This window comes from Strongylocentrotus purpuratus, unplaced genomic scaffold, assembly GCF_000002235.5.
Source record: "Strongylocentrotus purpuratus isolate Spur 01 unplaced genomic scaffold, Spur_5.0 spur5_contig_846, whole genome shotgun sequence".
Taxonomy (NCBI): Eukaryota; Metazoa; Echinodermata; class Echinoidea; order Camarodonta; family Strongylocentrotidae; genus Strongylocentrotus; species Strongylocentrotus purpuratus.
The window spans coordinates 438399-497500 of record NW_022145553.1 but is presented as its reverse complement, the minus strand read 5'-3'; the positions used below and the strand labels follow the sequence as shown (position 1 = coordinate 497500).

The 59102-nt window shown below is 37.1% G+C and overlaps 3 protein-coding genes across 3 annotated transcripts; 2 read left to right on the top strand and 1 right to left on the bottom strand.

Annotated features, from left to right (window-relative positions):
- The first annotated feature begins 6431 nt into the window (after positions 1–6431).
- On the top strand, positions 6432–21185 carry LOC115926819 (2-amino-3-carboxymuconate-6-semialdehyde decarboxylase-like). Its single transcript, XM_030992225.1, has 8 exons — positions 6432–6563; positions 12703–12844; positions 13618–13820; positions 14996–15079; positions 17127–17316; positions 18638–18810; positions 19643–19741; positions 20556–21185. Exons 1-8 carry the CDS (start codon positions 6501–6503, stop codon positions 20751–20753), a joined length of 1152 nt encoding a protein of 383 aa, XP_030848085.1. The 5' UTR covers positions 6432–6500; the 3' UTR covers positions 20754–21185.
- A 3296-nt stretch (positions 21186–24481) lies between these two features.
- LOC585914 (CCR4-NOT transcription complex subunit 9) lies at positions 24482–38263 on the top strand. Its single transcript, XM_030992205.1, has 9 exons — positions 24482–24602; positions 28495–28637; positions 29480–29600; positions 30321–30408; positions 30879–30985; positions 31869–31964; positions 32804–32902; positions 33520–33611; positions 34500–38263. The coding sequence occupies exons 1-9, from the start codon at positions 24579–24581 to the stop codon at positions 34666–34668; spliced, it is 939 nt and encodes a 312-aa protein (XP_030848065.1). The 5' UTR covers positions 24482–24578; the 3' UTR covers positions 34669–38263.
- A 103-nt stretch (positions 38264–38366) lies between these two features.
- LOC115926816 (ankyrin repeat domain-containing protein 22-like) lies at positions 38367–53966 on the bottom strand. The gene is made up of 8 exons (XM_030992216.1): positions 53787–53966; positions 52151–52185; positions 51635–51739; positions 42025–42076; positions 41421–41537; positions 40825–40923; positions 39983–40045; positions 38367–39497 (listed from the first exon to the last, which is right to left on the bottom strand). Exons 1-8 carry the CDS (start codon positions 53929–53931, stop codon positions 39337–39339), a joined length of 777 nt encoding a protein of 258 aa, XP_030848076.1. The 5' UTR covers positions 53932–53966; the 3' UTR covers positions 38367–39336.
- Between the last annotated feature and the right edge of the window lie 5136 nt (positions 53967–59102).

Genomic DNA, 59102 nt, shown 5'->3' with positions numbered 1-59102 from the left:
CCCCGTTCACCGATATACTCTCCACGTAATTCGCTATTAATGAAAATATTTGTTCTGGACATTGGTTGATATGCGCTCAAAAAAGACATTTTTAATATCGGCTGCTAGAAAATTGGCACTCCGTATTCGATGAAGTATATAATAATCTACATTTCGTGTTAGTTTCAGCACATTTAATGCAAATGGGAAATAATCAACGAATGTATTAACCCCCACCCCCTTCTATATACTCTAGACGTTATATGCGCCAAACGTTTAGGTTTGTTCTGGGCATTGGTTGATATGCGCTCAAATAAGACCTTTTTATTGTCGGCTGCTAGAATTTTTGCACCCCGTATTCGATGAGGTATATAATAATCTACATTTCATGTGATTTTCAGCAAAATTAAAGCAAATGGGAAATTAGCAACGAATGTATTAACCCCCACCCCCTTCTATATACTCTAGACATTATATGCGCCAAACGTTTAGGTTTTTTCTGGACATTGGTTGATATGCGCTCAAACTGGGGAGGTAATTAGCTCCGGGGGTAATTTTCCGGGGGGGGGGGTAATTAACCTGGGGTTATTTTAAGGAGGGATGATTGCCCAGTGTTAGTTGTCCTGGAACCATTTTTAACATCGAAACGAAGTTTTTTTTAAATATTTTATTTGTATGTGTCGAAACTCGAAACTAAGTTGACGGTCTTTCATTTCTTTGTATGTATGCTTGTACCAGGGATATGTGAGTTTAACTCACATATCCCTGCTTGTACGTTCTCATGCTATGAGCTCTGAGTTAGCCATCGCTAGCTGACAATAGTCTGCAAGCACAAACCCTGGTCAGTCGTTAAAGTGAGTCTGCACTATAAGACTACTATAGACCATGTATTGACACAACCATTCTTCTTCTTCTTGATTTGTTTTTGTTTGGCAATCAGTCACAGTTGACTATTTTTGCCACACACTATTTTATGAATTATTTATATATATACATATATGTACAATTTCATGTCATAAATGACTATTTTTAGGATTCTTTCTCTTTCCATCCTCTTTCCTTCCTCTTTTTTTCTTTTTAGACTCTATAACTTTTTTTAGAGAGAAAATTCAATAAATTAATAATTTTGGAAAGAGACCAGTAGGTTGCTGGGCTAGACTTCTCTCAAGGCACAATGATTTTTTGATTAAGTGTCAAATTAGGGTCTGTGTCTGCAGACTAAGCTGACAACGCAAAGTTCTGCTGAGTTGATCGCGCGCCTTACAGCAGCACTAATTCCAGCTGTACTATTATAGCATTCAACCGTACAAACCTCCCCAGCAACATAACAATGTGCTATCAACATTTTGAGGTTAAACTATACATTCCCCCCGTTTTGAGGTGCTTTCAATGCCAACGCTACGGCCACGGCATAGCTCAATGCAAAGCAAAGATGAGATGCGTCAGATGCGGGGAAGACCACAAATTTGAGGAATGTAACCGAAAAGAAAGACCGATATGTATAAATTGTGGTGGGAACCATTCAGCAGCCTTTGACGGCTGTCTTGAAGCTAAGAAAGCCAAAAAGATACAAATAGTAAAAGTCAAAAACAATCTTTCATACGCACAAGCTGCAAAAATACAGTCGGAGCAAGAAAAAGCACAGCAGAAACCACAAGCCAACCTCCCTGAATCACATCCCTCCCTCGATGTCAACTCAGATAACCTCCCTCTTCCTCCCCGACCAGTGAGGTCATCCACAGCAATCCGCCCTGAAAACGCCACCCCGCAACTTGATCCCCAGCCCTGGAACACCCCGCTGCAAAAAAACGCACAGAGCAGTAAATTAATAGATAAGGATGGAAAAACTGAAGTAAAACTAGAAGCCCTCCCTCGAGGTAACCTAGTAACATTAATGAGTGATGAGCAAATAATCTCTTTCATTACGCAACTTGTTCTCACTTTTACGGATGGAAAATCCGAGAAGGAGATTTCATCCTTAGTGAAAGTGGCAGCTGAGAGACTGCTCAAACAAAGAGTAAAACATGACGCTAAAGATGTACTGGTATAGCATAGTAATGATGATGACAGCGCTAACCATATTACAATGGAACGCGCAGGGACTTCTTAATCACGGTCCTGAACTTATAAAATACTTAGATTCATATAAAGATGTAAAGTACCATTTAATTTGTGTTCAGGAAACATGGTTCAATGATGATAGAATATTGCAAATCCCTGAATATACATGTTTTATTAGAAACAGGGAAAATCAATCTAAAGGAGGGTGTGCCATTTATGTACATGATTCCATCAACTATGAATATCCTGTCAATGACGAAGAATTCGAAATACAACATATTAAAGTTCATGTTGCTGGATCAAAAATCTCCATAATCAATTTCTATAACCCTTGCAAAAAATTAAACGAGATTGTTTTGAACAGGATGATTAACAAACTAGAATACAATCTATTCCTTATAGTTGGGGATTTCAACTCACATAATCCTGTGTGGGGTAGTGCAAAGATAGACCAAAATGGGCACACAATTGAAAATTTCACACATGACAATAACTTTATAATTTTAAACGACGGAAGAGGAACCAGAATAGATCCACACACTGGGAAAATGTCATGTTTGGATCTTAGCATCACCTCCCCCAAACTATCTTGCCTATGCTCGTGGGAAGTTTTGCGGCACACCCTTGGTAGTGACCATTTTCCCATCTCCACCCAGATATTATTGGACCGAGCAGGGAAAGTAAACAGCAACAGCGAGAAGATAAATGAGGAAACAACTTGGTCTTTTAAAAATTTTGATTGGAACACTTTTGCCGAAAAATGTGAACATAAAATTGAACATAGTGGCAACTATTCCGACCCTACGAAAATGTATAAATGTTTTATGAAAAGTTTGTCAGAGACTATTAAAGAAATAATGCCCCAGAGGGGAAAGAAAAAACATGACCCTGTACCTTGGTGGACAAAAGACTGTACACAAAGTATCAAAGAAAGAAACAGGGCTAATAATAGATTAAAAAGACACATTTCAATAGAAAATCTAAATACATATTTGAAGAAAAAATCAGAGGTACAAAAAACTCTACGCCAAGCAGAACGAAATTACTGGCAAGAATTTTGCTCAAGACTCAACCGCTTTGTACCAGAATCAGCGGTATGGTCTACCATTAAACGGTTAAAGGGGGTATCTGTCAAAAAAACAAAAAACATGTCAGTCCTGATAGAAAATGAAAAAGAAATCACATGTAACAGTGAAAAGACTGAGGCTTTCTCTAAGTTCTTCCAATCAATTAGTAATGTTAAAGAATGTCCAGAAATAAAAGAAAACAAAAATGTTGAGCAACAAGTCACGAAATCACTGAAGCGGGGAATGGAGCATATCTTGAATGAACCATTCACTCTTTTTGAATTGCAAAAAACTCTAAACACATGTAAACAATCAGCTCCTGGAAAAGACAAGATCCCTTATCAGGTTTACCAAAAACTTCCTCAGAAAGCAAAACAATATATGCTAAAGGTCATGAACTTGATATGGGATACGGGTAGCATACCTCCCAGTCTGAAACACTCTATCCTAATACCTGTGTTAAAACAGAATAAAGACCCCCGAAAGGTATCGTCGTACCGACCCATAGCACTTTCCTCATGTTTTGCCAAGATACTAGAACGGATTGTGAAGAATAGACTCCAATGGTATGTAGAAAAGAACAATATACTTCCTCCCCTCATGACTGGCTTTCGTAGTAAACGTGGGGTCACGGATAACATTGTACTTTTAGAGAATGCCATCCAAAGAAGCATTAATGTTGGTGAATATACTTTAGCAATCTTTCTCGATATTGAAAAGGCATATGACAGACTTTGTATCAAAGGCCTTATTTACAAACTATCAGTACATGGTATTACAGGTAATATGCTCGAGTTTCTCTATAACTATCTGAAAGAGCGGACTTTCCAAGTAAAGATTGGTAAAGAAGAATCAAAATTATATGAAATGTACAACAGCCTCCCCCAGGGGAGTGTCTTAAGTCCTATATTGTATAATATCATGATGAGTGATATTCCAACAGATGAATTAATCACCACATCTATTTATGCTGATGACTGTGTCATCTGGATGTCAGGTAATAACATAGAAATTATTTCAAACAGAATACAGTGCTATCTGAACACATTGAGTGAATGGTTTACTAAATGGGGCTTTCGCCTTTCACAGAGTAAATCCTTTCCAGTGTTATTTACTAAAAACAATAAAGCAAAATACCCAGAACTGAAATTAAACAACGACGCACTTTTATTCCAATCAAAGAAGCATTTCCTAGGACTTATATTTGACAAAAGACTTTCATGGAAGACGCACATAGATGCCGTAGTCCTTAGATGTAAAAAGAAACTGAACATTCTTAGGTGCCTTACTGGGACTACATGGGGAAGCTCCTCGAAATCCCTGCTAATGGTATATAGAGCATTGATAAGATCGTTATTAGATTTTGGTTGTGAAGCCTATGACAGTGCGGCTCAAAGTATAAAGAAATCACTTGACTCCATTCAATATCAAGCCTTGAGAATTTGTGCGGGAGCTCTTCCTCTTACATCATTAGATTCACTACAAGTTGAACTAGGTGAAATGCCCTTAGACTTAAGAAGACAGATGCTGGCGGACAGATTCAGACAAAAGATTGAAATGCATCGAGATCACCCTGTCATATTAAACGTTAAGCCCAGCTGGCAAATGGAACTTTTGAAGCTCCAAAAGAATAACAAGCCATTTGGATGCAGAACAGAACTAATGAAACATTGTACTATCGAACCTTACACTATACCTAGTTTCCCCCCTTGGAAAATTAATGCTCCAAAAGTGTCGATAGAATTAAGCGAAATAGTGAACAAACATGAAAACCCATCTTATTTACGTCAACGCAGTTTAGAATTGATCAGTACCAAATGGCCAATACAACTACACATCTATACAGATGGGTCAAAGGTTCCAAGTTTTGGAATAAGTTCTGCTTCTTTTTATGTACCAGCATTCTCCTTTCAACAAGCCAAACGATTGGCGGATCACACCTCATCTTTCAGAGCCGAATTGGCTGCAATTGTCCTTGCGCTTAATTGGCTAGAGAACATTAATGTGTATGTTGGCATTGTTATTTTTTGTGATTCCGTAAGCGCCCTGCTCGCCATAAAGGATGAAAAAGATATTACATTTGTAACTGAAATTATTACATTAAGTACAAAATTATCGTATCAAGGAAAACACATACACTTAGAATGGATTCCTAGCCATTGTGGTGTACACGGAAATGAAATGGCAGATTTTTATGCAAAATCTGCTTTACAAAATAACATTGAAATTTGTAATAAATTATCCTTTTCTGAAATAAAGAGTATTATTACCAGCAAGTATATAAAACTCTGGCAAGACAGATGGAATAATTCTGATAGATCTCTTAGACATATACTGCCTACAGTAAATCAACCATAATTATGAATGTAAGTTGAACAGATTTGAAGAAAGTATTCTCCATAGATTAAGAATAGGAGTGATAGGTTTGAACTTAGATCTCTTCAGATTGAATATACACTCGACAGGCCATTGCAATAATTGCATAGGACGTACTGAAACTGTAAACCACTTTCTCACTGAATGCCCAAAGTACATAATAGAAAGAGCTATGTTACTCGTAGAAACTGATTTATCACATCCACAGGAAATCATGACACTACTTAAACTTTCAGAAATAGTTAAACAAAAAGCAATAGTTCGCTTCGTTTTAAGAACAAAGCGGCTGTATCCAAACAATTAAATTGTTGTTGATTTTTTTTTTTTTTTTTTTTTTTTTTTTTTTTTTTTTTTTTTTTTTTCTTCTTATCTTCTCTTTTCCTTTTTCTTGCACCAATAAAGCCCACAATACTTGTAACTAATTTGACCATTTACTTTTCTAACAATTCGGTGATCACCTCCAACATCACATGCTAGCTGGCACCCCCTCACCTATGCCGGAGTGACCTAGGTTAAAACCGAAAGTCTGCGAAATATACCTCAAAGACTGGTAAGATGGCATTTTGAAAAGGGTGGGGGTAAGTGCGAAGTACACATGTGCATACGTGAGGTGATATTTGAACGCGCACGTGCGCGTAAACACAAGTACGTACGTTTAGTTTTAGTTTATAGGCGTTTTTTATTCACAACTTGCTAGGCCGTCGTCTCTTTCCAAAATTATTAATTTATTGAATTTTCTCTCTAAAAAAAGTTATAGAGTCTAAAAAGAAAAAAAGAGGAAGGAAAGAGGATGGAAGGAGAAAGAATCCTAAAAATAGTCATTTATGACATGAAATTGTACATATATGTATATATATAAATAATTCATAAAATAGTGTGTGGCAAAAATAGTCAACTGTGACTGATTGCCAAACAAAAACAAATCAAGAAGAAGAAGAAGAAGACAGACGCCGCGCCACGTTTGTCAATGTACGATCGCTTAAAACAAGTAAACACGGACAGTCTCATCGTTTTAAAATGTCCTTCAAGATAGATATTCACAATCATATATTGCCAGAGAGGTGGCCTGATCTGAAAGAGGTATGTAGCCTAAAAACGCGTTTTGCATCAAATTAGAACGAAAATAATCCACCTTTCTTTAGATCCACCAGTCTAGATACTGTTTACGTACGGTTAGACATAGAAATTTGCACTGTCGACAAGCGCTAGCGCTAGGCGCCTGCCGCGCCGCCTACTAAATATGCATTTCTAGTGTACTTAGGCCTAGGCCTAGGCCGGGCCTAGATCACTCCAGCAAAGCATAGAGAGTCATAGACCGAAAGCTTCAGTCTCTATATCGTTGGTTGTTCCACTGAGACTACGTCTGGCTCCACTAGACCTTCGGATATAGAGACTGAACGATCGCCTAGACCCTAGACCCTATGCCATCGTATGTTGAAGATATCACGGCTAGATTTTAGCCGTTAGTTAGGCCCCTCCCACAAACATGACAAACTTCACGAGAAATACATCATTTATCTTCAATTGCAGTATTTTTCTAGGCAATTGTCAGTCCCTAAAAGTTCCCTTTTTACCCCCCTTCCCCACGAAAAAGAAATATAAAAGAAATAAAAGGACTTACCGAGCTTTTAGTTTTGGCTGCTTCTCGATGACCCACGTCAAGCATTGACCGACAGAAATCAAAATGGTGGCTAATGAATATTCAATGGCCTCGGCTAGCTCCTCCGTGCGTCATGTCGAGGATAGCGCGCGCACGTGAAGCAGACAACACGAGAACTCAAACGTGAGTAGCAGCAGCGTTATGTACATGTACGCGCACGTCTATGAATGAGGTCAATGGGGTGGAGACTAAAAAACTTTGTCATGAATATTCATTACTTTGATTCAAGATGGCTGACGTCTGAAGACAGTCAAGTGGAAGAGATAATAACACTTTTTTGAAGAAGATTTCATATATGCAGAGGTCCAAGGTACATATTTTCTTAATGTTTATCATGTGTGGTTTAATTCTAAATGTCAATTTTATATGTTGGTGCATGCGATTATAACAAAAAAAGGATTTAACTTAGCGTCAGGGCAGTATCGTCTTATCGTATACCCGTAGAGTGTATCTTCAACGTACGATGGCATAGGCGATCGTTCAGTCTCTATATCCGGAGGTCTAGTGCAGCCAGACGTAGTCTCGGTGGAACAACCGACGATATAGAGACTGAAGCTTTCGATCTAAGAGAGTCATAGACCGAAAGCTTCAGTCCCTATATCGTCGGTTGTTCCACTGAGACTACGTCTGGCTCCACTAGACCTCCGGCTCCACGACGTGCAAGCCGCCGTGCTCGCTGGGCTGTGTGCTGCATGTTGTGGGTGGAAACACAAGCTGCATTACTACCCTGGCCGTGTATTAAAAGTTGTGCTATTGATTCTCAACATTTCAAACACCACTGTACAAAACTCGACTGATTGATGACACCTAAAGAGCATTAAAATACAATTTGTTCAACTTTCCCATGTTAGAAAGAATAATTAAAAAATTAAAATTGTGAGTCTACTGTCAAACTTGCCGATCAACCGCATTGGAATAATTATGTGCATTTGTATGTTGTGAGTGTATTGACTATTCATGTATTCAACTGCTGCCTATTTACACGTACTGCAGTGCTAGTAGTCAATACGCATTAGTATCAACTATCTATGCTTTGCTGGAGTGGCCTACGGCATTCACGATGAAACCATTTAACCGTACATTCTGGTTCACTGCAACGAATAAGATTTTCCGTTGATGGAATTTCACACGTGCATAACTTGTATTGGTCTCTAACTTCCCATACACCAGGCTCAAGAATCAAATCTTTCTCAAAATCAGTCAGAAAGTCTAAATCGTCGCCTAGCAAATACTCATCCCTACTGTACGCCGCCATTTTTGTGATAGCAGCCGATGTGTATTTCCAACATTGCATTTCACGAGCCCTATGTCACTCAGTTTCGGGAGTGAGATTTACGAGCTGTGCGGTCCGGGAGGGGGATTAAGGGGATTATGATTGGGGGAGAAAAGACTCGCGGTGCAACAGAGATTTTCAAAGGGGCCTCTTAGATGGGGAATCCATTTAACTCACATACCCTGGTTTGTATATGTCTACTTGTATAGTTGTATAATTATCGAACACCATCAAGAACTGATCAATGAAATAAGAGCTTGAATATCAAGAAATATTTGTTTTTAAATTGTTTTAAGTTTCCAATTTTTTGCTGCTCATAGACTAACATAAAATCGACTTAAGATGGCGTTTCAAATAGATATGACAACTTAGGAGTCACAACAAGTCTCTTGTCTGGGAAGTTGTTATTCTTGTTGGAAAAGATAGATTCATGAAACACTTGGCGACAAACCAGCGTCTGTGTTGAGATGTCATTGATTTTGTACTTATGACGCTTTCATGGAACAATTTCATTTGCAAATGCACACTTGTAGAAATACCTACTTGATAATGATAGGAACAGGAATGTGATTATTATTCATTTGTTGTTGTTGTTCGGGGGGGGGGGGGGTGGTATCGTTTGAAAGTTTTAATGATACAGTGTACATTGTAAGTTAAATAATTGTATTTATAGTTATGGCACATGTACAGTTTTGGTATGTTCTGTACTACATGTACAGTATGTCATAATCTGACTCAATGGCCCAAATTCACAAAGGAGGTTTAATTCAAGCCATGGTTTAAACCCTTATTTACATAACCCATGGTTTAAAAATTAGCGCAAAATAAGCGTACCTTGCCTTGCATGCGTCTAATATTGCACATCTGACTGTGTTGCGCTTATTTTGTGCTAATTTTAGACCTGTGCTCCGTCTTACAAAGAGTTGATATTGATCCAAATCAATATCAAGTCCCTAAATCAATCACAAGTTTGCAGTCTCCCATCTCTTATGTACATGGTTGTGATTGATATCAATCACAAATAAGTTGCGATTGATATCAACTCTTTGTAATACAGAGCCCAGGAGTATGAAGAATTTATTTTATTTTATTTTATTTTAATCGTGAATTCGGACCATAAGCTGTTTCTAAAAAGCATATTCTGAACTAGACCGAATTTTCTGTCTCTTTCGTTCGTGAAGCCTCTTATTTGGGTAGGGTCGGCTCTCTTCTTAGAGACGGAAGCCGACTATACACATTCCCTTGCTAACATCATGGCCATTTATGGCCATATTTTTATGCCCCGAAAATCCCCACAAATGTTATTTTACCTTGTGCATGTTACAATGTATATTGTAAATTAGGCCCAGACTATAATAACTCGGTTCCACTTACCAACTTGACTGAAATAATCTGTTTAATGGTCCCTTTTGAGGAAATTATGGGTCAAAGTCGAAAGCGAGAGTTAAAATACGTCTTGCAAGATTTTTAACATGGATTTCGATTTTGGCCCATAATTTCCTAAAAAGGGACCATTAAACGGATTATTTCAGTCAAGTTGGTAAGTGGAACGGAGTTATTATAGCCTAGGCCTAATTTAAAATATAACATGCACGAGGTAAAATGACATTTGGGGGGATTTTCGGGGCATAAAAATATGGCCATAAATGGCCATGGTGTTAGCAAGGGAATGCGTATAGTCGGCTTCCGTCTCTAAAGAGAGAGCTGACCCTACCCAAATAAGAGGCTTAACGAACGAAAGACATGGCAAATTCGGTCTAATTCTGAACACTTGTCATGATAAGCTAATATTCCTTTATTCTCTTTCCCTTTTATTGATAAGTCATGCTCTCAGGCCAATGTGTCTGATCTTTTTTCTTCTCTATTGACACACAACTTGATACAGGGTGCAAACACATAATTACACAGAATAATAGTACCGGTACTCAGTTTTATTGTGTACATGGAGTGCATACATAGAATTGCAGAATACCGGTATTGTTTCTAATGCATGATCATTGTACTCTGTACTAGTATTTTATGTACAGTTTGTACATGTACAGTGTATGCAGGGCTACATGTATATCAAATAGCACAATAACATAAAGTAGGTGTGACTGGATCTAAGCATTGTGATTGGCTGACTCATCCTGACCTCATTCTCTCTTAGTTCACTCACAGTCTAACTTAGTCTACACTGCAGACCATTTTGTGCTTTAGAGTGTAAATGTTGCAACAATCAGAATACGATGACCAAATTTCTCCAATTGTTTTTGTTTTTTTACTGTATTTGGAAAAGGCCAAATCAAGAAAACAGTGAATAAAAAACAACAGTAGCTTGAATTGAGTCAAATGGATGCCGGGAAAACAAAAAGATTAACTGAATAACTATGACCTGAAGGTCTTCTAAGAATGTTAAATACATGCATGAACTTAAAGGTGTTTTTTGTTCGTTTTGTTAACAGCTTAAACTTCAGATTATCATATTTCAGTCAACATACTGAAATATGATTGTGAAAGTCATGATAATTTTGAACGGGACTTGGTTACTAGGACTGTCCTGCATAGACGTACAACATGTATCAACATCTTGTTCATTTTCTTTGTTCAGAGTTCTGTTACTACTCAATGACCTTCGATGTGTGTTCGCCCAAAATTGGTCCATTGAATTCAATAGAGTATTGGATTGCATTGCATTGAATTTATTTTCTCTAGATGCTGATGTCATTCATTGTATTGTGTTGTGTACAGGTATGTATGTGTATACAGTACATGTAGTAGTATCAATAAACAAACCTACTATATCCTGCAGCTGCCATATCTTCATCATAAATAGATGTACATGTACGTACAGTGTACATGTACAAATATTTGGACAAGAATGATAACATCAGATTTTTTTTTTTTTTTTTTGGGGGGGGGGGGGGGGGGGTCATATCTTTACAGCTAATCGATATTGTAGAATTACTCCTTTGAAATTGTGAATCAGATATATTTGATCATATCTCTGCCCTAGAAATATTGTTGTATACATGTGTACATGTACACAATACTACACATATTTTTGCATCATTTCTATGAAATGCATGCTCATTTATTCCTGTATAAACAACCTAGAGGATATACGTTGTATGTATCATAGCACAAGACAAATGGGAGAGTTGCTCACAAGTGCAATCACTGAGTGCCAATTGTGTTTGATTGCTCACAACTTTTACAAATGTTTAACTTGATTTTGATTTTTTGATTTGATTTATTTTGATTTTGATTTTGAATTGATTTATTTACCAATAGCAATACATTTTCATACATTTTATACAATAATTACAATTACAGGAAGAGAAACTATTGGTTGGTAAAAAGGGGCCAGATAATAGCACATGTGCTAGTCGAGCCTAGCCCCTTAAACAACTAAACAAAGTATTTTGGTACAAATCAGTTTAGAGAATGTAACAAAACAAAAATAATTAATTTACTTTTATAATCGATGCTTTAAAAAAAACAAGAATCAGTACTCAATAATGTCTTACAATATTCAAACTAATAATGTAAAATATGAATTATGAATTGTGTACTTGCTTCTTTATTAAATAGCCTGTCCTCATACTGTCATTAATCCTCTGATTGGTTGTTATCATTGTTGTTGTTGTTAAACCTTGATATCTGTGCTTCTACCCTTTCAAACCTTTCTCAAGGTATTTTTTCTGATTTCTCTATTTTGTGGAAGTACTCTTTTTTTTGGTTGCTTGAGTTCACCATTAAACAGTTAATGAAACTTGATTTTGAATGGAAGAAATAGGGTGGGCAGATGAAGTCAGCATTAAATTGTGTGGTTTGTGCATTTGAAGTACCATTTTTTTGTACAATATGCTTTGTACATACACTGTATACATGTACATGTGTAGAACATTTTTGAGCAGTGGTGTCATGTGAGAGTCCAGTCACTGTCCGAGGGATATTAATAATAATAATAATAATATTCCCCTTATATAGCGCGTTCAAAGTTACAATGTCTTTAAGCGCTTGACAGATATTACAGATGATTCGGAAGGGGGGGGGGGGGAGGGGGGAGGCTTTCTGGGGAGCAGCCTCACTCAACAATAGTATACACAATGCATGTTTTCAATATGTCAATATGAAAGTGATATATATATGTTATTCAGTTGTACTGGTGCATTGAATACCGGTATCTACATACATCTAGTCTACATCTAGCTTTTGACTTATATCTTTTTTGAGAATTTGATAGGGTTCTGTTTAATAGTATGATTACCAGAACTCTCTCTTCTCATTCCTGTTGTTTACAGCGCTATGGATATGGTGGGTGGATTCAGCTTCACCATCAGTGTGATGGTAGAGCCAAGATGATGAGAGATGGAAAGCTGTTTAGAGTGATTGAACCAAACTGTTTCAGTGCAGAGGCTAGAATAAGAGACATGGATGCTACAGGTAAGCGTATACATTGTAAATAATAATGTGATGTTTATCATACCATTTAATCAAGAGAGCTTGTTTTTGGCCCATTGCAGAAGAAATTAGTATCCTCGCCAATAGACTAGTTTACTAACATTCAAACTTATGGATGTTTCTTTCCTTGGGACCTTGTGATGAGGTATTCCATTAACCTGTTATTAATGAATGAACTACAATACTTGGCATCCAGGGTGCGTACATGTCACGGCGCTTTATCGGCCAAGCTTTTGGGTTGTCAAAAACCACTTTTAACAACCTTATAAACAGTGTGCATAAAAGTTGAATATGTTAGTTAACTGGTCTATTCTCCATTTAACTCCATTTTTACTCCATTATACATGATTGTATTGCAAATAAAGGAAAAACCTGATATAGTTATAACACCTGTATAGAAACCCAACCTAATATACTGATGGATACCGGTAGCATTTTCTTTTTCCTTGAAAAAGTGGTCTTCTTTGAAACATGTATTAAAGTTAACTTTTCATAGAACATACAACCATACAAAGACAACATTTGTTGTCTCTCTTTAGCTGTCTCCATATTTATTTTTCACTTTATTCCCCTACCGCAGGTGTAACCCTACAGGCTCTATTAATAGTTCCTGTCATGTTCAGCTATTGGACCTAGCCTGAAACATTTTTTCCTTCTCCGTGCACATAACAACCATCTCCTTATAAAGACCAATTTTCTTGTAGTCCTTGAGTGGTGACCTTTATAGAGTATTCACTGTACTCTCCCTACCACAGGTGTGACGGTACAGGCTCTGTCAACAGTTCCTGTCATGTTCAGCTATTGGGCCAAGCCAGAGGACACTCTAGATCTCTGCAGGATACTCAATGACGACCTGGCTAACACAATCAAGAAGCACCCTAAGAGGTTTGTAGGTCTAGGTACCCTACCCATGCAGGCACCAGACCTGGCTGTGCAGGAGCTCAAGAGATGTAAAGAGGTAGGTGTAATGATAGGAAGATGCTGTTTCAGGCCTGATAATTACCTGATTTTCTTCCCCAGATCCCCCACCCCTTGATTTTACCACTATTTTCCAGATTTTCCCCTTATTTTCCCTTATTATCCCTATTTTTCCCCAATTTTCTTATTCAAAAAGGGGGGGGGGGGGATTTTGTTAGATGCCAAATCCTTTTCTTTTTCACTCAAGGGGGGGGGGGGTGGTTGAGGGAAATGCTCACTATTACCCTTGCTGTTTAGATGGTTGTACGACACATCCTTCTCCACTAATTTCAACCTATACTATAGACTATACCAACCTATTTCTAACATCAAACCTAACGTAAACCGAATTTCAAACTAACCCTGTAAGTTGGGGCTCTGATCGGATCGGAAGATCGACCAAAAAAAAAAATTTTTTAATGACAAAATTTTCAAGTTTTTGGCTATCAAATGCTCAAAAAAATTCATGGCTGGGATTATTTTGTCATTTGGAGTTGTTGTAGACCATGTTTGTTGATATTTAGTGCCTTTTCATGACTTTGAAATTAATAATATTGGTCTAAGAGCAGAGGCAAAACATGTGGGCCGCCATCTTGGATTACAATGTAGGTAATGTTTTTTCTGATCATTTTAATTGATCGGCGATTGGAAATTATTATCCGATCACCCCTGATCGGATCGGTATCGGCGTCCGATCCGATGATCGTTTACAGGGTTATTTCAAGCCTAACCCTAACCCTTTATCTTTGACTGAATAATGCCTGAAGCAATTGTAACGAGAGCATACTTCAGTCCACTGTTTTGATCCGTTCGTTTCAAAGACTGGTCAAAGTTTCAAATATACATTGAGGTACATATTTATTCAAGATTCTAGTATGTTTCAATTTAATATTTTTATTATTGATACTACCCATTTGCATGTAGTAAAAACATGTATTTGAAAAATAATGATGAGGATTCACACAGTATTTAACAAAGCACTCTATTTAAAATGGTTTTAAAGTGCTGTCCCAGTAAATATGCAAATTGAATGGAATGATAAATCTTTTCAAAGCTGAAATGTAAGTTAAAAACTATTGTTTTGTTATTATAGAACATGTTGAGTGTATGGAAGGCTAAAGTTCAACTACAAAATGTACATGATCTTTTTGTTAAATTGATTGCATGTTTGTCCAGGAGCTTGGGTTTCCAGGTATCCAGATTGGTTCTCATATCAACCAGTGGAATCTAGATGCTCCTGAACTACAACCAGTATTTGCAGTGAGTATATTCTAGCAAGTTCCGTGTATGTTGTCACTGGTCTTTCTTAGGGCTGTTGTCAACAACTTTTCTTGGACATGATATGCCAAGAAAAGAAGTGCTTTAGCTTCCCTTGATTTCCCTTTGTCAACATATCAAGTTTATACAATAGGCCTTGTGGTTAAAAAAGATTCACAATCTTGAATTGCGGAAAGTAAAATATATAATATCACACCATCATCTCATAAAAATAACGTAGTAATTATTATTTTTAACTCTGCAGATACGTTATCAAACTTCATTTTAGTTAGGAGGATATAGCACTAGTGCACTACTGGTATTTTTATGCCTCCGCCACCGAAGGTGGTGCCGGAGGCATCATGTTTTCGGGTTGTCCGTCCGTACGTCCGTACGTCCGTCCGTCCGTCCCGTTTGACCGTTATCACAATATCTCAAGAACCATTTAAGATTTAAACTTAAGACTCGGGAATAGTATTTATCACCATAGGAAGACGATCTGATTAGATTTTGGAGTACGTAGGTCAAAGGTCACAGGTCACAGAGGTCAACTTATGAAATTCCTTGTATTGAGTTTGTTAGCGCGATATCTCAAGAACCATTTGAGATTTAAACTTCAAACTTAAGGATAGTATGTATCACCATAGGAAGACGATCTGATTAGATTTTGGAGCACGTATGTCAAAGGTCAAGGGTCACAGAGGTCAACTTATGAAATTCCATACATTGAGATTGTTATCATGATATCTCAAGAACCACTGGAGATTTAAACTTCAAACTTAGTGATAGTTTGTATCACTATAGGAAAACAATCTGATTACATTTTGGGTCACGAGGTCAAAGGTCAAAGGTCACAGGGCTCATTATGTATGCAAAAACAGCTTGTGATCGCGTTATCTGAACAACCGATTGATGGATTCCTGCCAAACTTTGGTCATGTAAGTATCTTGCAGAGCTGATGAACTGATTAGATTTTGGGGTCACGAGGTCAAAGGTCAAAGGTCACAGGGCTCATTATGTATGCAAAAACAGCTTGTGATCGCGTTATCTGAAGAACCGATTGATGGATTCCTGCCAAACTTTGGTCATGTATGTATCTTGCAAAGCCAATGAACTGATTAGATTTTGGGGTCACGAGGTCAAAGGTCACAGCGCACATTGTGTATGCAAAAACAGCTTGTGATCGCCTTATCTCAAGAACCGATTGATGGATTCCTGCCAAACTTAGGTCATGTATGTTACTTGCAGAGCTGATGAACTGATTAGATTTTGGGGTCATGAGGTAAAGGTCAAGGTCATGCGGCTCATTATGTATGCAAAAATAGCTTGTGATCGTATTATCATTAGAACAGATTGATGGATTCCTGCCAAACTTAGATCATTTATGTATCTTGCAGAGCCAATGAATGGTTCATAAGATCAAAGGTCATGGGCTCATTATGTATGCAAAAATAGCTTGTGGACGCATTCTCATTAGAACTGACAGATGGATTACTATTTAACTCAGGAAATCTTGCAGAGCCAATGAACTGAGTAGATTTTAGGGTCATGAGGTCAAAGATCAAAGGGTCATATATGTATATGAGAAATTGCTTGTAATCACGATATTGTGAGAACATGTTAATGGATTACAATTGAACTTGAATTTGAAAAATTTCTTCCGTTTCGGTTTGTAAAATTGCTCTATGACGGAGGCATCATTTTCGACTGCGCGCAGTCGAATTCCATCTAGTTTTTCCCTGTACCATAACATTCATGTTAAGCCAAGATAAATTATTTTTGTGAATCACTTTCTGTTATTATTACGCATTCAATTCAATGTAGTGGATGGATAGAGGATATCATTGATGATGACGATCAAAGTGTTAACTGATGGAATCATTACTTTGAAAATAATATCTTTGGACTTGACTCCCTCATATTTTATACAAGATTTGGTTGAATGTTACCCAAAATATCAAGATTTTTATTTTGGTGTGAGTTATTGCATATCAATAAGAAGTTCTAAACACTTATTCAAAGTAACTGATATCTGTTGCTCTTGATGCAGGCTGCTGAGGAGGTGGGTATATCTCTCTTTGTTCACCCCTGGGACATGGAGCTAGGGGGTCGCATGGCTAAGTACTGGTTACCCTGGCTGGTAGGGATGCCAGGAGAGACCGCTACCGCCGTCTGCTCTATGATCTTTGGTGGGGTGCTGGAGAGGTTTCCCAAACTCAAAGTCTGCTTCGCTCATGGGGGTAAGTACATTGGCATATGGGTAATTCCATAAAGTTTGGGCAAAAAATATGACGGTGTCCATGTAATGTAGGTATGAGATCTTTTACTACACATGGAAGATGAAATTATCTGTTGGAAGATTTTCATGCAATGAATATGTAGTAGTGTCCTGCCAGAATCATTCCTGTTTCAGTTGATTTACTTCAAAATCTTTGCTTAATAAACATTTTTTCTTTTTACCAGCATTGACACCATATTCATATAACATTTCATAAACTTTGGGTCCATGATATTGATTCACAATGAAGTTTGAGTACTTCTGAAGATATTTGGCTATGCTTTTTATTGCAAAACTCAATTTGAGCAAACATTGCTACAGTTGATAGAGACATAGTTTCTCACTTCTGGTATGTCACAAAAAGTGCCCCAACTTTCTGGACGGACCCATATATAGCAGGGGATTTCAAATTTTTCATTGACGGTCCAGGGGTCCCGAGGCATGTAATGCCATTTGTGTGAAAATTCTTACAGGCCCTTTGTATACATCAAATGAAGTACAATAAGGTACTGTTAATTGCTGGAATGCCGGGCGCAACTCAAACATTTGATTTTGTTCCAGGCATGGACAATCCACTCCTAAAATTTACAACAATAGCACTTGTAATATTGAAGAAAATTGTTTTTTTTTAGGGCTATATCAGATCTAAGGGCAATTGTTACAATTTAAAAATAAAAAGGAAGCAAAGCCTCCCGGGTGGTCCGGATTGACATGCATTGCAGTCCAGATGCAGACCGCGTTCTGGACTTTGAGAAGACCTGGCATATAGCTTAGGGTGTCTTAGCAATGGTCAGTCAAGCTAGTTATAGTGGTCACCTGTCCATACTGGTCACCTAGGTAGTCTTCCTTGAAGGAGAGATATATGTGAAAGAACCTCACAAGAAAGGTCATGTGTTATGAAGGAGAATTGGTGTACAAATTAAAAGTGGCCACTTTTTAATGGTTTTATACCATGCGTGGGATGAACAAACATTGCTGCACTCCTTATGTCAATCTTAAATTGTTCCAGGCAGAGTCAGGATAGTCAGAATGGAGCAGGGGAATTTTCGTAAAAAATCGATGATCGGGGGTTGAACAATTATAATATGTAAATAGTTCTGGTATTACATGTTGCTGAGATCACTCCATGTCTCACAATTTCAAGTAAAACCAAAATTTGTTTAGGAAGGTCTTCCAAAATGCTAGTCAAACTCAAAACTCAAAATGCTAGTTCATTAATGTTTCAATACCCGTCCTTTCCATATCTGACCCATCACAAATCTCCCCCCCCCCCCTCCCTATAGGTGGTGCCTTTCCCTTCACCATCGGTCGTATCGAGCACGGCTTCAACGTCAGGCCCGATCTCTGTGCTGCAGAGAACAATGTCAATCCAAGGAAATACATCGGGCAGATCTACACTGACTCTCTTGTGCATGATGAAAAGGCACTCAAGTACTTGGTGGAAACGATGGGAGAGGTAGGTCATTGCCTCAATTTTAGGATCAATGATTAAAAGTAAATTTGTAATCCATTCTACTTGGGCTAATCAAGCATGTTCCTTTCAGCTGTCAACAATAAAGTTGTTTCAGTTTGTGCACTATGGAAAGTTAGACAGCAGACATTTTCAAACTCACCGCTAAAAAATTAAACTGGTTAACTGAAATCTGTGAATGGAACCTTTTGTATTCCAGACATACGTTCTCTTTGTTGAGATTCATTGGCTATGTCCCAAACATCTTGACTGAGGACATGAAGCCAAAGAGTAATCAAGAGTGTACAAGACAACCCCGTCTGTTTTATACAGATATTGACTGGTGGGGTGTGTAATATAACAATTTTTGGACTGCTGAAGGGGGTTACATTTTCCCCAGGGGTTATTTGATCATGAGGGAAAATATGACTTCCCTGCATTCCAGAAAATATGTTTTTACCAACTTAATATCAGATAGCTGAGGGAAAATATGACTTCCCTGCATTCCAGAAAATATGTTTTTACCAACTTAATATCAGATAGCTGATAATTACCTGGTATAAAAAAAAAACCCAGAAAGAACGAGATTCAAAATTTGGAAAAGTTTAAGCAATATTTGATTAAAAGTAGGAAAGGTATGAATTTTTGAAGTCGTCTTTAGTGAAACACTATGACCTATGCCAGATCAATAATAGACAAAACATAAAATCCCAATACCCTGGTGGCCAAGATTGTGTTGATATTCGGTCAGTTTGGGGTTAGTGTAGCAGTGCAGCTGGGACATGAGCTTGAGGTTTTGTAGATCTTATGGTATTCCTGTGTTTTCCTCTTCTTTCAGAACCGTGTTTTACTGGGCAGTGACTACCCCTTCCCACTCGGTGAACACCATCCTGGTAAACTCATCGACTCAGTAGACAGCTTCAGTGAGGAATTGAAGGTGAGCATTTGTAACCAGTGTTCCCACTTCCTTCTTATCACAGAAATCAGAGAAAAGAAGAAATGTAGAAAATCAAAAAAGAAAGTAGCTGATATCTTATGTGGTGTCTCTTGTCCAAACAGTGAGTCCACAGGTTGATTGGTATATGTATGTATGCCATCGTGCCTGCAACCACTGTTCATTTAAGCAAAAAAGAGAATGAGATCGTAGACTTTCAAAAAATTCAGGGGAAATCAGGGAATTTTGTTTTCATGAAAATGCCGGGAGCCCTGTGCAAAAAAAGATATTTGAATAAAGTTCATTTTTGTAAGTACCTTGTGCTAGGATAAAGCATTTCCTTTTCTCACACTTTGTTTTTTTGTTATAATCTGTTTGCTTAGATCTCAGTGACTCCATCTTCACTTAAAGACATTTTAGAAATGCTATAGGAGATAGGTTACAATTAAGTGGTCTGTATGTAGTAATGGGAGATGTTTATGATGTATATGTTTGTAAATTAAGTAATAATACTTTTGGTTTCAAAATGGCTTATTTTATTAGTATTTGCATTATGAATATTTTGGGTCAGTGGAAACCGTATGCAAAATGTCAGAAAAACAGAAACAAAATCAAATTTTTTAAAGAACCTGGAGAATATTTTATTCATGTTAGAGTTTTATGTTGATAAGAGACTTAATCCTGAAGAATTTTCCCTTAAAAAAAAATATGTAGCTGAGATATTATTAGATTACTCATGTGATAGAAATGTATACAGTTATTTAGGTAAGCCCTACAGTTTACCATGGACCCTTGTCTTTCTCCCCACCTTCTACAGGATTCTCTTATGGCAGGCAATGCCCTGGAATTCCTTGGTCTGAACCGGTCCCAGTACGAGCCAGACCCTTCACTCTCACCTTCACAATCCAAGTGCGGCCTTCAAAAACACAAAGTCAAAAGCTCTTCCAATGATGATACAGGGGTAGAAAATGGCACAAAAAGGATCAAACTAGCTGACGAGAAGGAGGTCCACTAAAGTCCACAAGTTTATTTGTAAATTCAATGTATAAGTATTAGCTACACCCCTCACAAATGCCTTCCTGATTCAAGTGAGGATCACAGGAAGTCGAAGCTCTTCTGCGAGGCGGAGATGGAGTAAAGAGATTGGCACAAACAGGATGGAACCAGCCTAAGAAGAGGTTCACTAAAGTGCAGTCCCAATGGTTTAGTTTCATGTTTGTATGAGTTAGAACCCGAACAAATGCCTTCCCAATCCAGGTGTAGACTATAGAAAGACGTTTACAGAGGACCTGCGTAGAAATGCACTAAAGTGTCGTCCCACTGGTTTATTTCTGTTTGTCTCGGACTGTCGATCTCAAGGTCCGCGGTTTGAGACCCACCGCGGCACTAATGTCCTTTGGCAAGACTTTGATCTACATTTGCCACACTCAACCCAGTTGATGTAAATGGGTACCTGGCAGGACTTAATTCTTTGAAATGCTAGAGCACCGCAATGGCAGCACAGCTAAAGCCGGGGTAATAAACTCCAAGTTTGGGAGTTTGTGATTCTAATAAGCGCTATATAACAACTGAGTATTATTATTATTATTATTATTACATCGGGTAGTCCTTAGATCTGTTTTTATATAAAGAGTTTGTTGGCAAAGAAAATACCACCTGAATTTGGAATTGAGGGTTAAAAAGTCCTCTGTTGACCCCAGTTTTAACTTCTCCCTGAAACTATTCTGAACAGAATAACTCTGAAATATTAAGGCCTGTGAGTAAATTGTAAAATATTTTCTTGCATGCTATCCTTTATGAAATAGCTGTGATTTTTAATTATTTCTTTATGAGGAAAGGAATATTCAATGTTAAGATAATCAGGGAAGTTTTTATTTCCTATGGAAATTTATTTTGTCATATTTTGAACTTTCATAGCGAATAAAAACAAATAATGCTATGTTTTTAATCATCAAATGTGTACATTTTTGTTGAGATTCATAGCCTTGCATACCCATATCTTTTAGCCGAATATTTATAAGAAGCATACATTTACATTTATATGCAAAATACTATTCAATACAGCAACATTTATCATATACATTTAAATTTGACATGCCCAGGCATTTAGGTACCGGTATGTAAATAGAATGACCATCATACATGGACAAAGGTAACAGCCATTGTCAGTTTTGTATTTGGCAGTATTTCCATGAGTGCTTCATGCCTTAAGTAGAATTATATATTTTTTAATTGATGTGTGTATATAGTGAGCTTTTTGAACCGTCATGGAATACTTATTTCCTGTGTTCAAAATCTACATGACTATAGTGTATTTAAAACTTAAGTGTCCCTATCTTTTTTCTTTAACCTGAAATATGACCTTTACAGATTCTAAATCTTGCTTTATTTACTACAAATTCATGGATTTACACCACTTTGATTAAATGTTGGTGTATGATGAGGTAGTAACTCTTAAAGTACATTGTACAAATACAAATACAGATGTATAATGTATCGAGCTCAGTGAGCTATTTAGATAAATTTTGTATTTATAAAATATCTTGTAAATACATGTAGGTATTGGTATTGAGGGTGTTTATGTGCAGGGCAGCTCTTTTGCTTATGGAATATGATGTTTGAATTCAATCAATCGAAACCATGCTTAGAAATTGAAATACCTGTGATAAATATGTTTATTTTTGTTATAAAAAATCTCTGCCTAAATCATTACCAGTATGTAGTGCTCAATGAGATCATTCTGCCTTTATAATAAGAGGTACATTATTGATTTTTTTTAAAAGTGTGATCAAAGTGTTGTTTAAAAAAAATCTAAACAAACTGAATTAAATGACCTGATATGATTTGTAATGTTTCTTTATTCATTTATTTTTTACCACTTCAGCATTTTTTAATGTAAATGTTGAAACGCATACTTGTTATTTCAACCCTTATAGAAGTTACTGAATGGCAAGGTATTTCACTGACATTGCTTCCACTGCTGCAATTATTTTCATTTGCGTCATCTTTTGGGGAAGGCGTACATAGAGCGATTTCTGGTTCCTGTACCCAAGCATTAACACAGGTGCGTCATGCAGTTTGTGATGCATTGTGGGACATGGCTGTCAACACATTAGGGCATTGGGAGCAGCAGATGGCAGTATATATCTCCAGGATCGTTCCATAATTATTCCTACATTTCTTTAATTAGTTTTTTTTTTTGGGGGGGGGGGGGGGGGGAGGAGACGGGTAAATGTTTCTGTTTATTTTTACTCCTGGTTTTAATTTCAAGCTGATATGAACCTACTGCATATTTGCAAGATTTGATACACTAATACTAGTTTTTCTTCAAATCAATTTGAAGCATACTAATCTGCAGTAAGGTAATCTGATTATGATTTTATTCATATTTATTCATGTAATGGTTGTTTACGTATTACATGTAATTGTGAAAATGATTGAATTTCCCCTTTTGCCTTTTTCTCTACATTATGTATAGTGTATTCAAGTCCTTGCCAGTTTGTTTTTAGTTCTTATGAAATTCCCTCTGCTGCCCAATCACCTATCTTTTGTTAATATGTACTTGTAAATATTATAGTTATTGGTATAAAGGTAAATAAAATAAGTAATTTTTTGCACAAGTCAAACTGGAGCCAGCCTCAGTTGTAATTTTGTTTTTGTGTCTAAGTATTGTGTTGAATGCTGAACAAAACGTGAAAAAACACCTCAAAAATGTTGTGCATTTCAAGTTGTATATTGATATCTCTCTTGTTAGTATATTAGTAGTGAATCATACTTGACGTTGGAGTAATTCGAAAAAACGGCACGTTTGTTCCCCTTTATAACAATGATGCCACATTGAGTATGTAATCGGGGAATGTGTAGTACACCTGAATATGGGGCCAAGTCAAAAATTTGTTGTCAATGGGGAATTCTTGATGTGTTTGGAAGATCATTGTCTTTTGAAGGAATTTCAATGCATTTTGCAACATTTCACTTTTGACTTGGCCCCATTTTCAAGTTTCATGCCAAATCCATAATTTCATTAAAAAGTGCATGAGTCTGACAGCCCATAAGTCGAAATTGAACCCTAAACAATTTGTCAGGAGGTGTGAGAATTTTTTTGTTTGGTCTTTCTTTCATTCTTCATTTTGTTTTCTTTCTTCTTTTTCTTCTTTTTCTTTCTTTCTTAATGTTTCCTTCTTTTCTGTTTTCTTTTCTTCTGAATCATGTTAAATATTTCCAATTTACCCCTAAGGCCTAAAAAAAAAGGTGTACTGCCCTTTAGGTGCCAAAACATGGGTCGGTCGGAAATCTTTCAAAAAAAAATGTTAACTCCCTCTTTTGGCTGATATTTCTCAGTTTTGAATGCTTTAATACATTTTTTCTCTCCAAAAAATGGTAATTTTTTTTTAAAAGCCGACTGGAGATTTCAACATTTTTGGGTCGGTCGCAAAAGGGCAATACAACATCTTTTTTTTTGATAGGCCTAATAGTTATACAGGTAATCATGGACCCTACTTTGTGGTAGGTCCATGATGTAATCAAAATAAAAAAGAGAACCCCCCCCCCCCCCCCACCCCATCTTAAAAATGTCCTCAATTAATTCTGTATTTCAATTTTTTCAATACAGATCTAGAGAGCAATTTACAAAGCTTTATCTATTTTATGACAATTTATCATAGATATCTTTAACTAGTACTATCTTTAATGAAAATAATAGGATCTTCTAGATCTATGCAATTTATTGAAAACGCCCTCTCATGATCACACCTGTACAGGAGCTTTGCTAAAAATTGTAGCCATATCATCGTATAGACGTCCAAATTTGCTTTGAAATACCTACCTAGTACCTTGAACGATGCATGGTCTCGGAATGCAACCAGTAAGTTTATGATTTGAGATCTATTTTCATGATTGTATGCTGTATGTGAGATACGGAAGTAACTTTTTTTATAAGGATATAAAGCCATGAATGATCATCGACAGGAACGTTCGCCTCGGTATATTTAGGTCCCACATACTGAATATTGTGTACAGTAACCCGCATTTAATACGACCGCTAAAAAATTCGCATTTGACTCTTTTGAGTCTATGATTTTGAATTTGAGTCGACTAAATTTAGTGGATCCCGACTCCGCCTGTCAATTTATTATCTCAGCTTTGGAATTTACATTACCCAAAATGCTTACGAGCGTTTGTTATGTTTTTTTTCTTCAAATAAACGAGGCGAGCCGCGAGGTGTCGTACAAAAGTCACTAACAGTTAGAATGTAGAGTAAAGGAGCCGGTAATCGGCTAGACCGAAAGCTTCAGTCTCTCTAATCATCGGTTGTTCCACTGAGACTACGTCTGGCTCCACTAGACCTCCGATTATAGAGACTGAAGTCTGGGGACCTCTTTCTGTGAGGCACTGTACGGAACAAATGGTTCGGTTTGACCGGACCGCGATGAATGAGATATGCAACGAGATTTTCACTCTTTACATCCTCATAACTGCTGCAATTATAACGCAAATTAAAAATAACATATATATAGCTTATTTGACTTACGATAGCTTGCTCATTTAGATCCTAAATTAATGATTAATCCGAGAAAGTCTTGTAGAGTAAAGTACCCGGTAATCGGTCAGCTCCGGTTTTCGGCCAATTGGTTGGATACATGGTAAAATCACTTTAAAATACATCGCATAATAGCATAACACATATCCCACACATACCATACCATGCCAGTGTCACTGAAGAACCACATTTGCAATGAAAAATATATCCTAAAATATCACATTTTAGCGATGTAATCGGCGGTCCCGCTACCCAAATCTGAAAAATCGAGTTTCTTACGCGTGTATGTAAGAAATATGGGTACCATAAAATGAGCTTTATTTCAAGTATTTTTCAGATATAGAGCCCGATTTTGTGCTGGTCGCAAGCTCAAAAGTATCTCATCGCATGTATTAAATCAATGCAGCCGCACACCGCGACGCACACACGATATGTCCGTCTAATTCAGATTCCAACTTCCGATCACCGCTGTGCCTGTATTCGGTCAGGCGAGCACCCGGGAGCTCCGGCGTGGGATACCTGCTCCGCCCGCGTGTGCTATACATCAGCGCAGAAACGCACGGCGCGCGCGAGCGCTTCCGATTGACTTTGTACATGCGGCCGTAAACTGAAACGCTCGGCCGATAACCGGCTCCAAAACAGTGAAAATTGAAATGAATATTGTCATGGCAATTCGTGATTTTTTTTGGGGATTCTTTTTTTGTTTAAATAATAATAATATTTGCTTCATGATTTGAACAAGAAATGATAATAAATAGGAAGTAAAGAGTCCAATAAATAGGATTTTGTCTTAAGTGGCCGAAAACCGGGTACTTTACTCTAGTCAACATTATCCGTCTTGGTGTTAGTTGATGAATATTCATTTTTTCTTTTCGAACGTCCAATAGCTACTGTAGCTACGTACGAGTAAGCCCAGCTTGACCAACGAACTCCCACGAAACGAGTGCTCTGATTGGCCATTTGGCTATGTTTTGGTAGGTTGACCCGGAAATATTTTGGCCGCCGGGTCATACAGCCCTATGTTCCGAGTGCATGAACGTTCGGAGATACAAATTGGATAATTCATATAAGTAAGTCCGTAAATTATCCATTTAATTTGATAACTGTAATTAGGACAAATGACATACTGACCTAATTTACATCTGATTTAGAAATCAGGAAATTAGATCTAAATAAAGAAAATCGGGGAGAAAATGTCGTGGACGAAAATATGCACATATAGGCCTATAGCCACCCCCACGGTACGAGATCTCTGGGTTGCCATTTGTATTGGGGAATGACAACAAATGTCAGTTTTATTAAAGAAATGACCCAAATCAGATGGTTATTGCTGTATAGTAATCGGCCAGCTCCAGTTTTCGGCCGATTGGTTGGATGCAAGGTAAAATCCCTCTAAAATACATCACATAATAGCATAACAAATATCCCACACATACCATACCATGCCAGTGTCACTGAAGAACCACATTTGCAATGAAAAATATATCCTAAAATATCACATTTTAGCGATGTAATCGGCGGTCCCGCTACCCGAATCTGAAAAATTGAGTACGCGTGTCTGTAAGAACTATGGGTACCATAAAATGAGCTTTATTTCAAGTATTTTTCAGATTTAGTGCCCGATTTTGTGCTAGTTGCAAGCTCAAAAGTATCTCATCGCAAAAAATAGGATTTTGTCTTAAGTGGCCGAAAACCGGCTCCTTTACTCTAGAATCTAGACCTTAGGCTTAGACCGAATTTTTCTGTCTCGTTCATTTGTTAGCCTCTGATTTGGGTAGGGTCGGCTCATTCTTTGAAAAACTGTGCATGTCATTATGAATTCTAGCTCGTGCACAGTTTTTCCGTTATAATATAGATCTAGATCTAGACCTAATCATTATGTAGCCTTAAGGGCTCCCTCGAAATGTTTTTTATGATATTATTCGAGGGAGCCTTAAACGGCACCCATAGGGTAAAATGTGTCCAAAATCACACTTTCCCACACCCGACTAATATTGGACAGTGGCTTTGATAAATGTTGTTGTAATTGTAGTCCTAATTACCTCCTGAATTTAAAAATCGGAGGTAAAAATAATAAAATAAAAGCAATTTTCTTACCAGACCGATACAGCTCAGCTCCCTTTTCACGTGTACCGTGTGAATTCACGATCTCTACACAATGGTGATGACCTCTGACTGGCACTTCGTAAATGTGCTGCTTCCGTATAATGCGCTGAATAACACTCATACAGCGCATTATACGGAAGCAGCACAATCTTTGTCGGAAAAAAATGTCAATTTTTTTCCGTTTGGTGGTCATTTCTAGGCTAATATTTAAAAAGTTGCATCAGTAATGGACCCGATGTTTCTCTACTCATACTCGCATGTTATTTCTATTTAGATTAAACATAGGATGGTTAGGAGTAAGACCAGATAACATTATGAAAAAGATATATCCTTCCACCCTGCCATATCCAAGTTTTGGGCTGATTAGTGCCGACCCACGGTCAATTAGGATTTCTGTACGCGCGCAAAGCGCCCTCTAGTGCCCCATGAATGTGCCTAACTACACAAAAAAAAAAAAAAAGGTTTAGCGTTGCCAATTTGCGTTGCGTTGCCCTTCACGGATGCCATTTTACACAAATTGCTATTAGCTCTATAGAAAGTAAGTATAAAATTGGCAATGTGAAAACAGTTTTTTTTTCTTCCTAGAGTCTACACACTAGTACACAGTTTGTACAAAATGGCCGCATTCTGTAATTTCCACAAAGTGCACGTGGATGAAAGGAAGTGCGCATACATGTAATGTATGTGGCACACTCATACAAATCTTACATGCGAACAGGCATACAAGATTTCTCAGTCTTGCATCATCAATTTAAAGGTATAGATCAGTTTTGGAAAGTGGAAACGTCTCCCTCTCAAAAAATGTACAGTGCTTGTAACTTTACCAAGACTAGGCCAAATTTCTTATCATTTTGATGATTCCAGAACCCTGCAGTCTGTCTTGTGGTCAACCTTTTTTCCAACAGGGTGTTTTATCACTAAAGATTATCTTGGCTGTTGCATCGAAAACCTGTGGCCATATTCTTTTAAAATCAATAACTCAGAAAACGAACAAAGGCGTGGTGGTAGTGCTACTGGAATACTGAAGAACGCTTTTTGTGTCTTGGGCGCTCTTTCTATACAGGTTTCACTGTATCACTTACCAGTATCTATTTTCTTGTATCCCCTCAAGCGCCTTGGAGGAGCTGCCATTCCCCCTCCCCAAGCCCCATCTTCCATCCCTCCAATGGCACCTGTGGAAAGAGAAAAGATCTACCAGTGGATTGTAGAGCTAGCCAGCCCTGACACAAGAGAGAATGCCCTCCATGAACTAAGGTAGGTACCCAGAGGCATGAGACTTTATAGTGATGAGAGTGTGTCACTTGGTATATGATATCTTTGTATGAGTGACAAACAAAGTCCTCCTTTAAAGATGTTCATGCGTGGGTATATAGTCGTTCGTGAAGTACACATCGGTAACTTGGCGATCACTACATAAAACTAAGCCAACGGGTATTACGCTCCTGTGCGTACGTTCGTGTGCTGCCCTCTATATACCCACGCATGAGCACTTTTAAGATGTGATGTACTAAATGCTACTTCATCTGTTGACTTCTAACCAATCTACTATATTTATATAATAGCCATGCATCTCTTGCATTTGTAAAGAGCATCAGGATTGTTAGAATCAGGTCCATTTTAGAATGAAACTTTTTTTCTTCAAAAGGGAAAAATCTAATCGTCCTTTCAAATCAGTTCTATAAAATGATGAAACACGTAATCACTCAAGGATCATATAAGTGGATACTGGATAGCATACTTTGGGTTTTAGTAAGGGGATTTCAGAAAAAAATGCCAAGGGGAAAAGGAGGGCAAATTCTCCCATGCCAGAGTACCTGGTATAGACAAGGAGGTGTTATAGCACATTTGCGAACAAGAAAAAATACTTTAATCCTTCCAAATCAGTGTCAAGGATGCTGCTTGAATAATGATTTTAACTTTCACTAAAAGTATATACTGGTAGTTTACTACCGAGAATCCTATGAAGACTGAATTATCATTAGATGTGATAGAAATTTACTTTCGTTTTTCATGCTCTTATAAGTCAAACTGGATTTTGTAGTAAATGTAATGCTCATAATGCTCTTCATTTGCTTCAATTCCCTGCTTTACAACAGTAAAAAGCGTGAAGTGGTCCCAGACTTGGCGCCAATGCTGTGGCATTCCTTTGGGACAGTGGCTGCACTCCTTCAAGAAATAGTCAACATTTACCCCTACATCAATCCACCTGCACTCACAGTAAGTACATGACATCTGAATGGAGCAACAAGGACGTTAACTCGTATTCTTTAATACAGAGTGAAAGCCCTTCTAGCTCTGAACAGATGATAAACAAGTTGTTTTCATTTTATTTTCATTTCATTTATTCTTATATTTCTCATGTTACATATACATTTCAAAATAAAGTACAATTTTTTTCTTTCTTTCTGTTCAATAATATATAATAAATAACATAAAAATAAGTGGTCAATATAGAGTACTGATTTAACTGAGAGAAATATGATGGGACCTACATGAAAGCAAAGCTTGTAAAGCTGTAGGCCCCGGATGCTTGAAAACTTGTGTGAAGCTATATTTTTTGGCAAGTCCAGGGTTTTGGTCATTCAGTATCCATATGTTACAAAGAAGTATTGAGCTCTTGGTATAGAATTAAAGCAATCAGATATTGAACTTCATGTTTCCTCAGATCTGCAATCTAGTACGGCTATTAACTTATTATTACAATCTTAGATGAACCTTATTAATCAGATCCAGTGGATTCAACATTGTCAGAAGGGGGGGGGGGGGCCTTAAATTATTTTACGGTAATCCAGATTTCACCCCTAGCCTCCTCTCATCTAGAGGGTATGTTAGGAAATATTTGTTGTTATTGTTTGTGACTTTGTTTTCTTTATCTTTTCTTTAAAAAACTATTATTTCTTCTTTTTCTTCCTAAAATTCTAATCCCATTATTTTCAGGCCCACCAGTCCAACAGAGTGTGCAATGCCTTGGCTCTGCTGCAATGTATAGCATCACATCCAGAGACGAGATCAGCATTCTTACAAGGTAAAAATGTCTTCTATGTCAGAATTATTCATAACAGTGTTTTTATAATTCTTTACGATATCTGTATTAAACCAGTGTAAAGCCTATTTGCTTAACAGTACAGGGGCTCTTTTTGGATTTGTATAGTTACAGTGAAATTTCTTTACTGTGATTTTCTAGTATTTGATTTGATTTTTTTTCTCCTCTTTTTTCCAGAGCTTGTATAGAGCTTCTGTAGCAAATCAGTCACTGATCCAGTATATTGTCCTCACTGCCCTTATAGTTGATAATGTAATCTAGTTGAATAAAATACAGGTTGAACAAACATGAAATGCATTTTACTAGAAATGTATAGCCCTATTGGCATTTCAATATAGGAGAGGATGACTTTATTCATTTTCTGGAAATCCATTCAATCTCTATGAAACTGCACATATTTGTCTTCATGATAAGTCACATTGTTATATATATCCACCTTGTTTTCTCTGCAGCCCACATCCCTTTGTTCCTCTACCCCTTCCTGCATACTGTCAGCAAGACACGCCCATTTGAGTACCTCCGTCTTACAAGTCTGGGTGTCATCGGTGCTCTTGTCAAGGTAAATTTATCTGATGTCTTTAGTGGCATTGTGAAGAAATGTCTTTTTGATTTTCTATCAAGAGGTCATAAGTTCAATTCAATCCCGGCCTTGTGCATGCTCCCGTAGACAGATATGCAGTTGTGTCTCTCTACCGAGGTATGGTGAAAAGAAATGCATGGGCTTTGAAATTGTCAGCTTGACCAAACTCAGTATTATGATATTTGGAGCATGAACATAATGAAGAAAACAATATGCAGTTCTTGTATAGCTCAAAGTTGGTATAACTTGTCTCTATAGTCTAGAATGCTGCAGTCTACATCAGAAATTCCACGTTGCACTTCCTGCATGAAAGAATAAAACAGGAGAGGTAATAGATCTGAAGTTACCAGAAGTTTTGAAAATAAGATTTACAAGTAAATTAACTATCATTGAAGCTTGACAGAAACTGGTTCTCAAAAGGTTCCAATGTTGGTGCATTTATGTAATATGTGAATTCCTTCCAAAGTATCATTACATGCTGCATGTGACAGGGTTCATCTCTTTTCATTCATCCTATTATTTTTATTTTCCTAACATTCATTCCCTCTATATATATTGTATTTATTGGTACCACCGCCCCACTACCAGTACCAATCACCCCACACATAGATTTGCTGGTAATATATATATATTTATTGTTGTATATGTTTATTGTTTAATTCTCAAAAAATATCATATTTTAATATTGTAGTTTTAGGCAGGGGATGATCCCCGATAAACCTCTGTGGTTTTTGATCACCCCCCTCTGCAGGTTTTGCTTTTATATTTGATTGTAATTTATCGTATTTTTATGAATCTGTGAAAATGAATTAAATTGAAATTGAAAATTAAGAGTGTTGTAATTCTTTTCCTTTTTTTGCAGACTGATGAACAAGAGGTTATCAATTTCTTACTGACGACAGAGATCATCCCACTCTGTTTGAGGATCATGGAGAGTGGCAGTGAGCTCTCAAAAACAGTAAGTTTACATCCATGAGAAGAGCCAGGGAAGTTCTACATTATTACCAGATTTCAGGCTTAGTGACCCGTTTGGTTAAGGCCATTTCAGGCGTTATAAAAGTGCATACTGAGTCTCTTTTTAGCGGTAAAGGCAACTTATATCTTTGCAAGGTAATTTCATGGACTTTTTCGGGTTGTCCGCCCGTACATCTGTCTGTACATCCCATTCTCGTGATCACGTTATCTCAAGAACTGATTGATGGATCACCGCCAAACTTGTGTCATGTATGTATCTTGCAGAGCCAATGAACTGATTAGATTTTACGGTCATGAGGTCAACGATCACAGGGTCATACATGTATATGAAAAAAAGCTTGTAATCACAATATTCTGAGAACCTGTTTATGGATTACAATCAAACTTGAATTTTAAAAATTGCTTGTTTTGGTTTGTAAAATCGCTCTATGGTGGAGGTATCATTTTCGACTGTGCGCAGTCAAAGATCCATCTAGTTTCCAACGGGAATATGGCAAGCCTTGTAAGATCTTGTTTACAAATATTTAGCTTCATCATAACTCTAACTCTGGCATTTCGACTACCGGTACACCTTGAAAATGATCATTTTCTTTTTCTTAGATTTTGTTATTCTTAATATGTTATTGTTATTTTCATTTAAGTGACTTTTACTTTCCTCTAGAGGAATCTGTCAATGAAAGATTATGTACATTGAGACATAAAAATAAGGATTTTTTTTTACATGTATGAAAAGTTGCTGTTATTCCATTTCATGTAATATTTTAGCAACCTTATTTCAACAGTGACATCAGTATCCTTTTTATCTTCCTGTCTTTTGTTCAGGTTGCTACCTTCATACTGCAGAAGATTCTTCTAGATGAGACAGGTCTTTCCTACATCTGTCAGACGTATGAGAGATTCTCTCATGTAGCTATGATACTAGTAAGTAGGAAAAGAGAAATATAAATTTCCTACATGTATACACATCTGCAGTTTCATACTCTTAACACAATCAGAGGATGACAACTTAAACATATCAGCATTCTGTAATTTGATTTTTGTCAGTCATCTTCATCTTTCATCATTTTTATCCGATATCTTTTGCAGAATTTTTTTTTTTCTCAAGTAAATCAAAAAATGAAGCAAGCCTATTTTCTTTTTAAATGAGCATGCATATCTATCAAAATATGATACCAACCCTATGTAGGAGATGTCATGATAAGACCCGTGCCATCTTTTCCCACTTTGTCAGTGAAAGAGAAAAAGTCTTGTAATCATAATTTATTCATGAATACGGTCTAATGTTTTGTTGGTGCTGGGTGTTCTATTTACCAGGTTTAACAAGTTGATCAATGCTTTCCCTCAAAAAAGAGAATATTTTTGGTCAATGAGAGTTGCGTGTCACTGAAATTCTTGAATGTTCTTCCTGTCTATTTTAGTTATGCAGTCCAGGGAGTATTAGCACTATGCTTGATAAATGAATTTCTTCACATATATCAAATGTACTTTGTCTATTCATCTGAAATTCATGCATTTCATCTTGTTCTGATTGCTTGCAGGGTAAGATGGTGATAGCGCTGGCGAAGGAACCATCTGCAAGGCTCTTGAAGCACGTTGTTAGATGCTACCTCAGACTTTCAGATAACCAAAGGTAAATACTTATTTGATGTAGTCAAAAATCTATTGTGAAAGGGTCCATTGTGAAAGAAAACTCTGTAGTTCACATTGAACTGTTGTACCTGAATGTTGTAGACCTGTTTCTCAATGCACCCAAATTAGTGAGAGGAACCAATTTATGTTTTAACAGAAAATGTATTTAATGAATAATCAAACCTGCTTCTACAAGAAAAATTACTTGTATTTGAACTACTCTCAAAGTGAATGAATCACCATGCTCAGAATTTTGGGGCAAATGTTCAGAACCGTAGTGTAAATGGGAAACATTGGCTCTTTGCATTAAAATAGCTTTGACCTTGCCATTTTGATGGATGCAAACAATTTAGGAGCATTCACTGCCCAGCGTCTATGCCATTACATAAGGCATTTTATCTACAGTTGTGTTTCTCAACCCAGATGTGAAATAGGTACTATCTTGCAGAATGTATTTCTTGATTTCCTCTATAGGTTGATGATGGTTGCCATAGCTATCGCTAGGGTGATTATGTTCAAACCAATTTGGAGGTGTGCACAGGAACATTATTTCATATGATATATGTTTTCGAGCCAGAAGGGCATTACCTCTGTGTACATGTTTAATGATACTTGCTCCCCTAAAACATTATGCACTTTACATATACAGAATGTTAAAGCGGGACTGCACTACTTGTAGCTACGTGTGCCCTCTATATAGCAAACAATGCGTAAATGGTACCCATTTGTCCCCTATGATCCCCTTTTGCTTATGATAATTGAGAGCTGATTTGATGATATAACAACCTATCAGTGACCATGCAGGGAGGTCTAATCCCTCCTGGCCAAACTAGTGCAGATAGGCTTTACATTCATGATCATCTCTACTTGTTTTTCTGCACTCATGCAGAGCCCGGGGTGCACTCAGGCAGTGCCTCCCAGACCAGCTCAAGGACCAGACCTTCATGGCTGTCCTCAAGGATGACAACTCCACCAAGCGCTGGCTGGCCCAGCTTATCAAGAACCTTACAGAGACTAGCGCTATGGATCCAAGGGGAATCCCCATGCCGCCACAATGACAGAGTGCCGACCAACAAGCCTAGCTTGCTTGGTCACATAATATAGAAAGGTTGTGGAAGGAGAAGTATGTGTTTGTGTTTTGTCTGTTCCCCCCTGCACCTTTTCTCTTTCTTATTCTACTTTCTTTACTTGTGTTCTAGGTTTTTTCTTCAGTTTCTCACAGGAACCATTATTAATTAAATGATGAGTTGCCCACTTTCCCAGGATCATGAGTCAAAGCAATTAAATAAGATAATTTCTACAAATTTCTCTACTTTCAATGGTTTTGACATGTTTATCTGGACAAATTTGAACTTCCTTTAATGAGGCTCTAACGTTTTGATAGGGGATGTAATCTTGGAGAAACATTTATCTTTTTTCATATAAGAATTTTTTTTAAAACCAATTGATTTTCCAGTGTAAGAGAAGTAATGGATAGAAAAAGGATAAAAGTATTGGTTTTTAATTGTTTTTCTTCTCTCTCTCCATCTCTCTCTCTCTCTCTCTGTTTGTCCCTTTCTCTGTTCTTTCACAGTGGCATCTTGATCTTTCTTCATTATTCTAAATGAAAATCCTAAACTATCTCTGTCTATCTTCTTTGCAGGGTAAATATTGTCCCAAGGGCAAATGTATTAAATGTTTTTTGAGCCAGTTTTGCATTGCTGTAATGTGATAGGTGGCTGAGTATGTCTAGACCATCTTGGGTCTATGTGGGGTAAGATTATGCAATGGGTAGATGTTCTAAAGCGAGTGTACTGGGCTGCTAGAAGGCACCTTTAAAAATATTACTGGGTAGTGACTTCTTAAAAACACCATGCTAGTGTCTGAGTATGATCCAACCTAGTTACAATAAGACTGCGCCCAGTGAGGCCTTAGAGAAGTGCCATCTAATGCTCAAAAGAAACCGCTAATGTGCAGTGGTTTACCGCATGTGCAGCAGTTTACCACAACACTTTTTGTGTATTACATGAATGGCAAGTGGGGATAAAAAATGGTAGCTGAATGGAACAATTGTCCTACATGCATCCACACATTTGTATGTTATGAGATACAATAATGTAAATTGTGGTTCATGTAAGTATGCTAAAGAAATCCAGTGCTCAGTAAACCAACAGTTTTCTTTGGCTTGTGAAAGCGGTTTCAGGCTTGAATTTGACTGCAAGAATGGTAATATGTATAGAAAAACGCATACAGAAGATTCTTTTACAGCTATGGTACTGTAATACTTGTACCAGAAATTTACGTGAGCTGTTTGTGACAGCCGATTTCTGGCAAGAAACTTTCACTTATTGTAAAATTTAAAATTGTCATGGCTGTTATTGCACAATTTTGCTGCAAAAATGACAAATTTTGTGAAGCTGCACACTCATGAGCTGGTTTTACAGTAGTGTTCAAATAACAATATAACTGTGTACCAGTTATGACTAACAAACTTATTAGTAAACACACCTTTTGGACACTTTCTCAGGTATACTGTGAAAACTTGCCAAGTTTAGAGTGATGAAATCAACAGCTCTGGTGCATCTGAAAGTATTTTTAAAGATTTTGTTTGTATATAACCATAATGATGATCAATTCACTCATACAGTCTGGTAAATAAGACCATGTTTTGTAAATAGATGCATGTATGTTCATGTATGTGTATAAAATCAAACTGTAAACAGCTGTATGTAAATAAAAGTAATGCCTTTGAGGATGTGACATCCTACATGAGGCGGTAAGCCATTTAAAGGCTTGTTCCAATACATGTTAACTACAAGGCGTTTTTTAAAAATATAATGACCCAAAGAAAGTGTAATACACTTAATAACATTTCTGTATCTTTACTCTTGTAATGCAGAGCTCATTAACATGTAATAGAAATATGCAGTGGGTTTTTTTGCAGCAGTTTATCACATCATATCTGAGCTTTAAGAAGATATCTGCCGTAAAAATGTAAAATTAGATAAGTCTATTGTGGATCACACAACTGTATATCACAATATACAGATGCATACGAGTTGTGTTAATTTTGGTTTTTGTTACAAGACATTGGCTTGTGTTCTCTTTGTCTAAATGCACATCAAATTTGGCCAGTGTTTCTTTAAGTGGTTTTTTTTTGTTTCATGTCCATATGGGGATTCAGGTATCCTTAGCACATTTTTGATTTCATGTTCAATCTGTTTTATAACCAGATTAAAGGGGAAGTCCACCCTAATATTAAGTTGGCTAAGTAGAAGCAAATAAATGAGAGGAACAGGTCAGTGAAAGCTTGAGCAAAACACAAGTAAAAAATAAGTAAGTTATGCATTTTTGAATTTTTGAAAGTGCAATCAATCACATATTGGCAACTCTGGGACGTATCTTGGTAGGTCCCATTCCATTTACCCTGTACCAAAAAACATTAAATTTATGATTTCCCTTAAGAAAATTTTCAATAAATCATACACCCAATATAAAATTGTTGCAAATAAATTTATATACAACCCTTGTATGAAATAAATCCATTCCATCATCAATAACTAAGAATTTTTTGTTGTTTCTGTACAGAGCAAATTGGAGAGGAGCTCGCAAGATACTTCAGTGTTGCCAATATGTGTTTCACTGATGACATTTTTAAAATTAATAACTCTACCATATTTTAAATTGGATATTGTTCAAATTTTCTTCATTTGGTTCTTCTTATTTTTCTGCTTTGATTAAAACCAACATATTTATCAGGGTGGATTCCCCATTAAAGAAAAGGTTGAGTTCTTGGAAAGGTGAAAAATAATTTGTGAGCTTTTTCTTTCTTTCATGTCAGGTAGTATATTGAAATATGACAAGTTAACGCTAAAGGTTGTCAACAACACTTTCATGCAACATATTTGTGAAGTCCCACATACACATTTCTGTGTACAGTGAATGTAACTGTTTGCAAGACTGTGCCAATTTCTTACATTTGGATGATTAAAAACCTCACAGTATGTGCCACATGATCAATCCTTTCTGCTTGCTTCCACAGTTTCTTTTACAATGCAGTCATATGATTAGCACCCAACTGTATATTCAAAATGATGTCAAAGCAGATGCAACCAAATGGTGATTACATATTGGTTGTCTTTGACTGCTAAACAATTAAAATCTACATGAGTAATTACAGTATTATATTTTATGTACATGTGAATAGATAACAAATGACACAAAATTGACAAAGCATGGTTGGTTCAATATTCAAATATGAAATGATTTTACTTCCAAAGGAAAGTTAAGTACTTTTCTCATAAATAAATTTTAGGCATGTTTTACCAACTTACTGGCAAGTTATATGGTTTGCAACTGAACTTTTTTCATCTTTTTAAAGTGAAAAACTAAACTCCACTATCTATAAATATACAACTTCATCAAAGAAAGAGGTAAGGAAGTGTCCATCATCATGTAGCATTACATATTGGCTTAAAGAATTTTTTTTCTTCATCCATACTATTGATAAACCTTTTACGTATTTGTACACCTGGGAAGAATCATATATTCTTGAGGGGTAGTGATTTGTTCCTGTATTGCAGATTGTCAATTTTTGTTGATTCCAAATGCAATTGTTAACATATTTTATGCTTGTCATTATTTTGTTGATTAAAGATTGAAACAGCCCCACTATTTTTATCCGGTGTGAATTTATGACTATTTACAGTGTTATTAACCAAAATGATACCAAAATAGACATCACCTTTAATATATCTATACAGCTATTTATACAATTTTTAACAATAAAATATGATATACCTTTGCACAAAATAATACAAATCTGAATAACTATCTTTTCTCTTTTAAAATACTATCTAATAAATATAACATGAAAGTTCATGTAAGCATGTACACGTCACACTAACTTAACATTCCTTTTCTTTGATTCATATTGAAACAAACAAGCTCATATTATAATAAAATTGTATAGTTATAAATTGTATATTCACAAAATACATTTACAAATGAAAAACAACGTAAAAACTGATTACACAACTTGCTTTTTGTACATACAGTCTTATCCTATTCTCTTTCTATTCTTTTACTCTCTTTTATGCTTCAAGTATAAAATGATGAACTACCGTAACTTTAAACCAATGTTTACATCTTCATTTTTTCAATTACTAAATTTGACATATCTGACAGGTGATTTAATTTTCAGTTTGACAGGGTGAAGAATCTCTCACAAACAGTTCACAAACTACGTGGGGGTGAGAGAACTAAAAGATAGGTTTGCCGGCATGCATTTTTGTACATTAATGATGGCATATTTTGTTTAGGCGGGAAGCCACAGGCAACCCCGCCCCAATCACTCATGAACGGCATAGTTTGAACTAAAAATTACGTTGCACTTCCTGACACATTTTCAGCTTCAAATTCGGTCTACTATTGGTAGGACATCACTCCAGGCTGATTTTGCCCATTGAAAGGCATGCGGTACCCTTGTGTATGGTCAGAATATTATTTTTCATATTACCAAAAAAAAAACTTGCATCAGAAAGATTCCAAACATTTGAAATTCAATTTCTTATGCTAATTAATGCAATTTCTTAAAAAAAAAGGATGAGCAGTCAGATTGTGTAGTGCCTGCTGTGGGCTTTAAGAAGAGATAACATCCTCAATGTGACCACTGACCGTACTCGTAATCCAAGAGAAGGCCATGTGTCTCAATAGGACAGACTCTAGGATATTGAAATGCTATTCATTCATGTAGAATAGGCCATCCTCTTTGGCTTTGAAGACATGACAAGGTGGGCCTTCTCAGGACTGAGTAGTCCAATGGTGACTTTAGGAGGGGTATCCCCTTCTCTCCATCCCGCAGTGCTCTCCAGTTTCACCATCAGAAGTTTGGCAGCCGACATGTAACCTAGAAAAAAAGATGGCACGGTGGTGGATATGACAATTGCTGTGTGGTCAATATTTACAAGATAATGTCATCCATCCCTTGACCAAACATTATGCTTTATTGGATCTAAACCTCTCCTATATCTTTTATAAATGTCAAGCAAAATTCACTAACACTATTTTATTTGCTTGAATTGGAGAGAATTTTCATTTGGCTGACCACCCCTTTCCATAAAACATACACAAAAAATACACATAAAAAAAAACTCAAGGGGGGGGGGGGGGTGGGGGTTCAACCCCCCCCCCCCCCCTGTGTACGCGCCTGACACACACACACACACACAAACACAAACATACATTAAAATGAATTAACAGTATGACTGATGTGTCTTTCATTTGGACCTTAACCAATTGATTGGGGATTTGTAGACAGAGGAATTCACTTAGACAGCCTGCATGATTTACAGTGAAATGAAATGATTTACAGAGTCCATGTACATGACTAACCTGCATTTGCTGCAATATGAATCGGTAGGATACCATCATAGGTGCTGATTGATGGATTGGCTCCTGAAAACACACAAAGAGAAACTTGGTAATGACAAATAATTTCTCTCTGCATTTCTCTCTGTATTCACTCTGGAAATAACACTTTGCTGTTAAATATAATCTGTATCCCTAAACTAAGTTTTTAAAATATATTAAGTCAACCTAATTTATTCTTAGAAATCTCTGACTTCAGAAAAAGTAAATTTACAGCAAATTTAAATTTCGCTTTTTTTAACATATGGCTTTGAACACACTTCAATTTGCCATTACTCTTAGAATATAACCAAAGAAAGGTGGGAGAAAAAAAAATATACCTGGTAATTTTAAGCAAAGAAAGGGCATCCATTTTTCATAGTGAAAGCTTAGGGGATTCTTGTTGATTTTCAATAATAATTCTTTTTGTACCGCACTATAAACATTTCTAAAATCATACATGTCATCCTACTTATAAAATTTATGAACAATCTTAATGAGGCCTCAATACTATACTTGTATAGGGCTGAAAAATTGTGCCTTGTTCCAAATAGCACAGACTTTAAGTTTGCATTCTGAAAATGCAGATAGTACAATACATCACCCTATCAAATAGCCCGGTTCATAAACATATTAAAATTTATGGATGTTTCTATCCATGGGACTTAAGAAGTTATTACATCAACCTGTTATCAATGAATGAACCACTATACTCGAATCTAGTCTGCATACTTTACTTGTTGCTATGTCGGGCAAGCATCGGACCAGCTTTCAGGTTGTCAAGAACAACCTTTGTTAAAAAAGTATGCACAAAATTACTATCTTACCATAGAGCAATAGAAGCTGAATCATATCTGGATCATTGGTCATGGCTGCAATGTGTAAGGGGGTATCCCCTTTAGTGTTCTGCCCATTCGCATCTGCCCCTGTTCACAATATATGTAATCATATAATTCTCACATGTTTAATAATGATAGAATTCTACAAGTATATACATGTAGCTTCAAATTAAAGCATAGGGCATATTTTAGTGAAATTGCCATGCAAAAGCCATGATAAAACAAGGTATTTGTCACTTACACTGAATTCTTAAATTGGATCCCACATTTTCTCACAACAAAGGACTTTCTCTTATTTATCCATTGGTTACATCAATATGATTTGCAATACCGATGCATTATCTGACCCTTATGTAAAAGGGTGGGGAGGGGGTGTTGCACTAAATTTACTGACACAAAAGCAGGAAATTCTCCAAAATATGGAGAAAAAAGTGTAACAAAATTTCATACAAGGGAAAAAAAAATGGTTGTAGGTATTCCAAAATGTAGAATTTGTAGGATTATAAAAAAACAAATTGTGGGTTGCCTTCACCCTCACCTCCCCCCTTGCTCCTGCGAGATGACATTTTTATACGGAGTCTTACCACTGTTGAGTAGAATTTCAACAAGGCGTTTGGTTGGATGTCGTGAACCCGATGTTGCAAACACCACAAGATGGAGGCAGGTGTCCCCATGTGCATTCCTTCTCTTCACATCGGCTCCTATCATAACAATATTAAAAAGAAGAACACATGAGCTTACTATGATTCTAGGGTCCTATGGTAAATTCACCAGTAACAATTGTGGTCAAATTCTAAAACTAACCAAATATTGGTAACTTCATGAAAAGCTGGATTAAACATAACCAAACAATAACCCTAACCCTGTTTCTTAGTGAATAAATCCTTGAGCATATGTGTAGTGTATAACTCAACATTTTGATTACAAATATTTCACTTAAACAAGATAGTAAATATACTTCAGAAAATGCAACATTAATAAAGTTAAGTCTTGAAAACGTGTAAACAAACATATTATGGTCAGGTTTATAGAAAAAGTATTCATGTATTTAGGTCTTCAGTGTCTTTCTGTAAAATTTGCAACAGTGTTATTGTGCTTCTACAGACAAGAAATTTGGGCCAAAATGTGTACACAGAATGCTGACAAACACTGGTTAAAATAGTAATTTGCATTGATCACACAACTCACCTCTTTTCAACAGATAGCTCACAAGGCATGTATTTCCTCCAAGGCATGCACACTATAACAGAAAGAAAGAACATATTCATAACAATTTTTCAAATATTTAAACAAATTCTTATTCCGTATTCACATTGTAATACTTAGTTTTAAAACTCAAGTGCATATTTCAATGAATAAAAGAATTATAAAAAACTAGATGGAATTTTGACTGCGCGCAGTCGAAAATGATGCCTCCGCCATAGAGCAATTTAAACAAGTTTGGAGTTTAAATCTCCAGTGGTTCTTGAGATATCATGATAACAATCTCAATGTATGGAATTTCATAAGTTGACCTCTGTGACCCTTGACCTTTGACCTACGTGCTCCAAAATCTAATCAGATTGTTTTCCTATAGTGATACACACTATCACTAAGTTTGAAGTTTAAATCTCCAGTGGTTCTTGAGATATCATGATAACAATCTCAATGTATGGAATTTCATAAGTTGACCTCTGTGACCCTTGACCTTTGACATACGTGCTCCAAAATCTAATCAGATTGTTTTCCTATAGTGATACACACTATCACTAAGTTTGAAGTTTAAATCTCCAGTGGTTCTTGAGATATCATGATAACATTCTCAATGTATGGAATTTCATAAGTTGACCTCTGTGACCCTTGACCTTTGACATACGTGCTCCAAAATCTAATCAGATCGTCTTCCTATGGTGATACATACTATCCTTAAGTTTAAAGTTTAAATCTCAAATGGTTCTTGAGATATCGCGCTAACAAACTCAATACAGGGAATTTCATAAGTTGACCTCTGTGACCTGTGACCTTTGACCTACGTACTCCAAAATCTAATCAGATCGTCTTCCTATGGTGATAAATACTATTCCCGAGTCTTAAGTTTAAATCTTAAATGGTTCTTGAGATATTGTGATAACGGTCAAACGGGACGGACGGTACTACTCACGACAGTATGCTTGTGAGATTTTTGTCTTGTGTGTCTGAAAAAAAGGGGTATCTTGTGTGTCTTTTCATTTTTTCCTTCTAAAGACTACTTGTGTGTCTTAATTCCCAACTTCTTGTGTGTTTGTCTAAAATTAAATGAAAATGCATCTTGTGTGTTTTTTAATACAATATGTGTTGAGACTGGTTTTTAAAATTGTATGCCCAAAAGACATTATTGTCTACCTCTATCCAAGTCAGGAAAATTAAGGCTTGTGTCCCGCAAAAACACATCATTTACCCGCCTAAGTCGTGGAAATTGAGGCTTGTGTGGCAGAAAAGACGATCAGCTACCCTGTCCAAGACAAGAAAATTAAGGCTTGTGTGCCTAAAAAACTTGATGTCCAAAAAGTATACAACTATTTATTTGTGACTTTTGAATGACCAAAAAATTGATTTATCTTTTTTCCTCATTGAATAGAAACATCACACACATATAATACAGGTAATGCAATAATATTCCAATGCTGTGGAGGAACCAATGAAAAGCCAAGGAGCTTGTCATGGCAGAAAGACATTATTATCTACCCCTGTCCAAGTCAAGAAAATTAAGGCTTCTGTGGCATAAAAAAAAACATTACATGTATTATATACCTCTGTCCAAGTCAAGAAAATTAAGGCCTGTGTGGCATAAAAAAACATTACATGTATTATATACCTCTGTCCAAGTCATGAAAATTAAGGCTTGTGTGGCAGAAAGACATTATTATCTACCCCTGTCCAAGTCAAGAAAATTAAGGCTTCTGTGGCATAAAAAAAAACATTACATGTATTATATACCTCTGTCCAAGTCAAGAAAATTAAGGCTTGTGTGGCAGAAAGACATTACATGTATTATATACCCCTGTCCAAGTCAAGGAAATTAAGGCTTGTGTGGCAGTAAGACATTATTGTCTACCCCTGTCCAAGTCAAGAAAATTAAGGCTTGTGTGGCAGAAAAACATTACATGTATTATATACCTCTGTCCAAGTCATAAAAATTAAGGCTTGTGTGGCAGAAAGACATTACATGTATTATATACCCCTGTCCAAGTCAAGAAAATTAAGGCTTGTGTGGCAGTAAGACATTATTGTCTACCCCTGTCCAAGTCAAGAAAATTAAGGCTTGTGTGGCAGAAAAACATTACATGTATTATATACCTCTGTCCAAGTCATGAAAATTAAGGCTTGTGTGGCAGTAAGACATTACATGTATTATATACCCCTGTCCAAGTCAAGAAAATTAAGGCTTGTGTGGCAGAAAGACATTACATGTATTATATACCTCTGTCCAAGTCATGGATATTAGGGCTTGTGTGGCAGTAAGACATTATTGTCTACCCCTGTCCAAGTCAAGAAAACGAGGGCTTGTGTGGCAGAAATACATTACATGTATTATATACCTCTGTCCAAGTCATGGATATTAAGGCTTGTGTGGCAGTAAGACATTATTGTCTACCCCTGTCCAAGTCAAGAAAACGAGGGCTTGTGTGGCAGAAAGACATTACATGTATTATATACCTCTGTCCAAGTCACGAAAATTAAGGCTTGTGTGGCAGTAAGACGTTACATGTATTATATACCCCTGTCCAAGTCAAGAAAATTAAGGCTTGTGTGGCATAAAAAAACATTACATGTATGTACCTCTGTCCAAGTCAAGAAAATTAAGGCTTGTGTGGCAGAAAGACATTACATGTATTATATACCCCTGTCCAAGTCAATAAAATTAAGGCTTGTGTGGCAGTAAGACATTATTGTCTACCCCTGTCCAAGTCAAGAAAATCAAGGCTTGTGTGGCAGAAAAACATTACATGTATTATATACCTCTGTCCAAGTCATGAAAATTAAGGCTTGTGTGGCAGAAAAACATTACATGTATTATATACCTCTGTCCAAGTCATGAAAATTAAGGCTTGTGTGGCAGTAAGACATTATTATCTACCCCTGTCCAAGTCAAGAAAATGAGGGCTTGTGTGGCAGAACGACATTATTGTCTACCCCTGTCCAAGTAAAGAAAACGAGGGCTTGTGTGGCAGAAACACATTACATGTATTATATACCTCTGTCCAAGTCAAGAAAATTAAGGCTTGTGTGGCAGAAAGACATTACATGTATTATATACCTCTGTCCAAGTCATGAAAATTAGGGCTTGTGTGGCAGAAAGGCATTATTATCTACCCCAGTCCAAGTCAACAAAATTAGGGCTCGTGTGGCAGAAAGACATTATTATCTTCCCCTGTCCAAGTCAAGAAAATTAGGGCTTGTGTGGCAGAAAAACATTACATGTATTATATACCTCTGTCCAAGTCATGAAAATTAAGGCTAGTGTGGCAGTAAGACATTATTGTCTACCCCTGTCCAAGTCAAGAAAATTAAGGCTTGTGTGGCAGAAAAACATTACATGTATTATATACCCCTGTCCAAGTCATGAAAATTAAGGCTTGTGTGGCAGAAAAACATTACATGTATTATATACCTCTGTCCAAGTCATGAAAATTAAGGCTTGTGTGGCAATAAGACATTATTGTCTACCCCTGTCCAAGTCAAGAAAATTAAGGCTTGTGTGGCAGAAAAACATTACATGTATTATATACCTCTGTCCAAGTCATGAAAATTAAGGCTTGTGTGGCAGTAAGACATTACATGTATTATATACCCCTGTCCAAGTCAAGAAAATTAAGGCTTGTTTGGCAGAAAAACATTACATGTATTATATACCTCTGTCCAAGTCATGAAAATTAAGGCTTGTGTGGCAGTAAGACATTATTGTCTACCCCTGTCCAAGTCAAGAAAATTAGGGCTTGTGTGGCAGAAAGGCATTATTATCTACCCCAGTCCAAGTCAACAAAATTAGGGCTCGTGTGGCAGAAAGACATTATTATCTTCCCCTGTCCAAGTCAAGAAAATTAGGGCTTGTGTGGCAGAAAGACATTATTGTCTACCCCTGTCCAAGTCAAGAAAATTAAGGCTTGTGTGACAGAAAGACATTATTATCTACCCCTGTCCAAGTCAAGAAAATTAGGGCTTGTGTGGCAGAAAGACATTATTGTCTACCCCAGTCCAAGTCAAGAAAATTAAGGCTTGTGTTGCTAGAAAGATATTGTCATCTACCCCAGTCCAAGTCAAGAAAATTAAGGCTTGTGTGTCAGAAAGACATTATTATCTACCCCAGTCCAAGTCAAGAAAATTAGGGCTTGTGTGGCAGAAAGACATTATTGTCTACCCCTGTGCAAGTCCAGAAAATTAGGGCTTGTGTAGCATAAAAAAAACATTACATGTATTATATACCTCTGTCCAAGTCATGAAAATTAAGGCTTGTGTGTCAGAAAGATATTGTCATCTACCCCAGTCCAAGTCAAGAAAATTAAGGCTTGTGTGGCAGAAAAACATTATTGTCTACCCCAGTCCAAGTCAAGAAAATTAAGGCTTGTGTGGCATAAAAACATTACATGTATTATATACCTGTACCACTGTCCAAGTCAAGAAAATTAGGGCTTGTGTGGCAGAAAGATATTGTCATCTACCCCAGTCCAAGTCAACAAAATTATGGGCTTGTGTGGCAGAAAGACATTACATGTATTATATACCTCTGTCCAAGTCATGAAAATTAAGGCTTGTGTGGCAGAAAGACATTATTATCTACTCCAGTCCAAGTCAAGAAAATTAAGGCTTGTGTGTCAGAAAGACATTATTAACTTTCCCTGTCCAAGTCAAGAAAATAAGGGCATGTGTGGCAGAAAGACATTACATGTATTATATACCTCTGTCCAAGTCAAGAAAATTAAGGCTTGTGTGGCAGAACGACATTATTGTCTACCCCTGTCCAAGTCAAGAAAATTAAGGCTTCTGTGGCATAAAAAAAAACATTACATGTATTATATACCTCTGTCCAAGTCAAGAAAATTAAGGCTTGTGTGGCAGAAAGACATTACATGTATTATATACCCCTGTCCAAGTCAAGGAAATTAAGGCTTGTGTGGCAGTAAGACATTATTGTCTACCCCTGTCCAAGTCAAGAAAATTAAGGCTTGTGTGGCAGAAAAACATTACATGTATTATATACCTCTGTCCAAGTCATAAAAATTAAGGCTTGTGTGGCAGAAAGACATTACATGTATTATATACCCCTGTCCAAGTCAAGAAAATTAAGGCTTGTGTGGCAGTAAGACATTATTGTCTACCCCTGTCCAAGTCAAGAAAATTAAGGCTTGTGCGGCAGAAAAACATTACATGTATTATATACCTCTGTCCAAGTCATGAAAATTAAGGCTTGTGTGGCAGTAAGACATTACATGTATTATATACCCCTGTCCAAGTCAAGAAAATTAAGGCTTGTGTGGCAGAAAGACATTACATGTATTATATACCTCTGTCCAAGTCATGGATATTAGGGCTTGTGTGGCAGTAAGACATTATTGTCTACCCCTGTCCAAGTCAAGAAAACGAGGGCTTGTGTGGCAGAAATACATTACATGTATTATATACCTCTGTCCAAGTCATGGATATTAAGGCTTGTGTGGCAGTAAGACATTATTGTCTACCCCTGTCCAAGTCAAGAAAACGAGGGCTTGTGTGGCAGAAAGACATTACATGTATTATATACCTCTGTCCAAGTCACGAAAATTAAGGCTTGTGTGGCAGTAAGACGTTACATGTATTATATACCCCTGTCCAAGTCAAGAAAATTAAGGCTTGTGTGGCATAAAAAAACATTACATGTATGTACCTCTGTCCAAGTCAAGAAAATTAAGGCTTGTGTGGCAGAAAGACATTACATGTATTACATACCCCTGTCCAAGTCAAGAAAATTAAGGCTTGTGTGGCAGTAAGACATTATTGTCTACCCCTGTCCAAGTCAAGAAAATCAAGGCTTGTGTGGCAGAAAAACATTACATGTATTATATACCTCTGTCCAAGTCATGAAAATTAAGGCTTGTGTGGCAGAAAAACATTACATGTATTATATACCTCTGTCCAAGTCATGAAAATTAAGGCTTGTGTGGCAGTAAGACATTATTATCTACCCCTGTCCAAGTCAAGAAAATGAGGGCTTGTGTGGCAGAACGACATTATTGTCTACCCCTGTCCAAGTAAAGAAAACGAGGGCTTGTGTGGCAGAAACACATTACATGTATTATATACCTCTGTCCAAGTCAAGAAAATTAAGGCTTGTGTGGCAGAAAGACATTACATGTATTATATACCTCTGTCCAAGTCATGAAAATTAGGGCTTGTGTGGCAGAAAGGCATTATTATCTACCCCAGTCCAAGTCAACAAAATTAGGGCTCGTGTGGCAGAAAGACATTATTATCTTCCCCTGTCCAAGTCAAGAAAATTAGGGCTTGTGTGGCAGAAAAACATTACATGTATTATATACCTCTGTCCAAGTCATGAAAATTAAGGCTAGTGTGGCAGTAAGACATTATTGTCTACCCCTGTCCAAGTCAAGAAAATTAAGGCTTGTGTGGCAGAAAAACATTACATGTATTATATACCTCTGTCCAAGTCATGAAAATTAAGGCTTGTGTGGCAGAAAAACATTACATGTATTATATACCTCTGTCCAAGTCATGAAAATTAAGGCTTGTGTGGCAATAAGACATTATTGTCTACCCCTGTCCAAGTCAAGAAAATTAAGGCTTGTGTGGCAGAAAAACATTACATGTATTATATACCTCTGTCCAAGTCATGAAAATTAAGGCTTGTGTGGCAGTAAGACATTACATGTATTATATACCCCTGTCCAAGTCAAGAAAATTAAGGCTTGTTTGGCAGAAAAACATTACATGTATTATATACCTCTGTCCAAGTCATGAAAATTAAGGCTTGTGTGGCAGTAAGACATTATTGTCTACCCCTGTCCAAGTCAAGAAAATTAGGGCTTGTGTGGCAGAAAGGCATTATTATCTACCCCAGTCCAAGTCAACAAAATTAGGGCTCGTGTGGCAGAAAGACATTATTATCTTCCCCTGTCCAAGTCAAGAAAATTAGGGCTTGTGTGGCAGAAAGACATTATTGTCTACCCCAGTCCAAGTCAAGAAAATTAAGGCTTGTGTGACAGAAAGACATTATTATCTACCCCTGTCCAAGTCAAGAAAATTAGGGCTTGTGTGGCAGAAAGACATTATTGTCTACCCCAGTCCAAGTCAAGAAAATTAAGGCTTGTGTGACAGAAAGACATTATTATCTACCCCTGTCCAAGTCAAGAAAATTAGGGCTTGTGTGGCAGAAAGACATTATTGTCTACCCCAGTCCAAGTCAAGAAAATTAAGGCTTGTGTGACAGAAAGACATTATTGTCTACCCCTGTCCAAGTCAAGAAAATTAGGGCTTGTGTGGCAGAAAGACATTATTGTCTACCCCAGTCCAAGTCAAGAAAATTAAGGCTTGTGTTGCTAGAAAGATATTGTCATCTACCCCAGTCCAAGTCAAGAAAATTAAGGCTTGTGTGTCAGAAAGACATTATTATCTACCCCAGTCCAAGTCAAGAAAATTAGGGCTTGTGTGGCAGAAAGACATTATTGTCTACCCCTGTCCAAGTCAAGAAAATTAAGGCTTGTGTGGCAGAAAGACATTATTGTCTACCCCTGTGCAAGTCCAGAAAATTAGGGCTTGTGTAGCATAAAAAAAACATTACATGTATTATATACCTCTGTCCAAGTCATGAAAATTAAGGCTTGTGTGTCAGAAAGATATTGTCATCTACCCCAGTCCAAGTCAAGAAAATTAAGGCTTGTGTGGCAGAAAAACATTATTGTCTACCCCAGTCCAAGTCAAGAAAATTAAGGCTTGTGTGGCATAAAAACATTACATGTATTATATACCTGTACCACTGTCCAAGTCAAGAAAATTAGGGCTTGTGTGGCAGAAAGATATTGTCATCTACCCCAGTCCAAGTCAACAAAATTATGGGCTTGTGTGGCAGAAAGACATTACATGTATTATATACCTCTGTCCAAGTCATGAAAATTAAGGCTTGTGTGGCAGAAAGACATTATTATCTACTCCAGTCCAAGTCAAGAAAATTAAGGCTTGTGTGTCAGAAAGACATTATTAACTTTCCCTGTCCAAGTCAAGAAAATAAGGGCATGTGTGGCAGAAAGACATTACATGTATTATATACCTCTGTCCAAGTCAAAAAAAATAAGGCTTGTGTGGCAGAACGACATTATTGTCTACCCCTGTCCAAGTCAAGAAAATTGAGGCTTGTGTGGCAGAAACACATTATTGTCTACCCCTGTCCAAGTCAAGAAAATTAGGGCTTGTGTGGCTGAAACACATTATTATCTACCCCAGTCCAAGTCATGAAAATTAAGGCTTGTGTGGCAGAAAGACATTATTGTCTACCCCTGTCCAAGTCAAGAAAATAGAGGCTTGTGTGGCAGAAAGACATTATTATCTACCCCAGTCCAAGTCAAGAAAATTAAGGCTTGTGTGTCAGAAAGACATTATTATCTTCCCCTGTCCAAGTCAAGAAAATTAGGGCTTGTGTGGCAGAAAGACATTAGATGTATTACATACCTCTGTCCAAGTCGTGAAAATTAAGGCTAGTGTGGCAGAACGACATTATTGTCTACCCCTGTCCAATTCAAGAAAATTAAGGCTTGTGTGGCATAAAAAAACATTACATGTATTATATACACTGCACACACAAAACCATCCACCCATGACACACACACACACACACAGAGCCATACACTGCCTACTACTTTGCTTACAAATACTACACACTAACAAGTCACACACACACACAAGTACTGCAGATGCGCATAGTACCTAGCTACCTGGATGTCAACTGTAGATGGCACTATTCCGTATGGCTACTTGGACACAACCCCTCTCTAAAATTTGGACATTTATTTTGGGCCTTTTTTGGGGAGAAACTTTTCTTGTGTGACTAAATCTTATTTGATTAGAAATGACATGTCAGACATCTTAGACACTGAATATGATAGTTTTCTTGTGTGGCTAGACACACAAGTCTAAAGTGACACACAAGGATATCTCATACGTAAAACTAAACACACAAGCATACCATCGCAAACTCGGACGGACGTACGGACGGACAACCCGAAAACATGATGCCTCCGGCACCACCTTCGGTGGCGGAGGCATAAAAAGAAGATTTATTTAAATTATACATAAAAGTGTATTATTCCAAATTATTATCTACACCTGTAGATCACGCTTTCAAGAGGTACAATAAATCAATGTATTTAATTTCTTTAACGCAGTACCCGAATGACAGATCAATATTGTTTTCGTATGGCTCTGTCATCTGGGAACTTCAACTGTCAATACAATATTGCTTGATTATCGGAAATCAGCAACACTTTCGCTGGTATCTGTACCCAATGTGCAAAACTGGTGTCCCTTCTGACAACGGAGCGTCAGCCTGGTTTAGATAATAATAATATTGTATGGCTTTGTTTTTTGGTGATACAAGAATAAGAATATTTTGCTCTCGCTATGACAATATTGGACATTTCAAGCAACATATTCTCGTATCACACTCAATTGACTGAAACTGAAAGCCATCCAATAAACTGCATGCAATAACTTTTAGTTATTTAGGTTGCAACATGATTTTAGCATACATATGGCTTCAACTACATGTATACATAGAACAGAAGATTCAGCTTACCAGAAAGAGTGTCATCTTGTCATCAGAGACTGAATAGTTTGGATCAACATGAAGAACATCTACAATATCCATCACTTCTAAGGCATTCGCTTTCACATAAGAGGCCTGTTGAGAGGAAAAGCAATTAAAGAAAATGTTCACGAACATGTAGCTGCAATGCTTCTCACAAACATCTGCATTGTTGCAGTTCGTAATATTTATATTTTCCATGATGGCTAATATCAAGATCAATACGATTTATTTAAAAATATACATTTCCTTCCAACAAACTTGATTCTCTGTCAGGGATAATATCATACTGATAAGTCAGGAGGAAGAGAATCTTAGGCATTCACAAACTGGAGTACTAAATGTGGCACTAGTACATGATTAAGCAATAACCTTGAGATATACAGCATTGACGAGTTTCATTGGATGATGGTTAAAATCCTGCACGTTTGATTTTTATTCTTACTTTGTTAATTTGCAGATGGAAATGTAAAGATTGATTACCACAATAACACCTGTTTATCCTACCTTGGCAAGATCGAACAAGCTGAATATCATTTGATCTGTAGGGAAAAGAAAAGAAAAGAGGAGTGTATAGATTAGTGTAATTACAATGCAATATGGATCAGCCCACAAGACTAACATGTTTTCTCTTGGTGCAGTCTTAAAGTGAGGGTTCACAAGAACGTCGGCCCATGAGACCAACACATCATTCTCTGTATGCCTCCGTTCTGACAACCTTTCTGATGGATCATAAGACCATCATTGTCAGCAGCTGGTCTCAAGTGATGGCCCATTTATAAACTGGACCTTGATTCCAACACTTATTACCAATCTTCTGAAGATGTAATGTATCCCTTTTTTACATACAGAAATGACAAATCATCATAAAACTTGCTTTTGAAAATTGTCATACTTAAAATACCACAATATATAAGTGCTGGAGATGTAACATGTGGTTGTCTCTAATGTGACTTTAATGGTGTTAAGTAGGTGTAAGGTAATTAGGTGTCTTAGATTTGTAATGAAAACATCAGGTGAATTCTTTTCAATCTCATGAAGATGTAAACAGACCCTCTATCTTCAGTGTATTAAGCTGAATTGAATATACAGATCTTCATATTCATTGATTCACTTATTATGGGTGATTGAGTGTAAAGCAAAGCATAGAATATGTTTACAGATTTAGTAACTAATGCAATTCATTGACAAAGACATCTTGATCAATGTTAGTTTTCAATCTTCTGAAGATATGAAAGTACTTTTGTTACATGTATTTTTTATTAAATACAAGATGTAAAAATTATTAAGCATGTGATCTATTTCCTCATCAAGATTACAGTTTTAGATTTCAATGTAATTGGTGAATTAACAATCTATAGGTCACAGCTAGTATATGTAATAAAGAGGCACTCTCTTTCTCACAGTACTAAAACAATGCTGTGGTATGTCTGATAAGGAAACAGCTATCCAGTTACTTCTTCAAAACATACTTTGGTAACAAATGACCCACTGTCTATTTCTAACACTAATCATATTCCTTCAACCTTGGACCAAATATTAATTGTTGCACTTAACCCTAACCTTAAGCCTAAACCTTGCATAGGAATCTAATTGCAACCATTACCACATATCTTTGAGAAATAAGCCTATAGTACAGATCACCTCTGGTATATTACAATTGTGAAACTTGTGGAAAGTGATCAGAGGTACTTGTAGCTAAACTACCTGAAGGTACCTTACTTCGATTTTGGGTATGTCATCATCTAATGAAGATAACTTCACATAGTGAACAGTAATTTTCTATATTTGGGCCAAGTGACGAGTCCCATGTTAGCTTTTTATGCCGGAACATGTAAAGTGTCCATGAACATTATACAATCTCAATCAAATCAAAAAGTTATGTCATAAAGCGGCTGTGAGTAAGTCATCATCTACTAAAGATCACTTTGATGTAAAAGAACAAATTGTCGCATTCACTGATAAATGGAACTCCATCTTTGATTTCAGTTATTTTTTGCTGAGTGTAAAGTATAAAGTTAACATTCTACACACGTGTGTCATATTTTATACATGTATATGTAGATTATTCTGATAAAAAAGAGAACATCAATTTGTATACTATCATTATCACTGGGAGAAATCACAAGGGTACTTAGCTTACCTTCTACTTTTATGTTTCCTTCCTTCTTCTCCTTGCGCCTGTTCTTATTTCTTGGAGAAGACATGATCCAAAGAAGTGTAAGTGTGAGTAAGAACACTGTCCATGCTGTTCTGCTATTCCATGGCAGCTGTTCTCCCTTCTTCATGGTCTCTTGAATCCATTGTGAGGCCTTATCCTGTAGTTTTGGAAGTTCTTTCTGTATGCCTAGAAGAACACCAGCACAAAAACATTGGAAATCAGTGAAATACTTCAACCAAACATTTATGTTGTCCCATACAGTGTTCATCTAAATAAGACGATTGACTTCAGGAAGTTCAGGGCAGGGGCACTATTTAAAAAGTTGAGACAATCGTATTAAAAACACTATCTATCAAAGATATTCTATCTATCTATCTATCAGGCTATAGTTCATCCAGACGTTGGACAAAGCCCTCCTCATGAAATTTCCATTCTCTTCTGTTTCTAGCTGTCCTGGTCCAAGCGGCCGTTCCCATGTATGATGTTAGGTCATCTCTCCATCTTCTCTTCTGCCTTCCTCTTCTTCTCTTTCCCACCCTTGGTTGCCATTCTGTTAAACGATTTGTCCATCTATTGTCCTGCAGTCTTGCTACATGCCCAGCCCATCTCCACTTTGATTCTCTTACTTTCTCCACGATGTCTTTAACCTTTGTTTTCTGGCGTATGACTTTGTGGTTGATTTTGTCTCGCAGAGATAAATGCGACATCTTTCTCTCCATAGCTCTTTGAGTAGTCACAAGCTTCTGTTCTAGATCCTTTGTCAATGACCATGTTTCTGATCCATATGTCATAGTTGTTAGAATGCATTGGTTGAACATTCTTCTTCTTAGTGACATGGGTATGTTTTTATCGGTCAACATGTCTTTGTATCTTCCAAAGTTCATCCATCCTGCTTTTACTCTCATCATAACTTCTTCTTTTGTGGTGTCCTCCATTTTCAAAGTTTGTCCCAGATACTTGTAACTGCTCACTCTCTCTAACGTTCGACCTTCTATCTCGATGTTTTCATCTGTGTCATAATTAGTCATATATTTAGTTTTCTCTTTGTGCATAGTTAGGCCAATACGTTTGCTCTCCCTGTTGAGACCTGTCAGCTGGTCTTCCAAGTCTTTGGTTGATGTTGAGATCAAGGCCACATCATCAGCAAATCTTAGATCAGTAAGCGTTTCCCCATCAATGTTTATTCCTCCATTTAAATGCGACTTTTTAAATACTTCCTCTATAGTGGCTGTGAATATCTTTGGAGATAATGTGTCTCCCTGTCGGACTCCCCTCTGGATCTTGACCTCCTTTGATACATCATTATCAATGTGAATTCTGGCTACTGCGTTGGTGTAAATATCTTCCAGGATGCGCACATACCCTTCTTCAATGTTAATCTTTCGTAGGGCATCAAACATGTCTGTGTGTTCGATGGAATCAAACGCCTTCTGGTAGTCTACGAATCCGAGGCAAAGTTGAAGTTGGTACTCATTTGCCTTCTCAATTAGTTGATTTATAGCTTGTAGGTGGTCTGTTGTTGAGAATCCAGCTCTAAACCCTGCTTGTTCTCTGGGTTGATTTGAGTCCAATCTATCTTTGATTCTATTTTGGATTACTTTGGTGAAGATCTTGTACAGATGAGATAGAAGGCTGATAGGGCGATAGTTTTTGACATCAGCTTTGTCACCTTTCTTGTATAAAAGAATTATTTTTGCCTCTTTCCAAGTGGTTGGAATCTGTTGCTTTTCCAATATCTGGTTGAATAGTTTCAGTAACTGTGTGATTGTCTCCTCCCCTCCTTGTTTGATGATATCACTTGTTATTTCGTCATTTCCCGGTGCCTTGTTGTCCTTCATACTGTTTACAGCTTCCTCAACTTCTCTCTGTAGTATTGGCGGTATGTCTGATTTTCTGGATGAGATATCTATATGATCCTTCGGTTGTTTTTTCGTTGAACCATAAAGTTCCTGGTAGAAATCGGCGCATATTTCTAGCAGTTCCGATCTGTCAGAAGTTATATTTCCATCTTTTTTCTTCAGTTTGCTCATTCTGGACTTTTTGCTTGCCATCTTTTGTATTGTTTTTGGTCCCCTTCCGCTTTCTAGAGTTTCCAAAATGAGTTTAGAAGTTTTTCGTCTGTTTCTTTGACGTCGTTTCTTTTTCACCAATTTGACTATTTCTGCATACTCCACTTTTTCTGTTGTTGTCTTGGATTCTTTCAGTCGTATTTCCTTTCTTCTTTGATCTAGTTCCTCTATTTCTTTGTCTTCTTCCGATCTTACTATCTTTCTTTTCTCAGTTGGGGCTACAGATTTGGCTTCTTCTAGCATTGCTGATGTCATCATATCGCATCGCTCATCAATGTCCATATCCTCTAACTCTAATCCATCAAAGCGGTTGTGAAGCTTTAGTTGGAATTCTTCTTTCTTTCCCTTCAGCTTCACTATGTTAATCCGTGTTTTCCTCTCATTTTGAATGAATCTAAGCCTAGCTAGTTTCTTGTTGATGCTTATATTGACTCTTACCATTCTATGATCACTTGCAATATCTACATTGGTGATGACTTCGCAGTTCTTGATTATCCCTCGCTGGTTACTAAGTATGAAATCTATCTGGTTTTTAGTAACTCCATTTGGACTCTCCCAGGTCCAGTAACGACTCTTGTGTTTCTTAAAGTATGTATTGGTCACTTTAAGTTTATGTTCCATTGCAAATTCTATCATCCTTTCACCTCTCCTGTTTCTTTCTCCGTAGCTGAATGATCCCATGATATTTTCTTCCCCTTTTTCACGTTGTCCGATTTTCGCGTTGAAGTCACCCATAAGTACTGTGTAGGTACCCGAATTGTCTGTAATGGCCTTATTGATATCTTCATAGAATTCCTCCACTGTTATATCATCATAATCACTTGTGGGTGCATAAACTTGTATGATGCACATTTCATCCTTTCCCGTCAATTGTATTTTCATGGCTGCTACCCTGTTTGAATAGCTTTTAACTTCTTTCACATAGTCCTTAAATTTGTTGTGGATTAAAAATCCAATTCCTTTTGTATTTTTGTCATCCTCTGTTTTTCCCCTGTTGTAGAGCCATGTGCCTCCTTTCAGTTCTGTCAATCCTTCTCCTCGTCTCTTCGTTTCAGCGAGCCCGATGACGTCCCATTTGAATCCCTCTAGTTCATCCAACAAACTTTCTAAACTTTCCTCGGTTCTCAAGGTTTTAACATTGTATGTACAAATATTTAGTTCAGATTTTTGGCCAGTTTTATTGCATCCCTCCATCTGACAGCTTCCATTTGGCTTTGACTGCAAAACTTCATCAAAAGAATCCTCTTCGATGCGTTTACTGGTCAATTTGCAACTCTGAGTGTTGCGCCCGTTACGGCCATGGGCTTTACGGCCTCCTTTAAGTTGTCTTTCCATAATTGTCATGAGGGTTTTTTGCCGTATACTGACGCGCTGGCAAGGCGTGTTGTCAGTAGGGGAAGCAACTGTTGAATGTAGTGAACATATCTGCAGTCCTCCCACCCATGCACGTCGCTGGCTGTACTCGTCTACGGCACTACGGTAGCAGTTTGTTAGATCTTCAACAAACCGGCCAGATATTGAAATACTGTAAATGTTAGCTAAAAATGATATTTCTGCCATCTATTTACATCTATAAAACTGACATCAAATACAATCATTGTAGATGCTTGGGAATGTGATCAGGAATAAGAACAGAATCGCTACCGCCAACACCAAGATGATGGTATTATTACATGTAGCTTAACAAGAATTTGCACCACTTCATCATCTACTGTAGATGTCACTTTGCCTTCACTAGGATCACACAAATGCACTTTAATTCCAAATTAATAACCTCTAGATAGAGTATAAATTATAATCTACATGCAATGAAAGCCTTCATACAAAGTAAAGTTAGCCCATTGCCTAATGAACACGTGGTTCCTTTATCAAGCCCATGATGAGGGAATTTGCTGGTCTATGGGTTAAATATACAGGGGATACATTACATGGCTTATCAACCTCAGTCCTATGACGTTATTGATTTGTATTTATATGTAAATTAATTTTCATATAGTACATAGTTATGAAGAAAGGAATAACATGTAAATGGGTCTGTTCTCCTCAGCTTATACTTTTAAACTTAGAATGTATAAAAACCTACCATCAGCTGCGGCAAGTGTAAGTTGAATGCCTTGCTTGCCAAGATCCATCCATTCTTCTTTTAGTTTCTCCCAGTCAAATGAGGAAAGATATTGGTTCACTTCCAGTATGGCTGCATCGTAAGTTGGCTGAATATAATGGGTGGTATTATGGATGAATTCTGACAGCCGTTCCAAAACCTTTTCTAAATTTTCTTCCATATCTGCTGACATGAACTGTAACTGAGCTTGAAGATCCTGTATACAGTGTTGGATAGAGAACAAATTAGAAATATACAAATTGTTTTCCTTATAGCAATATAGTCGAGTCTAAATTGGTAGAGCCTAGAGGATCTAATGTTACATTTGTTTTGTATTAGTAACTCAAATGAACGTTAAGAGTAGAACCTAAACTCAGTGTGAATTTAACAACTACACTTGACTTCCTTTGGCTTTATTGAAGTTGCACACTGTCTTGGAAGAAAATCTAACAGAATCTGTTAGATCTAAGACTAAGATCTAAGTACAAATAGTCAACTAGCACTGCAATCGCAATAGAACCATATGCATGCCTTGACGCTCTATCATCTATGTATGTCGCAGATGAAAAAATATCTCTAGTCTTGGACAATCTAGAGCAATTGATGTGTTACTAATCTGTAGCACTAGTAGTAGTAGCAGTAATAGCAAAGTTGAAAGGTTGAAAGAAAGGCAAGAAAATGATGATGATCAACCCGTACCCACTCACTCAGCTCAGTACTTACATGGGATGTATCAATCACTGACTTTCACTTACTAATCAATTTATCCAGAGCTGTGAACTTTGGAGAATTGCTTCGAGGGGGATCGTTATGCAAACATATTTTTTTGCTCAACAGGGGGGGGGGGGGGGGGGGGGGGGGGGAGATAGAGTCAAATAAAAACAATTAGATCTAAAACGATTATATTTTTAAGTGCTCACCACACCCCCACCCCCAAAGGCCTTGGCTTGGGCAACAAAAAAAGGTAAAATCGTGGTTAGATCTAGATCTACCATAGACTATGATGTTTGGCCGAAGGTGTTTTTATAAACCGAGAGATTCTAGATCGAAGCGGGAGAGCGGGTCGAAGGGCATGGTGGCGTGAGACTCCCTCCAAATGCGGGAGGGTTGACAGCCCTGATTTATCAT

Bases quoted from the DNA above. Each gene is read 5' to 3' on its own strand.
- LOC115926819 (XM_030992225.1), top strand. From the start codon at position 6,501: ATGTCCTTCAAGATAGATATTCACAATCATATATTGCCAGAGAGGTGG. The intron at 13,821-14,995 runs GTAGGTGTAATG...ATGTTTGTCCAG, and splicing joins AGCTCAAGAGATGTAAAGAG to GAGCTTGGGTTTCCAGGTAT. The intron at 18,811-19,642 runs GTAGGTCATTGC...CTCTTCTTTCAG, and splicing joins TGGTGGAAACGATGGGAGAG to AACCGTGTTTTACTGGGCAG.
- LOC585914 (XM_030992205.1), top strand. From the start codon at position 24,579: ATGCATGGTCTCGGAATGCAACCA. The intron at 28,638-29,479 runs GTAGGTACCCAG...GCTTTACAACAG, and splicing joins AATGCCCTCCATGAACTAAG to TAAAAAGCGTGAAGTGGTCC. The intron at 32,903-33,519 runs GTAAGTAGGAAA...GATTGCTTGCAG, and splicing joins CTCATGTAGCTATGATACTA to GGTAAGATGGTGATAGCGCT.
- LOC115926816 (XM_030992216.1), bottom strand. From the start codon at position 53,931: ATGAAGAAGGGAGAACAGCTGCCATGGAATAGCAGAACAGCATGGACA. The intron at 51,740-52,150 runs GTAGGATAAACA...TCCTCTCAACAG, and splicing joins GCTTGTTCGATCTTGCCAAG to GCCTCTTATGTGAAAGCGAA. The intron at 39,498-39,982 runs GTTAGTCATGTA...CTTTTTTTCTAG, and splicing joins TCATATTGCAGCAAATGCAG to GTTACATGTCGGCTGCCAAA.